Consider the following 72089-nt stretch of genomic DNA (forward strand, 5'->3'; position numbering starts at 1 on the left):
GCGTTGTTTATCCAAAAGACCATTGTTATAATTACAGGGACGTCAATAGGCCAAACTATTCAGGAAATATGATTTGAGTCGTCAAGGATAGATTTTGAGATCAATGTACGTCCGATGAGATTTAAAGGGAGTTGGAGGCGTACGGACAGATTCGTTCGAGTACGCGATCATTTGAGAACAAATAATGTTGAAGCGTTATCGGAATTCCGGAAATTTGCGATCGGTACCGATTTTTCCAGGTTCTTTTTTCGGCGTAAGCTGTTTTAAGCCAGCTTTTCACCCTGACTTGACCTTTGTAAGTCTCCAATAATACTAAAATAAAATTTCCCGCGGCTAGGTACGAATGAATACACTTCATTTATTCCATTGGCTGATTTGAGTATAACACCAGAACATTGGAAACATATCCGCGTCTTTGTAACACTGTTTTACTGCATGAAACAATTTTATCTCTAATGAAAAGGCTCAATAGATAGAACAGTTTTACAATCAATTTTCGACATAAATGCAGTTTGTGCGTTCACCTTTTATTTTCAGAGAATTACCAGCGCAAAAGCGTTTATACTAAAGCCTATGTTGTCATATTTAGAACTTACTTGCATTGCATTTCAACCCGCGAGGTTTCGGGTCAATTCGCGGCCATTTGTGAAAGTCAGAGTTTATATACAGTTCATCACCGGAGTTCGCAGAAGGGGTTGCGATCATTCAACACCGGTCTTACTGACAATACCGTAGTGACTGTAATGCATTGCATTCTAATCCGCAAGGTATCAAGGTCAGTTTGCGGTCAGTTGCAGAAATCTTTATATAAACGCCGTCTCGTAAACTTTGTGCACTTGAAGTCTGTTTTGATCAGAAAGATACTAAATAAAGATATTCGGCGATATTATTGTGGTATGTCAATCATCGATTTTTAATATGGTTTCAACATTTGCATAATAAGGACCAATTTTGATAAAATTAATTAGAAATATTTATCCATTTAGACCAGTTTATTAAGCATGAGCACAATAATTCACTATACTATAATTATGCAATTAAATAAGATTCGAGTATTGCCGGCTGACCTATATGCACTCGTTTATTTTCATGTTTCTTGTGTTTTTCTATTCTGTAAATATAGATATCTGAGTAATAATATCACATAAAGCAAAATAAGACACGAAATCTGGCGCAACACCCCGTAATTGATTTGCTTATGATGTAGCTAAGAACTGCGCAGAAAAAAGGCATCCGCTACTTTTTATCTCATAGAGATAACTTTTGATCGTTCATAAACATCGACCACAATCAACGCCGTATATCTTTTTTAAAGATATTTCTTGTTATTGATTCTGATAAGTTAGCGGCCGGCACGGACATGAATATTAACTGACGAAAACCTCTTCGCTACTTTCCGAAAATCTTCGACATGTTGCAAATATCCGTAATATTCCGCATTGTACTCACCAGAAACGCAGCTAGAAAGACTACAATAAATCAATTAGCTACGGCTCGGGCGGGGATTTACCTTTTATCCCTGTAAGGGACCTAATGCCCCAGACTACCGGCTATTTTTTCCGGAATTCGAACTTGATACACTTGATATCCCTGAACTAAATATTTATATCCGCAATTTTGATCTCTAGAGTGCTGACTGTTAGTATTGTATTTGACTGGAATGACTGTCGATTATGTGTTTTTAAGATTAAAACAAGCTTACGAAGAACTTTGTGTTTGCTTTTTTGTACGCTTTCTTTTTAAAAATGTATTGTCCGCCACGGACGCAACAATTGACCAAATGTACCAGATTGTGGTCTCTTTAAAGTGCTATGTTTTTACTGCCGTGATATCTTTAACAAACTACACATTAGTGATCGTGGACGTTTTATACTCTTATTGAATTTGTTTCCCCAAAATATGCTCTTCTATTCGTAGATGTTTAGGTGACGATGTTCTAATTATAGATCTTACACGGCCAAGAAACACTAGATAGGTCTTTGCAAAGAGAGCTGTTGGATATCGTGAATGCGTTCAATGTGGCCTGTTTATTTCAGAAAGCTATGTGCAATGTTTTATGGGGATTTCTATTAAATTGCCAATTGCAAAATTTGATTTAATTCATTCGGACCTACAAGCGGGAAACTTCTTCATTAAAATTCAATGGGCTTTTAAGAAGTTCGTTGAAAGGCCAAATTTGACGTTAAACAGCAACGCCGAAAAAATTGCTACTCAGTCTTATTTATCACTTTTTTTGTAAGATTTACCAGTAGACGTTCTGCAGTGAAATTAAGCAAACACACAGCGCCGACAAATATGGAAGGGTATTTAGGTAAAAATTACATCCTTCTTTGTGACTGTGTCATGATTCTTGATGGTACTTTCAATTAGTATGTAGACACCTTTTCATGCTTGATGAAACTTACATCTTGCCTGATGTCCAATGTCTATTTACATTCTGCTTAATGGTATCATGCATGTGTACAGATGCAACATTCTTGTTCGTTAATTGCATGCTGCATATGTGTATGTTGGTTTGTGCAGAGAGACTTGTGCAATAGGCGCAGTGCATAATGGAATCAAATATTAATGCGTTTAATAAATTAACGCGATGGTAAGATGTGAGTTTCACCCAAGCACAAAGCAACATACTATCATGCATGATACAATGATGTCAATTGACAGTCATTCCGAAATGCTACGGAGGACTACGGAAATTTACGGCGTATAACGGAAATTTTATGTTATAGGAGAAGTTGCGCACCTTTGTAAGATATTTGCTACTGAACCGAAATTAACCGCGTGTTTGTAGACTTAACTTTTTTTTGGTTAATGACTAACCATAATTTTTGTACAGTAATTTACCTTCAATAACCAAAGAAAGTCTATGGATATATTTCAATATATGCTACTAATGCATGTATGCAGAGCTCCAGATAAGACGCTTAAAGTCGTAAAAAATTGAATTAAATTTAGTAAAAAAGTCGACTTAAATTCTGTGCGTACGGTTACACATTGGAAAAATAAAATAAGAATTCAAAATTTGTGATCATGCGTAAAACTCAATATCAATGCATATAATGTAAACATTTTATCAATGAGTTCCCACTCGTCTAGGCCCTCATTACAATTATGAAATCAACAACACTTTACCGTTATTATGAATAACAGACCATCTTTACAACAGTCGAAAAGCCGAACGTTTTCCATTATCTGGTCCTTTTATCGCAAAAAGTCTGCTGTAACCCGGCAATTGTCATGAACTCTTCTTAGACTATAAACCTTAATGCGGATGTGCCAAAAATTATATTTACCTGAAAAAAAAGAATTAATAATAGACTTTAAGGCTTGATTATTATAGAGTGTAAACCAAGATTTTGCTGAAAAAGTTATCTGGAACTTTGCATGTATGTTGAGAGGAAATCGATTACATAATTTCAAATTTACTAGAGTACTTTTATATTGCACCACATAAAATGCTATAAAACTATAATATTGAAGTGCACATATAAACTTTATTATAGATGGGTAGGTATTTCGTGTCAATCTCTTTCACATATGAAAGAGCTGTTGGTCATGCTGCTTTAAGTACATATAGATGCATGACACAATTTAGATTAAGCAAAATAAAACACTAGGTATTTGCCAAGAGTCAAATATATACGAGCAGTAAGAGCGTAATCGTGCACAGCGAGACTTACTCATGTAGAATTGAAACTCTTATTGCTTTCTTTCGAAATAATTTCATGTGTCCGATCTAATATGCAATATGCCCGGTGTTTTTTTTTTTTGCGGATTAATGTTCCGTTTTAGATCCATAATTAACGAATGCCTCAATATTTTCAAAAATTTACACCGGAATAATGTTCACCGACATTTTTTCATACAGATTGGATATAAATATTATAGAGTTTAACAAAAAATACATTAAGCCCTGTTCTCCCGGCACACGTGCTGGACACACAGGTGGTTAGCGTGTGGCTATGATAATAATTAGTGAAAACATCTTTTTGAATGATAAATAATCATACTAAAACGAAAAATCAAATTTTCTATTTAAAAAAATCACTATCGTTTTATATATAACAAGGTATCCAACTCAAAATCATCCGAAAACGGGGTGCATCGTTTTGAGCAGCCATTACTAAATTAATTTTGCAGCGATTTTCATGACCCGGTCTTATTCAACGCAGAAATGAATTTCCTTTTAGGAAATGTATATATATTGTTATATTTCTACACATGCTGGGTCAAATTTTAAGAAATAAAGCTATACATAATTCGCTTGACCCAGTTGTGATCGATCAGACCGTATTTATGAATGAAATCTCCAGTTGTAAAGACACAACTCCCATTGGAGCAATGAAATCACTCTTGTGTTTAAAATGTCAGTTGGTTGAAATGTATGTAAACAAAGGTTTGAAAATGCGCTGGACAGTTAGTTTTGATGCATAATGCTACGGCAAGCACGGTAAGAATGTTTTTTTCATACGTTTTATTGAATTATGGTATCGAGGTTCGTGAACTTTGCAGGGAAAATGCCCTTTTCCCCGTGAAGATTTCAGTCATTAATACTGTCTGATCGATCACAGCTGGGTGACGCGAGTTGTGTATCGTGTTATTTCTTAAAAGTTGACCCAGTATTTGTAAAAATATTGCAGGACATATACATTTCCAGAAAGGAAATTTATTTCTGCGTTGAATAAGACCAAGATCGTGCAAATCGCTGCAAAATTGATGACGTAAAGGCTGTTTAAAACGATGCATCCCGTTTTCGGATGATTTCGAGTTGGATACCTTGTTGAATATATATTTAACTTATTTTTTTTAAGAAAAGTTGATTTTTCGTTATAATATGATTACTTATCATTCCAAAATATGTTTTCACTAATTAGTACTATAGCCACACGCTAACCACCTGTAGCTGGACACTTTTAAAAAACACTATACAAATTCAAGTACTTATGCACTTAATTGATTGTAAACAATGACGGTTGAAATCCGTGCGTGGGAATTTTTCTGGAAACCAAGAGCGACGTCAACGTTCATGACAAACCTGTTTATATGACATTTATTTATTGATTTTTTCCAACTTGATTGAAAATTATGTTTTATGATATTTTAATACATGTAGATGAAGTAGTTGTTTTCTCAACGAGGAGTACAATAGTTGTACAGTACTAGACACGAGTACTTGTAACTTTCAGGTTTCTCTTTATATCACAGACATTATATAGTCATAAAATGATAAATATGTGTTTATAGAAATTGTAATTATAGCATGGTAAACAGACTAGAGAAATCTGAAAGTTTCACGCACAGGTCTGTGGCAATGGGGGTTTGGGCTACTTTATAAATATGAGGTCGATATGCAATGCACATCGGTAGATTACGTCTACTGTAATTATTTGGACTAGGGAAGGCCACAATTCCAACACATCAGCCCCGTTATGTCCTGAATTAAATACATGTATAATTTCTTGAGTGCCAATTGCATCTTACAAATATCAAAAACATTCACGGCAGTCAATTCATTGTGTAAACCTACTGGTCTTCATGGCAATAATGAACGTATTTAGTTTAATGGAGATTATATAACGAAGGGAACTAATTCAGCTTACTCAGTTTACTAGTCAAAATGATTCGGATGTTTTCGCTTTTTTTTCCGAAAAGTAATTTATTCAACATACGGAAAATAAACGCGCGCCACCTGTTGTCATAATTTAGTAACTTGCATTCTGCTTACTGCCTGTTGCTAACTGCCGTTGTTAATGACGCTTAGTGGCAAAACCGATTATGACTGGTTTCAGGAATAATGAACACACAAACATTGGATAGTCACCAAGCATGTTGAAACAATCATCAAGTATAACCGATAGAGAACAAGCATGTTGGAACTGTCATGAAGCATGTTAGAAAAAACATCACGCATAATGTAAATATTCATCATGAATGATGTAATGTTGCAGCAATCATCAAGTATAAACGAATAGACAACAAGCATGTTGGAATTGTCATAAAGCAAATTAGAATAAGCATCAGTCATAATGTAAATATTCACCACGAATGATGTTACTTTTACCAAAATATCCTTCCATAGACATGTGTTGTTACTAAAATAGACATAGAGATTTGAGCATTGGGAGTGACCTAATCATACTGTGCTTTAGCAGTATTACGGAATACCGTTAATGCCATCGTGGTTACACATTAAAATCCAGAGGGCGAGAACGCGAGAACGCGATAGTACAATGGCGACAATGTGACAATACGATGATGACAGGGTGACAATACGATGGCGACAATGCGAGAACGCGATAATACGATGACGACAATCAGACAGTGCGATGACGACAGTGCGACAATACGATGGCGACAGTGAGATAGTACGATGGCGACAATACTACAGTTCGATAGTGCGATAATACGATGACGACAGTGCGAAAATACGATGACGACAGTGCGACAATACGATGGCGATAGCCGACAGTGCGATAGTACGATGGTGCCAATGCGATAACGCGATAGTATGATGGCGGCAATTCGAAAATGCGATGGCGACAGTGCGACAATACGATGGCGACAATGCGATAGAACGATGGCGACATTGCGATGATACCACGGCGAAAGTACGATATGACTATCGCATTGTCGCCCCCGTACTATCGTACTGCCGCCATTGTATTGTCGCACTGTCGCATTGTCGTCATCGTACTAGCGCGTTTTCGCAATCGTACGAACGCATTGTCGCCATCGTATTGTCGCACTGTCGTCATCGTACTTTCGCGTTCTCGCATTCTCGCCCTCTGGATTTTAATGAGTAACCACGGTGGCCCTAACGGTATTTTGTACAGTAAAGTGCGTAAAATCTGGAATAACAATTTATATGCCGAAAACAGATGTTGAAAACCCGACTTTGTTTTATAAGTAGTAGTCTAAATATACAATGAGTTTTCCGAGCATTAAATAAACATATTAAAATAAAATTCATGTTCGTATCGGTTGAAGTTCTTGTTAATAGTAGAAGCAAAGAACACAATAAAACGCTGATTGGGCTTACTAATTTGAGGCAAGAAAAAACACATCGCGCTATTATATATAACATATAACGCGCATCCGCAAAGTTCGAGCGCCCGTCTCGGTGCCGTCGTTTCCGGTGAAAGTTTCGCACAAGAGCTACCGAGTTTGGATATGAGACCACGAATCATGGCTTGACTTGATATATCAGTCAGCGTAGAACCTGACCAGACAGCGCGGTTGGACAAGCATGGACCAACTTTGGCCGCATATGACATAAGACCCATTTTCGCATGACGCGGGTCATCTGACCTTTATAATGTGTATATAGCTTTGAATGGAATTTGCACATAGTTTTTGGCATGGACTTATTGTTATGTTAATGTGTTGCACGCTTTCAAAAGCAGAGGGCATATATAAAATCAATTATACTACGGAGTTCATTTTCTGTTGCAAAATGAAATGCAATAAAGATTGTTACTCAGCGGTGTGTACAGTATGACAGCGTTGTCTGTCTGCGATGCATTTATACTGGTTCTAAGCTGGCATACTCACCAATTGGACTCAACCATCTGCTCGAACAAGAAATGATAAGTTCTACTAGCATAAACCTTTAATTGTAACTCATTTTAAAAATATTCATGTTATTTATATTATTCAATTTATTATTCAAAATTATAATTATTATTTCCTTTATTGTTGTTTTTCGCATTAAGAAACTTATTCGGCTTACGAAACTGAAAAATCCCATTGGAAAAAAAATCCCATGGGATAAAAAATTCCATGGGATTTTTAAATCCCATGGGATTTTTTTTTTTTTTTTAAACACGACTAAACGCAGTAAAATATCTTAGTTGTTCATCATTTCATAAAATATGATGTTTCTGAAAGTTTCATGAATAAATCTCTCAAATTAAGAAAAAAATCCCATGGAATTTTTTTTCTCCCATTTAAAAATGGGATTTTTTTATTACTATATATTTATATATATAATTGGCATAAAACCAATATACAGTCCTTAAATAACGTTAAAATACTTGCAAACGCAAATAAAACACGTTTTTTAAAATGTTCAAAATCCCATGGGATTTTTCTCCCATTTGCAAATTATGGGAGAAAAAAAATCCCATGGGAAAAAAATCCCATGGGATTATCGAAAATCCCATGGGAAAATGCAAAAATCCCATGGGAACCCCAACTTTGCTTATAAATTTCATAGTGAAGAAAACGCGTTTTTTGAGTGAAAATAACCAATTATTAATCAACGATCAGACTTTTATCGCATACTATGTCTCAAAGTAGCAAATCTTTAAGAAAAAGGGTACTTAAGTTTGCGAAATTTCGGTTTCGCAAAGTTTTTCCGGTGGCCGTTAACTTTCGTTTCCATGGGAACACAATTGTTGTACTGTTTGCATAAACATAAAGAACAGCCAATGCCCTTTAGTTTGAAATTACCTTAATTACCTTGTATATATTTTGCCAAAAAGTGAACATAAGTGGTAAGATTGATAATTTTTCTGTATTTTTTACCTTTGACCCCTGATATGACTTTGAACTTGACCTTCGAAGATGACCTGAATGCATCACATTTTTAGTACTTCTAATATAAACAATTTCCACCAGTAGATTAATTTGAATCATTTTTATATAAAGAAGTATTTCCTATTTTTTAATTACTATCCAGTACAAACATAAATGGCGGCCACCTTGGCGGCCATCTTGGATATCTTAGCTCGCCACCATTTATGCCAATTGATGCCGGTGGCTTAGTAAACTTCAGGCTATCACAGTCATTTTGGTATATGACTCAGCTTGTTGCAATATGGTGTCCACGTTACCCCTTGAAATAATGGCCTTCTGAGCTGAAAGTCACCCTACTACTATATAATATAGAGATAAATTATATATATAATAGATAGATATCTATATAGATAGATAGATCTATATAGAGATATATATCTCTATTATATATATAGAGATATCTATCTCCTTCTCTCTCTCTCTCTATCTCTGATCTCTATTCCATAAGAGGGAGAAGAGAGATAAGCTCATCTCTCTCTTATTAAGATCTCTCTCTATTCTCTATATATATATATAAATAATAATAAATAAATATATATATATATATTTACCATATATATATGAAATATACTATTACACATTAAAAGGGACCTTTTCATAGATTTTGCATGTATTGAAGTTTTTCATTAAATGCTTTATATTGATAAATGTACACAGCGGATCCTAAAAAGCACAGTACAAAAAAACAAGAATAAAATTCTAAAGACAGAAAAAAGTAACCCTCAACGGGGTTCGAACCACTTACTCCTGGAGTAAAAGACTGTCGCTTAGACCACTTGAACATCCGTTCTCATACAATTAGCGGTGTAATTTATACTTTATATAATCAATACTCGTAGTATTACAAAAATATATACACCAACAGAACTCTCCAAATTATTCAATCGTTTCGCGTTGCAACGCTTTATAATTTTCAGTTTTTAAAATCGTAAAGGATGCATATAATGGATATTTTAGAGCATGGTAAATATTCAGTATTACAGTTTCCTAAAAAATATCATAACTACAATGGAAATTTGCGAATCGGAAACATTTTTCTTTTAATTTTGCCAATTAACCAAGACGTGAAACGACACCTTTAAATGAATGGTATGTAGTTTACATCGACAAACAATAAACAGTGTGTGCATTTCAGAAATAATAGTTTTGTCAAAAAATGCAATCCAAATTTATCAAATATAGCAAGTGATTGCCATAAAATGTACATTATACTATCACGTCGGAATAAATTTCGAGCGCGCTGTCTTTGGACAGCTCTTTTTAATCTTACTAAATATTCTAGAAGGATTCTTATTGCATTGGATAGTCCGCTTTAAGTTGCATCTGCCAATCATATATATACCAGCAAACTTCGAATCTCACAATTTTAGCTCGTTCGCAACAGTTAGGATGGTCGGCAGTTAACAGTAATTAAAGTGATATTATGGGCATCTACCAGTTTATAGGTGTCTATCGCAACCGTTGTTTAGTTTTGGTGTTTTCACTTCATATACAATTATACTTGTTAATGCAGCACCAACATACTAAAACAATATCCCGTAAAGAGAAAAACTATGCATTTGAATATTAACCGTACTTTCGTTTGACAACTGATAATGCATGTACGATGTGAACGTAAATTTAGTTTTAGTGCAGATTCGTTCAAACGAAAAAAGGACACTATTTTATTTTACGGATCATTTCGGGTTAGAGGGCTCACCAGTCATGTAAACTATCGAATATAATATATATTTTGTATAAACAACTGGAAGCAAGATGAGTTCCAGTAGTTGGTCAGTAAACCATATTTAAACTAACTCTGTTGACCTGTTTATTATTTTCAGCTCAATTCAACAATGAAAAATGCCCATAATATCACTTTAACATCTTCGAAAAAACGTGTATGTATCCAAACGCTAAAATGAGTTTATTTACTCTAAACGGTCTGACGGATATTTGCAATTTGAACCAAACAAAAGCAAACACAGTGTCGTTTTGTACTTATTGTTATTCATGTTTCATGTTCAAAAATAGTGAATGGGTAGTTTAAAGAAAAACAATAGGTTCAAGATGCCAGCAAGAGAGTATTCGTTATTTCATCGATAAATATATTTATACCCATTAAAAACGAAGTATGATGCGTTTCATGTGAATACACACATTAATAAGTATTGGAAAGGAAATGATATCAAGCTATCAAAAGGACCAACAAAGCTACAGTAGACCATACCCCCTTTATACAGTTTGTCTGCGGGGATGTTGCAAGGAACATATTGGAAGTATATTTTAGTGCTTTCATAACTTCGACAATTACTAAATATACCGTAATTACTCAAGGTTTTCGGACACTTAAAAAGTCACTTTTTTCGAGTCCGAATATTTAGATACGAACAATATTTATAAAATACCGTGTGTCCGAAAAGTAATGGACAAAAATTAAGGTGTCTGAAATTTATAATTATATTGAAATAAAATCAATATATGAATGTACAATAATTGTTCTGTGATTTACTTTTCTCTTTCTGCTCTAGAAAATAAATAAACTTCCCAGCTTTGCTAACCCATGCTTGAAATGATTTAGAACAAACAAGTAAAAACAAAAAACATTCTGCTTCTTTAATAGGACTACGATGTTACAAATGCTGTTGGTCCAATCCATTACTTTCTAACGGTATATGTGGTTATTTGCCCAATTACGCTAATGTAATGGTCCATTGCCCTCAGGCATGCATCTGCGAGGTTTTAAGACCTTAATCCGGTTGTAAATATCAATGATCGAAGTGAAACGAGATAGGCGTAAACAGGGACGAAGTCTGTAGAATAGCGCGTTAAATATACTGTCCGAAAATTAAGAGACATTAATTATGGACGACAACACGTATGCCCGAAAACATGATTAAAATGGTTAAACACTTTGTTTGCAGTAGTTGTTCTGACCGCTGCGGTGGACTATGTAGCAGAGTACGAAAGCCCTACGTACTTCATCCCTCAGCCCAACAACTTAACCTACCGGGCGCGATCGACTGCCATTCTGACCTGTACTGTCAAGAACTTAGGAAAGAAATTCGTAAGATTCACATGTTTGATCAGCATGCGATTTGTTATGTAGCAATGGTGCGAATGAAGTGTAAAATAAACGAATTTGATAACTTTTGTCATTCAACTAAACATTTCATATATGCAGATACACAGTATAAAGAGTAAAAAGGGGACACGTGCTTTAAATATAACAATCTAAGAACATTAGGTAACTCTAAATACATTGTCAGGAGAGCGGTTTGTGTTAATCTGCAGTTATCTTTTTATAATTGTCAAGTAGGACATACGATATGCCGCGTGCGTTATTAACTTATATTTAAATGTTATTGAACAGTTTACTGTGCCCCTATGTCAACAGTATATTTAATGATTCGTCTTTAACTCTAGATAAGACAATGCATAATGTTCAATAATATATAAAACAATATAATGTAGTATTGCATAACAAGAGGAAAAAACACACTTGGCATTTATTCATCCATAATTATCAGATCAATTTCTGGTAAATAAGAACGAGGATAATGTAAAATGATTTATGCACAGAACACTCCCGGTCTTAGTAAAACATGAGCCAATTCAATCAACATTATTATTAAATTTGAGAACACTTATATAGACCGGTTTAGCAAGAGATCGATGAGAAAGGCTGAATTAGGCACACAAAGACAATAACTTTTAAACTAGATTTATTAATATGCTCCGGAACGGGATCCAGTTATATAAACTTAAGAATTACGTTTGAACTTCGCTCGTTTGTTTTCTAGTTTTGTAATATTATTTGGTTAGATTCTAGGCACAGTTTATTGTCTACACGTTTCAATAATATTAACTTCAATCTTGCATGTTTGACCTATGCAATTGAAACAGCTACTATTACGGACACTTTTTTACAGAATCACTTTTGATGCTTCAGCATAAGATAAATAATACTAGGTAATTTACTATTCTTTTTGTATGAAAACACAGCTAACATACTGTATTGGATGGGCCAATATGCGCGTCCAATGCGAACTAGCAAGCTTTGCTCGAATACCGATATATCACAGTTGTGTACACAGCGCTGTCCGTTGAACTTTTCATCACATATTATTTCACTTATTAGAGTTTTTGAAGTTTAAAACAATTCAATATCTTGAGTTAGAGAGGAACGGTATTTTCCAGATTGTTTGGCGCAAGACGGCCGAGCCGCACCCTATATCAGTAGGGAACATGATGTATGCACCAGATACACGATACGAAGTGGCTTTTGCACCTGACCGACGGGAGTTCAATTTGGTAATACGAGCGGTGTCTCAAAATGACGCGGGTGTATACGAATGTCAGGTCAGCTCAAGGGATAAACTCGTAAGGCACGTATTGCTGCGGATAGAAGGTATATATATATCTTTTAAATTATGATCCATTCTCATTTTTATGTTGTTACATTGGAAAAAAATAGTATTACGCAGTCTTATCATTGTTCATTTAAATAGACGTACTACTACTATATTAATAAAAATGCATTAAACTGTCTAAGGTTATTTTAATGTGTGTCATCAAGCTTTAACATGTTTTATGTTTGTGTTTTATTTTGTAGAAACATCGGGCACCTTGGAATCACAGTCACACATATTGAGAAAATCAAACGGTACAAAATACCAACTTTCATACGCACGATGAAATCAAGATTTGAGAAATAAGTTAAATACCGTAGAAGTATGGATTCATGTCAGGAAACAAAACGTAATACATATTATAAGCGGATTGCATAGTAAGAATGCACATAACAAACGTGTATACATTTACTAAGATACTGTTTATACATAACCTATATAAAATAGTCAATATTTTTAAAATAGAACTTATTTTCTCTTGTTTTCTACATCTTAATAAAAAAAAACAGTATATTATAATAATGTTTCTCTCCTGCTAACCAGCTGAAGTTTGACTTCGTGTATGTTCATATTAAAGCAACTTCAATTGTTTTTAACAGTTTATGAGCAAATGTGCAATAGACTGTGGTGGTCACTTCTTTTTTTCAGCCCTAGTTTCGAAAGCTGTGACTCATGTAATTGTGTATATAAGCTGACAACAATAGCTTGGACGGGTTAAAATGATGGATTTCATCTTTACATTCCATGATTCGCATGAACACATTCATGCATAACTATATATTAATGTTTTCATAGCCATACATTATCTAATATACAACATTAATGTTATTTGTTTGTACAGCAAATATGTTTAATTATTGTAAAAAGTTTTAAAGCAGTATGTTTTATATATTTGTCTTTGTGATAATTTATTTAAAACTGTATTTGTCACAGATTTTATGATGGCCTTACAATTTGTATAAAATTTGTATAACTATGACATTTTCCGGAAACAAACCTTCGATGCTTTGGAAATTACATAACATAATTAAATACACGTTTGTTATGGTTATCAAATGCTTCTCGGTTTCTAAAACAGATTGACATTTACATTTTGATGATGCTTTGTTTGAATGTTTCGATTGCGTTTATGTTTGGCATCGTGCATCTGAATACCACATACTGTTTTGACTTTAATTTGCATTTTAATAAACTTAAAAACACGTTTAAATGCAAACGTTCTCTGTGTATGAATTTTGATCACGTGCTTATGATTATAAATATAAATATATAAATATATTGGCTATGAATATAATCTTCACAATTTTATAAGCAATTAACCTTTTGATTTAAATAAACCAAAATTAAATACGAGTAAGAGTGTTATGTCATATCTGAAATTAGTATTTTGTAAGTTGAATATAGAGTACAAAGACGAATAACTATGCCGTTTCTCATTAATGTCAACTTTTGAATGGTATAATTAAATTACAACAGCGTTTATTACGCAAATAATTTCTCATTCAAAGAAAAACCTACATATGTTGAATACTGTTTTTGTAAGTTTAACAGGACGTAATTAAACGGCATATTCTTTGCTATGTGTATAACAAGAGATGAACCACATGAACCAATACGGACCCATCGTGTTTACGCATGTCGCATAAAATTTAAACATTCCGATACAGGCAAAAAATGTTATCGTTTTCCTTTTCAAATGAGAGGCATTTTACACGGTGATTGGGCGATTACCATAACTATTCCGCTCACCGTCGAAATTTTATACTTCTGACAAAAGCTCCGTATCCTTCTGACGAAAAAAAAACAACATAGCGGACGAAGCAATATCAGGTAACCGGGTGACAAAATATTTAACCATAAGTCACTGCAAAATGATTGCCACTTGCGAAGCACTCCATCGATTTTCTGAACCAATATGTCGTCTATTTAAAAGTTTACCAGTCGTGAAATATTAAGCATGACTTTGAAAAAGTGTTTACAAAAAGGTTGTGTCGCGCTCGACATCATTCGTACTTGTGATGAAAATGTAATAATCAGATGATTGTCGATATGTCAGACCAGATGTTACAGACTTAAATCATTGTATATATAAAAAGAACATGCCCTAAGAACATGTTTGTTTCAATATCTGTTAAAGGCCTATTTTTTATGAAAACAGACATCACTTTAATAAATATCGATGCACGGCGCAACACTGATTATAAACACCGTATTTATATTCCGTGTCACTGAAATTCGTGGCACCGCTAAATTCTGCACATGGTTTTAAATGATGTGCTAGAACGAGCCATCGTGAGCAGAATATAATTATGATAATCTTCCATTTATCAAAGTTACATGTCCCAGAATTGAAATCGAAAATGATGGCAAGCTTGCACCGAAAAGGTTCACCGGGATCGATTGTCTTGCTTTCCAGTACGTGGAGGGAACATGTTTGAGTCTAATGTTTCAATTTATCTGTTGTTGTGGTAAAAAACAATCATTATTGATAAAAAAAAATTTCAGATTCATAATCCGTATCAATATTAGAAGAAAGTTGTTCAGCTACGATTATGGAAAGTTATAAGCAAATGTTGGTGTAAACATAACCGAAGGAAATAATAAAATTAGTTATGTATAGAGTGTACAAAGTGATGTTGCGTTGGTTAAATTTACTGAAATATGAATTTGGTATTTGTGGCAAAAAACAAAGATATATACCAAAGATGCTCTCGACTACTTATATCAGAAACACAGGGGTAACAATTATAAAAAAACAACTTTTTTAGTCTGTCTATAGAAGCTTGTGAGTGCTTTTCTCCATAGATAAGACATTACAGCGCTGTCCGTTTTAACGCGTTGCAAAGGTTCGAATCATGTAAAATAAAATATTATATACTTCGTTCGATGGAATATCATTTTATTACCAATTTAACTTCTCTTCTCGTTTTTTTCATTTATTTCTGGAATCGCAAAAATGTTTTCGGCCATGGTTTTGACAGAATGATATGGAGCATTTGTCAGAAGTATAAAATTTTGACGGTGAGCGGAATTATTGTGGTAATCGCCATATCACCGTGTTTTATGTGTGCGTGGTTTTAAAATGCAGACGGCGCATTCTAACTGAAGTGCAATACTCGGGTATTGTGTTTCTTTTGTTTGCGTAGTTTGGTGCACATTTCCAGCAATACGTTTGTCTTGCGGACTAGTGACATAATATTTGAGTACTACTATTATATTTTATTTAAAACACATTACATTTTAATTGTACCGAAAACATATTGTATACCATACTAACATTCATAACAGACATGTTAAGGTACACATCGTGTCCTACATGGGTGACACATAGGTAGGTGAAGGAATCGTTTCCTAATTGTGCCATTAATTCCTTGCTCTTTGATTACTAACATTATGATGTTTTGCGGTTTTGGCTACTTTTAAATAAGATATTTGTGTATATCATGAATTCTATGAATCAACAACTGTAAGTGTACCGATTATGTACACAATATTACAGTGCAAACATTAAAGTCCAAACAATTAACACACCTTATGACATAACTAATTTGAGTTCATGTTATATCGGGTTATAATTTATATCGTTGACACACGGTTTAAATTTGCGCAATTAGTATTCAAATCAATATAAAATATCATTTTCCAATAAGCACCGAAATGAGCAATTTTTTTCGCAACAATTTAAGCATCGTGCCATATGGAAATATATACTACAGTCAATTAGTAATTGACTGTTGCCTTATGTTTATTCACTCTCTCTTCTTCCGACATGAAAGACATGGCATTCAAGAAAGTCAGACTGTCGATGATCCCAAGCTATAAGAAAATCTGGAAAGACGATTTTATCAGTAGGTTAGTTTGGAATATCAAAGGAATATCATTCAACCAATCACATCAGTAGTCGTTTGTTGAAAAATCGCAGTAGTGTCAGAAACAATGTTAAAATAATTTGACATATTTAATAACTTATGTGGATTATAAATTTGGTTGAAAACATGTTTAAGAGTCATTTTCTGGCTATTAATATAGTATTTTCAAGAATTTTAAAGTAGAACAACGTGTATATGATATTAAAGGGATCATTAGGCTCCCCTCTGATATATTTTGTTTGTAAAAATATCGGCTCATATCTAGTGATTTAACACTATCATCAAAAGACATCGCGCCGCTTTATAGCTTGTAGTCTCACTGTTTGAATTTCAACATACCTTTGAAACGGTTAATGTTAAGTAGAGTCGTAAAAATATAGTAAACTGTCTTGTTAAGTATGAAGCGAGCTCACGTCCTCAATTCGGTTTGAAATGTTTGCCAACTGTAAACAAGGCCTGTAATTTAATGAAGATTTGTATCAACATCGATACCGCGAATTTACATAGTAAAATCTAATAAGTTTCGAAAACAACATTTTAGATACACAATGCTACTCTAATAAAAAAACGACTTAGTGTATTGATGATTACTAATAACACAACACTATATTAATAGGAATTTATTCAAACAGCCCAGTCTTTAAGATTCTGCTCAGAAGGCGATTAAGAGTCTTCGTTAAAAAATATGTACTTATATTAAATACGAAGTCATAATAGTAAATCCCCTCACGTTTTAATTACATGTCATGAAGATGACTTTGACCTCTTTCCGCCTATAGTTATGTAGGTTATTGCGCAGACGTTGAATTCAATGCATGCATGCTAATTTTGGAAATGCAAATTCACAACAATGTTTTAATACCTACGAGTAACTGTCGCTTACCCGCGGTTTGCATAACAACTTAAATAATTTGTAGAAACAACGTTGTTAATATACTAGAACTAAAGATAATATCGAACACTATAACTTTTTGATGGTCATACAAAGAATGGTGTATCATTTACATAATCAAATAATAATTTATTGAAACATTGCACCAACATCGGCGAAATTTCAATTTGCAATTTCGTAGCACCTGGCTAATGTCGATTAAAAACCGTATAAATGCCATTCTAGCTCCTTTCCTGGTCTCCGTTTGGTTATGTTAAATAAATGGCAAACTTATGTTTATGAACATTATGTGCATATTAATTTTATTTATATATAATTGTGGTTGAAATTTATTTCGAAATTATTTATGTGTGTGTCCTTTATTAAACACTCTTGTATGTTATGTTAAATCTGTAATTTTGAACACAAAATCATATATTTTTGATAAAAAGTATCGTGACTAAGTAGTATCATTGTATATGAACATTCATCTGCGTATTAAGAATAAACTGTGTGCATTTAGCGTAACATATGCTATTATTGAATGTCTTAAAACTTCACTTAACAGTACGCTTTCAAGAACATTTAATGTCCATGTTTTACTTTTTTTCTTAGGGTGATCGAAGAAAATATGGCCTAACTAAGAGATTATTCTTAAGTAGACACTAAACAGTCAGGGTTCCGAGAATCATTTATCATTGGGCCATCTCTTAATATTTAAGGCAAGCTGTGTGTATCTATTTTATCGCCGTTGTCGCTTTAAAGGATATTAATGAGTTGCTGTTGATTTCCCAACCCATAAAATCATAAATACGTACATATATTAATCAATAGTGGAATAGTAAGGGAGGGTGTCTTCCATTTTTACTTTTTATTGACAGTCGGCGATTTGTCATAAACAAATCAAAATCAACAAGTACATCATCGCCGATCGACAGATGCTGTACTTTTTTATGTCAAAGCAATAAATGATAAAGGAGTTTGTAATTTTGGTAAGCTATTTTTGCACGATTTTACTTGATTTTACTACAGAGGTTGGCAATGTGATGTGTTTAATACATACTGGGTACTAAATTAAAATACGATATATGATTTAAACGCGATGTAAATTTACTTAAATACTTTTTACATCTAGCTTTTTTACAGTTTCGTCAACAAAGTAACGTTCTAGATAGTTTTCTGTATAAGATATAAGTGTTATAAAGATTGCGTGATCTTTTAGTCCACAAAATCATATATATTCAAATCTTGAGACTTGAATGAAAGCTTCCTGGACATTCAACCATCAGAATGTCTACAGGATATATCACAACCAATATCTGTCAATATCGGGTTTTACATGTTTTTGTGTCAGAAATTATTCTGTCTGAACATAAATATACGAAAAATGAAGGCATATTTTGACGTCTGTGCAACCTTACCGGAATTCCGGAACAACATATTTCCCTAGACTCGTTTAACATAGAGAAATGGTAATGATATATAGCAAACACATCTTTAAAATCGATATTCAATTATTCAATGTAAGGCTTACAGCATGCTAGACGTTCGACATAGGACACGCCATGATTCCGGAGGTTACGCTTTTGTCCTCAATGGTTCACTGGTTGTAGTAAAAGGATTATATGGCATTGATATTACGAATGCATAGTCAATATGATATGAAGTTATTTGTCAATGTCTTGTGGCATCCGTCAAATCTTAAATGCATTTTTGTATTTTGTTATTTTATTTTATTAAAATAATCAAACCTTTGTTCAAACTGTGTTTAACATAATTTCGTTGCAAGAACGATATGAATATTGACAAAAAGATTTTTTTAAACTGAAAATATGCAATCGACATTGGCGGGTCTTCTTAACATGAATGTTTATTTTAATGACTTCGACATCCTTGTTTGTATACACTTACGACCCAGATATACTATTTTTAACGATTCTCGAAAATCTTAAATGCAATTTATAACATTGAAAGCAAAGATGATAAACGTTGCTTTTAACAACTGTTGTCACTGTTAAAGTATCATACATGACATGAAAATAATAATATTTGTAAAATGTGGATTTAATATGTAACACAGTTATATTACTCAATAATTAATCGAGTACGTTCATTGGTGAATGTGTTGTATAATTTGCCACGAAGTCAAGACGTTTTAGGAACATTTCTTTATAATGTATCACACGGCTAAGACGGAATATAGATGTGAAAGATTCTGTATACACATGTTAAAATTGTAGCATACCGTGTTAAATATATCGATCAAGGAAGTAAATGGTTTCCACAACTCGGCATGGGTCATTTTAATACCCTTTATACCTTATTTAAACAATTTCTATCTTTCAAAGAATATTGATATTGATTATGTGTTAATTGTTTGAATGTGCAAGGTAACTTGAATCAAATAACATAGGGTTACATAACGAAAAATCTAAAAGATGTAAATGATCTACCTTAATTTGCTGGAATTGTTGCTTGCAGTATTTTTTAAATAGTTTAATTATTATTGTATAATTAGTATAATAGGTATAATCGAGCAAGACTAAAAAGTTAAAAAAAATCACCAAACTTTGTTTGCCAATGGTATCTATAACTAGCTAATGCGTTCCAAATGATGTCATGAAATTATTAGAACAAGACAAAATTACAGGTTTATTACCTGTTTCAACATAGATTCTGATAGGTTTTAGATGCAAAGCTAAGTCGAAGTGGGATTTTTATTGACGTTTTATTGACCTGAGAAACAAAAATTACTTGAATACACGGTCTAGCCGCACACTTACCTCTCGTATAAACATGCAATACATTTGGTGTGGTTTCAAGATAGGATTACTTGCAAGGTTATAAGCGTTCACATGTATTTTGTGTAACTGGTTGGAACATGTTGAAGCTAGAGTTTTGTATAACTACAGTGTAAATTATACCCCACCCCCAAAGTCTTGCCATAGTTGTGATATTTACGATATGTAGCCAATGTGTATACAGACTCATGCAAAGTTATGATACATTAATGGATAAGAGACATACGTCATTATACAACATTTGATAAACAAATGTGCGTATTTATTTTTTATATTTCGTTTAGTGAAAATTCAAACCGCTTCTATCAATGGAGAATCAGCTTTCGGCGTCTTCCTTGACCTTACTGCTAATGGCTATTCGACCTTGCTGCAAAAAAATCCCTTGCAAAAATAAACTCAGAGACTTTGAGCTAGATAGAATTTTTCGTATGCTTGATTGTTTATAAGTGGCTACGGACTATAATGTTTAATATATACATCCAAAATATCAACATCAAGCGTATGCAATTCTTTACGATCGCCTTTTTAATTTTTACGAAACGATGACATTGTATAGTTTTGATTATTCTAATGTTTATTTGTTTTCACGTCCTTTTATATGTTTCTGGAAATGTCACGTTTACTTACAGCCTTAAACGTATCATCATCGAATCGGTACAATTTAATAAAATCTTTTAAAGATGCCCACTGAACAACTGGACCTAAATTTAAAGATTGTTTCTCGAGATACGGAATATCGTTATTGTCATCGTGGTTACAAATTAAAATCCAGAGGGCGGCAATGCGATAGTGCGATAATACGATGGCGACAATGCGATAGTACGATGACGACAGTGCGACAATACGTTGGCGACAGTGCGATAGAAGGATTGCGAATATGCGATAATACGATGACGACAGTACGATAACGCGATAGTAAGATGGCGACAATGCGATAATACAATAAGACAGTGCGACAATACGATGACGACAGCGCGATAGTACAATGGCGACAATGTGCCAATGCGATAGTGCGATAGTTCGATGGCGACAATGCGATAATACGATGACGATAGTGCGACAATACGATGAAGACAGTACGATAACGCGATTGTACGATGGCGAAAATGCGATGATACGATAGCGACAGTACGATTTCACCATCGCATTGTCGCCATCGTACTATCGCAGTGTCGCCATCGTATTGTCGCACTGTCGTATTGTCGTCATCGTACTATCGCGTTGGCGCATTGTCGCCATCGTACTATCGCATTGTCGCCATCGTTCGTTCGAATTTTCGCCATCGTACTATCGCATTGTCGCCATCGTACTATCGCACTATCGCATTGTTGCCCTCTGGATTTTAATGTGTATCCCTGATGGCACTAACGGTATTCCGTATCGAGAGCCTTAGTCTTCAGTTTTCCCGCTGGCTGTACTGTTTGTAATTTTAAGTTATATGTCGTGAATATCGTTTTGCATCAGATCGCCTCACAACAAGTTGAATGATATACTATCAATTTTATGTTATGTTTTGTTTCTCCTTTTTATACATTTTTTTACCTAATACCGTTAATAAAAAAACCCAGTTTTATTTGTTAATGTTTAGACATTTATTTTAGTTTTCTTTATTTAATAAATGTTTAATTGAAGTAAACGACAGTGCTTAAGTGCATTTCAGTTATTCACTTATTCAACTTATTTTATCTGAATAATTTATCTCAATTACTTATTTTTTAATTAAAATAACATTAATGTCTACATTTGTTGTTTTTTTGTAAAAACAATGCTCAGTAAATATGTTGATTCTTATGAATGAGTTTATTCGTCTACATGCCCTACCTTTGTTTGATCTTTAAGTGGAAGTCAACACGGAAATTTGCAAAGTTCACAGTATCATTAGTTGTGAGGTGAAATATAATTTATATAACTTTAAACACTCGTTATATACCCTGAAATATGTACTGACTGTGGTATAATAACAAATTGTGACTTGGAATATATGTGCTTTTTGTTAATTTTTTTGTAAAAAATATGTCTTTTATATTTTTAAAAGTTTACAAGTTAACAAAAAAGAAGGCATTTTTATTTTCAAATTGATATTAAGCTTTATTTGTTTTGAATACATAACTTCAGTGATAACAGTTTTAATCAAGTCTAGTAATGTGTTTTTTACATGTTCTTGCTTTGTATATTCCATAACATAAAGGCGTGTGTGGGATCTAACAACAAGCACACCTGATTAGATTCTTGGGTATTTATATATAGTAAAATGAATATCGGGTTGTGCATACGTACACACACATTTATTTGAAAACAAAACACGCGCTTACGTATTGAAATAACGATTAAACATGATATGAAACTTCATCAGCATTTACACATTAACGGCATTTAGTATTCAAACATAACTTTTATCACAGCGCATTCTCAAACATCGAAGGACAATTAACTAAACGTTCCAAAGCCGCATATATTTAAACATAAGTTTCAGGATAACCATAATATGTTTCACGGTAAATCTTCATATACACGTGTCGATTTGATACACTTAAGCCATTTTGACCAAAGATTTTATTTCGCACAGGCTTAACAGAGACGACAATTTTCGCTTTCTTGGCATGTGTTTGTTTATACGAAGTCTCTTCTAAACGGACGTCTAGTCTATGCCCATATGATAATATCATGTCCAAGGTATGTGCTATCTTGAGTTGTTTGAAGTTAATAGGTTGAATGGCGCATTTCTGTCGAAATAAAATGCGGTTGATGGAATAATCTTTAACGTTACAAAATATGTTCCTTTCTTTTCAGATACTCGAACTGCATACGTTTGATACTGACTGATAAGGGACACACAAGTAAATTAATCATCTAGTTTAAGAGCATTGGATTTAATGACCGATTGGCATTATCCGAATAAATGTTGGCTTTTACTGCTTATCTGCACACACACACACACACACAAACACACACAGACACAGATGTTTTTAGTGCATATTCAACATATAAACATATCAGTTTTCACCAACCTTACTTGAATACTTCTGGGTTAATGCAGAATCCAGATTCTGGCGGACAGGTTGACATGTTGACACACAGACGGATCGAGGATGAACATATGGTCGCATCCGTTTGATTTTTCTATCATTTTATTAGTATTTGTGCAAATGGAGTAAAACTATTTTTACTTGATTCGCTAGTTATTTTAGTTTGAGACATCAATGCTTAGTTTTACAGTTCTTAATGTAAATTTCTGTCATCCGTGACATCCGAGGGTATAAATTCAGAATACGAGTTTTATTTGGCAAGGATGCTCTTTATTCATGTAATTTTAATTTTGATGACACTGCCATGTTTGTTTGATATTATGTTCGTCTAACAGTCGTTGTGTATAAAATTTCAAATATTAACTTTACATCTATGCAAATGTAAAGGTTAAAATTACTTCTGCAGTCCTTTAATAGTTATTTTACATTTGACATTGCTTCTATGAAAACAACTCACTTAAATAACATAAATCGTTAAAACGAATATGAAAGGAGCTTGACGTCGATTATGGTATTAATCTATGAAGATCGTTTAAAAATTCAATGTTATGTTTTGGGTATCGCCGTGGTTTATGTTTTTCAAATAATATGCTAGTAACTTAAGTTTAATATATGTTTGACATTACATAATACTATTCAAATGTGGAATAAAACAAACTCAAAATTACACTTCGTTTTAAACGAGTTTGCATCTGCCCTTAATTTAATTAAAAACACAACACACTAGTTGCTTGTTGATTGCTGCGCTTTCAAAACACATCCATATGAATATTTAATGATCAGTTCACGCCGCAAGCTACTACTGGCAATGCGGAAATCGATCGAAGCTATTCATGCAATTATGTATGGGTTTGTTTCTTAGGGCGTTAAACACACGTACTGTGCTCTTTAATGCCAGAACTTGCTTTTTTATAACTTGGGACTATCTGGTAAATATGATAAATTAAATATAAATGATTTACAATTTTAACAACACGAAACGTATTTCTTTATTAAAATTATTATTATAACACTATTTTATTTGGAAAAAGATTACAACTGACGCTATAATAAACTGTATAACTATAACATTAATGCATTAATAAATCATTACATTGTATAGTTAACGCTCTGCACTAAACCTATAGGGAATAATGTCATATATTTGATTCATTAACTAGCAAACACCTTTATTTATTGAGCACATGTAATGCGATCAATTACAGTGCAACTTAACTGTTTATACCAGTTTGTGAAATCGCGTCAGAAATATTCAATACCGGAAATTTTGCATTCTTGTTTGTTTTGATTTTGTAGAGCACAAGCGTCAGTTCGGGCGGAGGCGTTAAACCAGCTGATGTAAGTTGTTGTTGATTTCTTAAAGAAATAATACGTCGGCAATTCGTCGAAATCCGCACAATGAATGATTGATATCGATTGCGAGACAACATCAAATCTGTTACATTACTTACACTTTCTTTGAGCATAGGTATGCTGCAAATATGGCCACGCGAACATATTCAATAATTGTAACCAAAGCAACCAAAGTATATTTTCACCAGACCATTTTCGGAAAATCCTATTTTTGCGTTCTAATAACAAAGTATTTGATCAGAGCTGACCTTATTTTATAATTCTTCATACAATCGACATTTTCTTCTATCTTTCTATCTTTCATTGCTCATGTAGTAAAGTTCAGCAACAGATGGTATACTCTTTTAACTCGAATATTGATCAAATAAAAACTCGCTTCAAATCTTTCATCAGATTTCTCAATGCGCATCAATAATAATATCAGTTCTTAGTATTGTTGTCCGAATAAATATAATTTAATTGTAAATGGTATTTTACGAAATGTAATATTTGTCGTCTTTAATTCAGTTGGAAGTTTAGAAATTAATGGTTTGGGTACACATTTCCAACTCGATCAAACCTATTCCAATTTCAATAAAGATCATATGACTGATAGCCCAGAGTATATTAAAAATAAAGTTGACATTTAATTTCGTGGAGCTAGTGGCAAACACGGTAAAATAATAGTCTCATGTATAAATTATATTTGCTTGAAAAACATTTTTGAAACGTAAAAGGATTAACACTAAAACTATTGCGATCGAGTTGAGTGTCTTTTTTTATAAATTTGTCTTTGGAGGTTTATACTATATAAGTAAATATAATCCTGGATATTGACATTATGTTTATATCGTATGTTTTTGTCGTTTGGCATGCCTTAATTATTATAAATTTTTCCAACGCCAACTGCGAAATAACAATACAGAGAAAAATACGATGTACCCATGAAACATAGTTTACCATCATAAACATGTTTACGGTTTATGAATCGCTACGATATTCGTTTCGTTACGATTGACGTTGGCAGAAATGTGGGACTGCGGGGAGTTATTAACGTACAAGTTTTGACAAACAGTAATTTCGCACGTCTGTATTACCAAAGTTTTCATTCCACAAATGACAGGTGCAATCAGTGAATTGAAAGATCCGCGACGTGTGGAGAAACAAGCAGACATACAGGTATTGTGAACATAAAGCTTCGATGTTTAGCTTCACAAAATAACAGAGTAACGAGCATATTCGTTCGAGCGTTTTTTCTGATAAAGTTCAACATGAAAATGGTAACAACATTTCATCCCGATATTTCAGCTAAAATTATACGTAAAGTGTCGATATGAAATTAACTATTTTATCCGAAGGAACGACAACAAATGAACCACGTACTAGTCAAATAATCATAAAATAGTTGAAGAAACTTCCTTGTGTTTGCAACTGTTAAGGAAAAACCGAGACTAATACTCCTTTACAATGTTCTATGCATCATTCCTATTGATAATAAAATCCTTCGAAACAAAAGGAAACTGCAAAAATGCGTTTCCTTTTGCGATTGTAAATGGTGGCAATGGTAATTCAAAAACTTGAGTTAACAGGAGAAACAATAAAATACCAAAACTGGATAAAGTCTGAAAACACGACACTTGATCAAAACTCGAATTCAAAAGATATATAAGAAGATTAATACCCGATTTTTAGCAAATGTGAAAATCATACTTTGAAAACCGTTTGCGCAAACGTTTGACGTTGTCCTTACAATTGAAGTTATAGTGCATACGAGTACTCAACTCGATTGTTTCAATATACATGTACTGCTTTGTTGAATTTTCCATCTAAACTGACTTATGCCAACTACGAGAAGCGTTTTAAAAGTTGTGAATGTTGTGTCGAGCCGTTTGCTAAAAGCTCAATGTAGCAGTTACATTGGAAATTTGTATGCAACTCATGCTTGCGTTCGATCGAGCTTGTTTCAACTGTACATAGCTCGATAATTGTAAAAGAAGCTTTTTTTGTGAGGCTGTGCTTAATAATAGTTCAAGCACCAATGCAATGCCATTTCACTAGTACATGATTACTTTTATTAAATTAGATTTTACCGGTAGATCTATTTAAATTGTACTTTAATTCAGAGGCGATGTCGCCATTGTTGTGTGATGAAATAGTTTGAGAAACCAGGAATTTGATTCACCCTCTCAGCAACAGAAAGAAAAATAAATAATGAATGTCGTAATGGGCTGTTTGCCAATGCTCTACAACCATACATGTGAGGAGGCAATAATTATTCAATCCATTTGTCTTGGCATAAGATTTCATTACCTTCTTAATCATGTTTATATATGACATTAATTATAGTATTCTTACAACTATTATTGATACAGATGTCGTTCAACAGGATTTTTTTTTTTAAAGACTCCATCTAGTGTTAAACGTTTGAAGGAAAATTCAAATAATTTGTTCAGTGTAGAGTCAAGAAAATAAGTGTAGACAGAGTGCTCAGGGCTGAAAGACGAGGAAAAACAGGCAAATGCATTAAAACAAACACTATGCATGTATAAGACGAACGTTCAACGTTTCGTTCGTAGTAGTTTTGGTTGTCACCATTTCTGTTGCGATGCATTTTTCCTTATATAACCATACATTATCTGCTACTGTCTAACGTTTCAGAAAAACATAGTTTACACTATAACCGTAATATACTGTAGTAAAGTACTCTCGGCCATTATCCGTTGCATATTTAGTGCATGATTCGGTGAAAACAATAGATACATAAAATACTCGTTGTTCTACAAACTTATTTCATACATCATTAAAATGCTTTCAAAAGAATTAATTTACGTTTTCACAGGAACCTTGCTCAGAAATATGAATAACTTATACCAGTGTTTATATTGACAATGATATCTGAATTGTACTGGCATATTCACAGGTTGTGTGCTTTAAATGCTGAGCGGTGTTGATTCCCGCCTTGCGTCGATGATTTGTTCACTGAGCACGATCATCCAATTTGCATAGTAAATGTCTTAGTTGTTCCGTGAAATATAAAGCTTGTTAAAACTGTTAATTTCAAGCACACATTTGTTTCAAATATCTTCTTACCCACCATAAATCATTTTTGTATACTCCGGTACCGGCTCGCGTTTAAGCCGGTATCAAACAAATGCTTCCGGTATAATCCGTTTTGATAAGGCTCCTCTAAAACATCATTTCAACAGCGCTTTACCTTGACATTTTTCAGTTGTATACACCATAAGTTCATCAAATGAACTTTTCCATTAACCCTTATTATATAAGATGTACCCATTTAATGGAAGGTACCTGTACACACCGTTTGTAAGTTAACGATAATTAACTCAATGTACTGCGCACCCAAAATACTTGCAACCCAGCGGGCCACCCATTCAATATTCGTTTACCTTCCGATTTGATTAAGCATACATTCGTGTAGATTACTTAAACAATTACCACCGATCTCTCAGGCAATCAAGTAAAGATATTTATCTCCTTTTCGGTTGTCAAAAATAATACTTCTTTATAAACAGATTGCTTGTTACAAAATGAGCTGCCACTTAAGCCAGCCCAAATAAGAATATGTGAAAACCATTATGAAAACATATCCGCAGATAGTAATTCACTTATGCGAACTACACGTAACAGCTGTAATATTCAGAAACAAGAAGCAAATTGTGTTTTATTTGGTTTTACAACATCCCCTAACTGTATTTGTTTTGTTACTTTATACAGATTACTGTTGTCTGTTTCCAATGACCCCTCTGTCAAATATCCACTAACGGAAACAACTACATTCTGCAAATGAGCCATGGCAAAGGTTATTGTGAACGCTTTACGAGAATACCAGAGCCAATGAATTTTTTGTGCTATGAAGGTAGCGGCAGCTGGCGTTCACAATCGTTGAAAGAAGCGTTAAACGGATAATTAATTGTGTGACAACGTTGATTCTTCAGATAGCCGATTGGGCTTGGAAAATATAGGAGATGCGCTCCCTACATCTTTATCAAAATTTACAGGAATACTTATGGAAATAAAGTTTACGCAATTCAAAAATAGTGCTTTGATTCAGCAAACGTGACTTTGATGACTTTCTCAGGATTTCTGGTGAATGACAACGGAACATAACTGCAATGCATTACGATCATTATTCAATACAAGCGGGGCAGTTACTGTTAAAACGGAGTAAAATAAATGAGTTTTGGCTATAATAAACAAAAGGAATTTACCATGATATAATAAAGGTTGTTTCATATGATACACAATGTCAGACCAAAGCGCGTTGTTCATATGTGCGAAATTGTTTGGTTGAATTTTTAACAGTATGCGAGGGTTAACTCATTATGATATTAATAAATAATATACGCCAAAATTATTTCACCAGTACATCAGCAATCGTCTTTGTCTCGTGCCTTTTTGCAAATGTCGGTAAGTTGATTTAGTTTTTTTTGTACTAGTTGTACACATTGCATGTGTTGTTTGAGTTTATAATCTTTATCAAATATTGAAACTACATTGTGTTCGCTGCTCTTGTTTACAACTAAGGTCGTCATTCGAATGTGCATGCTCGACACCATACGTTAAATAAGAAAAAAAGTGCTGAAATGCAATTTAAACTGGAAACATTTCCGTCAAGTGTGTATTAATTTTGAATGTAATCACTAATTTGCTTTCTCCTATACATGTTTATATAGTTTTAAATTGCAAGCTATTTTTTGCCGGGTTTTAGATAATTTTTCATCATATAATGATGCTTAAATTTTATTTTATATATTTGATGATGTATGGGAATTGTAAGTTTTTCCTAAGCAAGGTGTTTCCTCCTGCACAGTGTCTGTCTCTTTCGACCAAGTTATATTACCAATTTGTGTAAAGATACATATTAGTACGCATATATTGTAATGTTTATATTATAATTTTGGTGTAATTTAATTGATCTTATTCACGTCTTTTTTGTTACGCATATTGTTTACTTCAGTACGTTGTACTATACATATATAAAATAGTCATTCAGGCAGGTATTATGCACTTTGTTATTTGATCGGCTTTAACGCATAGCCAGTGTTGCGAATATATACCATTAATTATCAATACCGTCAATGTAAGAAAATACTCAGTGAAGCAAAGGAATCAGCACACGTGTGCTTTGCCTTGAACTGTCGACATTTATATAGTCACTTAAACTTGAAGTAGCGTTAGCGAATTATAATTTAGGTAAATATTAATTTTTTGATTAGTTCAGAGTATGGAACTATTGTAAACCAATTAAATTATAGTATATATTGTAAATACTTAATACTGGAACAGCCTGCATAAACGTTTGCGTTTGCGTTCAATCATGACTTAAAATGATAAACGTATGAACTAAATTACCAGATACTTTACAATCGGTTTCATTTGTTCGGTATGCAAAGTCTGTATCGGCTTTAATGGATATGTTATTTAACGGAGATATATCTTCATTTAATGAACATTTACGAATAAAATAAACATTTTAGTGGTGTATATCTCAGTATCTTCATTTGTTTAAAGCTGTTATTTTAACTAGCCGACACAGTAATAATTTTCTAAATCATTTTCTTAATTTGCTCATACTAATAACTTATTTATAACATAATTTAACTAGATGTTGTTTTTTTGCATCTATGTCTTGTGTCCCAAAGAGCTTTATGACTCAAGAACGAATTTATAAAGAACAATAAACATATATAGGACCATACTGGATATTCGCAGTCACGAAACCTAAACGTGTTATGTGCTAAAATATATAATAACGGCAACGTCTATGTCAGAAGGTCGTTTTCTCAACGTTAAACTTGTTGTTATAGTCAATAAATCATTGATCAACGGAGCACATTTTCTATTGTAAAGTAAGTGCTTTCAATTTGCTTTATGTCAATCAGAGGATGGACACACTTATGCAACAACTTATGTCAAATACTGGGTATTGAGTACACTTTTTTCGTAGATTTTCGTCGGCATGCTTTCTATGAAGAACAAGTATACATCAAATCTAAAAATTGCTTACATTTACGTAATTATTTCCATTGTTGTGTTAATTATAAAATACTAATGCTGCTAGATAAGTATCACTCCCTATGCAAATGTAATTATTTTACAACATCTGCCTATTGATGTAAAAGTTTTTTATTCATACATTATTAAGGTGAATACTGCATTACCAAATGACTCATACAGCTTACTACAGTATGCATGCTATCGATCTAAGCCATTTTGCTATAACAGTAATATATTGTGAAGATGTTCCGTAGCACTTTAGAAAAATATGCAAGTCGTTTGATAGTCGCCAATATAGGGCTGCGTACATTTTCTCAATCACAATACGAACAATGGTACATTTCACGTCAAAAGCTCAAAAGATAAGCAATTCTTAAGACCAATAACATCTTTATTAAACAGTTAAAAAATATATGCCATCTTCCTTAGACTATATATGAACATAAAGAATTTTACATTAACATCAATAATTTAATTAAAACCCGTATTTAAAATATATATTGTTTGGAAGGAATCTATGTCTTTCGGAACATTGTTGTTCTATTTTAATATAAAGATAGTTCATGTCTGTGCGTAGCCAAACACCAAAAGACCAGTTCAATAACACATTACGCCATTTAGATATTTACGATACGAGCATATAGAGGTTGCCAGTATCATTATCTTTTAATCATCCATTCTTCGTTCGACATGAAAGGCATAACAAGTGAGGAAGTCAGATTGCTCAAGACCCCACACTATTCAGAAGCGAAGTTGATGGTTGAATCAAAGAGAACATCGATCAATACATCTAAACGTTTGTAGTGCAATTTTACCACTAAGATTGCGTAGTAAGATTCATAATCATAATCTAAAGTACTTTACAATCCACAATACGGTTTGTTTATAGTACGTTTTAACAGAAGTTTGGTGATTAATTGTAAGAATTAATTGTAAAAAAGCTTAGCAACACATGCAAACCATTATTATTGAAACGTTTGGCTCGTCGTGAGGTTTATTACTTTTGATAGATGATCGTTTATAATACATTCTTTAGCATACTAATCAATGTCAGCAATGTAGATCTGAAACCTGTATCAATACGCTTTAAAACTAAGTATTTGAATAGATCTTATAAATTAGTTGGAAATAATATCAAAATAAATATAATGTATTTTTTTTTCTTTTATTTATTTACCCGTTTAATTGGCGACAATTCACTAAACAATACAAATCTAACACTATTCGGACCTCACCTTTTGAATAGACAAAGACCGGTATATATGTCTTACAATATTTATCCCTAGTACATCAGTTTCCAAGTTAATCACATATTTATGTACTCATATGTCACTTTATGTTGTAATTCTAAAGGGATCAATATTTGATACAATAGAATACAATTACACAAATGTAGACGTTTAATAAGACTTATCAAAGAAATCAAGCTTTAAATACAGGAGACAAGTTATCTAATAAGCACTGATACTATACATTAAGTCAATTATACAGTACTAAAACATCGCTTCTCAGCTAAATCAATCATAAATATAAAAACACATGAGACAACTGCTGGACGATGACTTATGCATAAATTAGATTTTTCTTCAACAGGAATGGATCTCAGATCTCAACGTGTCACGACTGTTATTTTTTCTTTAGGTCCCGTACAAGGCTATCGCATACACATTTGAACAAAACCAAAAACAATTCTCTTAATTGTGTAAGAATTCTATTAAACCATTTGTAAATGTTTGCAATTAACATTACAATAAAAAAGCGTGTACGCACTGCATCATTTAAATAATATTGTGATTGTACGGATTGCAGAAGTCGTGGCGCCGAAGTAATCGATATAAATTGATATAAAAATCGCACTATAATAGTAAGGCGACGAAATCATTTTCGTTATATATGGTCCTTGTCATGAAGTAAATAATAATTGGCGTGATGATTGTTTAATTGTTCGTCAAGTTCATGTTTGCGCTAAATGATACTAAAACAACAAGATAAAGAATGTGATTCTCATATTTGTTTTCAGTTGTTTTGCTGACCGCTGCGGTGGACTATGTAGCTGATTACGACGGTCCTACGTACTTCATCCCTCAGCCCAACAACGTCACCTACCAAGCCGGAGCAACTGCCACCTTAACCTGCTCTGTCGAAAACTTAGGAAAGAAATTCGTAAGATTATTCATTCAAAACGAGGAGCGTTTCTTTTTATGTATGTTGAACCAATTCTTTTAGGCTCGTTTGCATTTCAGACTTATTTTCTGGCATGTAGCCAGGGACGATGCAGTACTTTGTTTGCCATATCGAAAAGATCTTGAGAACGCTCCGTGTTTTGGATTGAAGCAGATAATTATAGATAACCAGGCTGTCACCATATCTACTTCACCAACGCGACAAAGTTTGTGTGTAACGCAGTGTGTGATTTTGTATGTTGGCACCTTTCATAAAACGCTTATTCTTCTTTCTTTATTAACATTATCTAAGTGTCAACAAGCAAACATGCTACTCAAACAGATTTAAACAAACTAAGATAATTCGATCTAGCGTCGGCCCAATAGATAGATTGTATATAGACGATGCTTTGAATATAAAGAAGTGAAACTCAAGCTGCTGGAGCAGTATTGAATTCACATTATACATAATTAGTTGGTCCTTTATTTAAGGCAAGGCAAGCGACAAATTGCCAAAACAGCACAAAACAGCACAATACAAAAAAACATACATAACACATAAATGTATAAAGCTGGGGTCACCGCCTTGGAACGGTCAATGCAAAGCATTGGGGGGTTTTAACCGGTGTTTAAAACTTGTTTTAATTAACCAAATACTTAACGTGTGCAATTTACAGTTTATTGCATAAAGAAAACATCTATTTGAAAATGAAAACGAAACAGGATTTTTTATATTTAAACTCGGCACTTATGTACTCAAAATACGCCTGTACATCAATTTTCGGCTTAATAAAATAAGAGCAACATACACATGAATCTTGCTAAGACACTTATTTCGAGTATCATGTAATTTTCAGATCAAGTTACTCATTAAATTTATTTAACAAATTATAACCATTACTTTTTGTTTGAATAATTAATAACCCTGTCTACAAATATATGTCCGCATAAATGAAAGCATACGCATTGCAATAACACCATCCCCGCTTTAAAGCATTTCTTTGGAATACAATATATAGATATGGTAATTGAATAATATTCACTTTATGTTAAAAATATGATTGTTTTATCTTTCAGTTAATGTTAATCTCACAAGAAATACGTTTTATCCGCAATGGTTTTATTTCTTAATTATCTGGTAGTGTTAAAGATCATGCGCCAAGCCGGGTTCAACATTGTAAAGGCGTCTGCTATCACTATTTTTCAGTACTACCATGCTAGCACAAAACATGTGATTGGAATGCTCCGTGTTGATGTGATTTTACACAGAAACTAATAAATCCATTTTAAAAGCTTGTTAAGGATTGATATCTTGTATTTTTATTGTCGCTTGAAAGTCACGTGCACGAAGGAAGAGTAACGATGACGTTTGCAAAGTACACGATTTCTATTATAATTGGTAGCCATCTTTTCCTTTGATTTGATCTATAACTGCTCTCGCGATTACACGGATACATAAATACATAAAGCCTTTTACATACATAGAGCCAAGATGAAAATAATTGGTTTCATTTATTTTATTTTTTATTTAAAATAGTTTAATTGACGTATTGTTTTATTTTGTATAGGTTACACACGTTTCTTATTTGATCTGTGTATCAACGGTCATTCATATACATTTCATTCATAATATTGAACTAAATATGAAATGAGAAATTAGAAGGAGGTCTTTTGTCAAGTGATTCGTTATACGAATTGGGGCTTTCAAATTCCTCTTAACACTTGTTTTCAAATACAGATTTAAAGTGCAATATAACGTTTAAGTGCATCGATTTTTACAAACATTGCTGACGTGTTATCGCAAATTAAAAATCAACAACAATAAATTAAATATTTTTGGAAACCTTAGATCGACAGGCCTGTTTGAAATATATTAAAACACTGTAACTTTGTATAAATAAAATATTAAACGGACCGTCGACGTATATTAAATTACTTGAAAAAGTTGTTATATTTTCAGTATATTCGATAATACAATTTTACTGGGTATGTGTACCAGGTAACTACCATTAAACTATTTATAACGCAAGTAGATTGATCAGGCATGCAAATTGTGCATGCGTAGTGAATTATATATTTTTTATATATAAAATGATCAATCTACTTGCGACATTGATAGTGTGTATATCGTTATGTCACATATTTTCTCTGTGTGCTTTTGATTTCATTTCGCGAAATTGTAGAACTTTTCTTTTTTTCGTCAATCTGATTGACGGTCCCTTTAATACCAAAACGTGTTGTTCTTAGTGGAAGATCGTCGACAGCCGTTATGTTAAAAAAGTGACATGGGTTTTCTTCTTATGAAGGAAAAAGAATACTACATGCAAATGGGGTTAAATACGTGTTCATGAGTTGTTTGTATGTTGATCGATGATAAAGTAAAAACAGCATTACTGTTTTAACTTATGATCCTAGTGTCTATAAAATGGTAAAACACTAACATATTGTAAAATTAGATGTGACCTGAGTCTTAATTCACGTTTTTATAGTACATTTCATCTGTGCTAACATTAAACGGTCTTCTCCTACGTATACGTTCCCTTAAAAGGCAGCGAGCATACCACAATTCAATCACAAATCAATCATTTACAATGAAATGGTAAACTTTCACCGAAAAAAGAGTATTTCGAAAAAAACACAAACTTTTGACAACAAATCATCGTAGTATTGAACTCATGGAATAAGTGAAAACGACTTGATGCTCATTGTGACGATATGTTTTAATTATTGTCCCGAATGATCTAGAAAACTAACACCGAAAATCCCATTGTAGATGAAAGTCAATCGATAAGCGATCATGATAACATTCACCGATCCGTTTTAAATAACACGTTATGTAATTACAAAATGTTTTCAATAATCAAAACCATAGACACATACGCATAAAAAGTAAAATAAATAAAACAACGTTGCAAATACATTCAGTGACACTTGGAATATTTTTAAAATACAAGTAACATAAACAATACCAAGTTTGAAGTATAAATTCTGTGATGTGCACGAAAACTCATAATAACATAATAGCACATCAGCAAATTATTGAAAAACCTCCGAAACGTTGAGCGGTAATATAACAGTACGATGTCAATCGTCTGCCAGGAACATATCCTGTCTGCTTTCTTGTTTTGATATGTTTATTAGTGATTTCCCAGACAGCATTTTGTAATTGTCAGTGTGAATATTATGTTCTTTTTTTTATCATATGCTTTCACGTTATTTGAAAAATATTAACTCAAGATCACGTCTTTTCGAAGGTGTAATATAATCTTCAGTCGTTTATTCAGTCATTGTTATATCATTAGAACTTATGCCTATTAGAACAGAGCATTGCTATAAACTGTTTTACTACTATGTGTATGATTTTAATTTCAGATTGTTTGGCGAAAGACGGCCGAGCCGCATCCGATATCAGTAGGGAACATGATATATGCACCAGATACACGATACGAAGTGGCATTCGCGCCTGAGCGACGGGAGTTCAATTTGGGGATACGAGCGGTGACTCAAAATGACGCGGGTGTATACGAATGTCAAGTCAGCTCAAGAGATAAACTCGTAAGGCACATAATGCTGCGGATAGAAGGTATGGACTACGCTAGTGTATGAGTCTTCAATATATTATAGTATGATTGTACTACATTTATGTTTTTCAATTTCGAAAATGACTATTTTCAAACAGCTATAATTTTATGTAATGCATAGGATTTTAGAACGTGTATGTTTGTTTATTTTGTTTCTTCGCCGTTTAAATAAGTAGTTATTCATATTTCCGCTGTTTGTTAACCTACTCAGACTTAAAGCCAGTTTACCAGTGTAATGTGTGCCGACTAAAGCCAGTAACTGACAATGGTCCCACTTGAAATAGGTGAATGACATTCGAAACAATCCTTACACAAGGTCTGTGGGCGGACCGTGAAACAGATCAGTCTGCATCACATGACAAACACATCGAGTTATACTTCTTAAAAATCATATTGCATACGTATTGGTGTAATTACAAATGCAGATACTCAAACATTCTTTTAAGATACAGTGTTGTATTTGTGATTCAGAAAGACCGGAAACATTGCCATCGCAGTCACACATATCAAGGGATTCAAACGGTAATGGTTAATATAACACAACTTATTATTTACTATTAGACGTGTATAAAAGTTGAAAACTATTTGTCTGATATGGTTTTTAGTTGGTCGCGTTAGCGGCCGACTAAATTTACAGAGCATGTTTTCAAATCAGTATGTGCTTAGCTACGCTAAGGACGGTAACTCACAACGCTAGGAACGATGACCGCTGCCTGTCCGAACTGCAGACGACGAATGCTTAGGAGCGTCTGCTCTACTACTGCACTGTGTGTATTTACCAGCTTGTAAGACGACTAGTCCCAGTCTAGTGTGTAGCATTGAAATCTGTACATATTGGCTGCTTTCAGGAAAAACGGGGCTTAATGCATGTCAAATAAGATTAGCCTGTGCACACTGATTAGACTGTGCAATGCGTACAAGCTTATCAAGGACGACAACAGTGGATAACTTCAGTGCTTCAGTGCTTTGATTATATAATGTTTTTAGCTTGAAATGATAAATAATTTAAGAAACTTTTTTTTAAGCCAGTATCATTCATAGAATAAGGCATATAAAACGCATCTTTAGTCATTTTTAAAGTTGACACCCGTTGTTTTATTTTTTAAGTCGCGATAAGGAATCCGGACTACACCATGCCAGGTACTGACGTTATGATAATTTACACAACGCACTTTGTAAAACAGTTTCATCTTAGATAAAGTTCATGAATACTATTTAGGTCAATACAAAACGATGAGACCTTCAACAATTTCGTCCACAGTATTATATATTTTAACCCCTTGGAATCGACTAAATAAACGACGGACATTTTACCGTCAGAATGTCTATCGTTTACACGATAACAAAGCGTGTGCCTTATTGGTGATGACATGGTTCTGTTCAGAAATTCTCCTGTCAGGAAAAGAGTACGTAAATACTGGTGAAACAATTCGACTTGTGTGCAAAAGTTACTGGAACTTCAGATATACCTCAGGACGTAGACTGGTTTAGAAATGGACATTGGTTACGCTCGATATCAAACAAAATATTAATATCTAAGGAGACGCTTATGGCACGACGTAAATTAGAAAGCGTTTTAGAAGTGCGGTATAGCAAACTCAAGGATTCCGGTGAATACGTGTGCAGAAATTCAGAAATTCTTATTGCCAGCCAGAAGTGATTGTCCTCAATGGTACTTTAATTTTTATAGATATTAAAGGTGCATCACAATATTTTGATATTTATGTTATATGTGTTTGCAACTGTCTGATTCTAGTGCATATAATTATATTTAATACCCCGCTTACTAAGCTTTATTTGTTAATACAATATTATGATGATGAAAAAGGCCACTATATATGTTCGTACAATGTAAACTATTGGAATACATCTATTGATTTCTGATAATTTATATGTTACAGAGGGCGATTCAAACATGGGTAAACGAGGCGCTGGTGCGGAAGCAACAAGTGGTCAAATTTGCAATAGACAGTGGTGGTCACTAATTATATCAGTGTTTTTTGCAAAGGCTGTGACTAATATTATTGTGTACACAAGCTGACAAATGACGGAAAAGTTCAATTAACGGGTTGCTAATTTACATTCCATGATATTCATAAACACACTCATGTGAAACTATTTTTGCACATTTTCATTGTATATAAATATCATTTTTATTAATTTTGTATATGAAATGCACTATATATATACATGTTTGTTCCCAAAAGTTATATATTTCCTATAATGGGAAATACTGTAAATGCAAAATAAACTTTGATTAACTCTTCAATTGAACATATTGACACCAATGAATTATGTGGGAACATATCTTAGCGCATGCAATGTTTGTCTAATGTTGGCATAAAGAAATACACTAATTAGTATGTGTATTGTTTTGTAAAAATGAATTCTGTTTGTATGTGTACAACCGTAAAATAATGTTTTACAACGATGCAATTATGTTAGATTTAAAAGACAATAGTTTGTATGTTTAATTGATCACAAGCAGTGATTATTCTTAAAATTGTATGATAAGCATTGTGTTTTTAAATGAGACACAGTGTTATTTTTTCTTGCGGTATTTACATGTGCCACATTACACGGTTTTAAATTGTTCTCAGTAGCGAAATATGTCCAAGGAATAGTAATTACTTGATTTATGTAAGCGACCTCAAAAGATGGGCATTACCTTTAACAAAATATGTTTAGTAAAAGACAGTCAATAAAAAACAACGCTCTAATAATAATTGTATTTCGTAGATGAGCATTCGGTGCAATGCAGTTAATGTTTTTTTATTTAAAAAAATTGAGAAAGTTCTTACTTTTAAATACAATCAATCCCGGGCTAAATTTAAGCAACAGAATTTTTAATGAATAACTGACAGTTCTATTATTATCGACATCATGCAGAATATTCACACGTTTACATTTTATGTTCAAAATTTTTGTGAAAAAAAACGCCGCAATTGCTGTACAACATTTAGAAAGATACCAATAAATCATAATTAAAAACTACATTATTGCAGTACCATCGTCTTCTTCCCAAACAAAATGGTGTCGGAAACAAAGCATAGCGACACCGAACGCAATTTTAACACCATTTAATTTATGCTGAAGATAATAGTTTCTTTCTGTGTACCAAATGAGACCGATACAAACAATATACAATTTCAACATTGAACCCTCTGCCACATACACTATAAATTTAAATATCTGTTTCATAAAGGCATGGACGAACTATCCAAAACATAGATCAACGCTTGCTTATCATATGAATGAGATGAAGTTGCAATTTAAGCAATTAAATATATTTATTTTATAGCATATCATGCTCACTGTTTATTAAGGCTGTATGAACAGCTAGGTCAGGTAAAACGTGTGACCTAATAGCCATGTCCACTTAATATATGAAATCCTGAACATAGTATCTAAGTGCGAAAATGGCGTGCAGTCAAACCCTTTATAACTCATTATCTATGTAAAAGAATCTGTTTTGATCGAGGTATGATATACAGATAGACAGGTTACTACCATATCGTTTGGTAATTGATGAGTCTCCCTACGAGTTTTAAAATGCGTTCAATTACTCTGAGCCTCACATATAGCATAACGACAGACAGTAACATGTTATCATCTTTATATCCGCCGGGCAAATATAATAATACATCAAGCGACGTCGACTTAAAAAAGGGACCGGAGCATGCATTCTCAAACTCATTGAATTCTCAAAGGATTGTAGACTGAAGTCAAAGTCACCGAATACGCAGTACAAACATGTAGCATATCGCAAAATATGATTATAAACACAAATAGTGAATTCTGAAAAAAATATAACTTACACTATTCATTGGATCTAATATGCAAACATCTTTGAATTGAACTTGAAACAGAAGTCGTTAACCAAACCAAAACAGAATTGTATTGAATAGACTGGGGTTTACCACATTGATAACTTAATGTTATAAAATCCTCTAATATGGACTAACAGTTAAATTAAGTTTCCATTCAACTTAATTAATTATAAAACCACCTTAAAATAATTAAAATATGCGATTCACTAAATACAATTACTGACCAGAATGAAGTATGTTATTCTTATGATGTTTCATATGACCAATCAGAAACACATTTGTGCCCTTCATATTTCTTGAATATTTAAATGCTTAAGTAAAAAGTAGCAACTGCGCATTTTTCTCCCAAACATTCAACATCTGCTTATGTAATCATAGTTGTCATCATTAATATAAAAAAGTGTTGTAAGCTAAATGAATTAAATGTGTATAAAGAGATCCGGTTCCGAAAAGCATGTATATTTATCTAATATATTTGTTTCTTCTCCTATCAGCATTACATAACTGAAAAATTGAAAAAAACAAAATTGTACTGTTTCGTTTTCTGTAATTACTCTCTCTGTCTCTCTTTATCTCTTTCCTTACGACATAATGAACGCCATGCCAACAGAGAGGTTCCGATTCTTGATAACCACTCGCTCTTAAATATCTGACGATAACATAATAATGTTTGTTTGGATCAAATACATTATATTTCAATCATTTATTGCAATATTCGTTTGTATAATATTTAAGATATTTTAAAAACGTCGTGCATTGCTAGTCCTCAGAACCATGGTTAATAAATAAGCAGTGGTTGGCTTGCTGATGTTAAGAGACTCATTATATATATAAGAAGAATCACGTGCATATATTCGAGCGAAAAGCTCATTGATTGATAATGTTTTCAAGCATCGGCAAATATCATATAGTAGCACAATGAACAGAAAGCAATATTTTTCATTAAACCCGTTCGTGTGTGAGCTGTTATGTGGCGTGGAAGTTAAACAGAGTTTATTATTCAAATATTTTCTACAATTCCTATCGTTATTAAGATTTAACCCTTACTGTTTTAAAAGTATTCAAGTGGAATTTTGTTGCGAAACTTAATAACATTTATAAAAACGTTTGATAATAATGCGATTATGCATACCTTTTCATAAGTCGCGAATGATGATAAACTAAAAGCCTCTCTTGGAAAACCTGACGTAGTGCATGAGTGTTATTAAGAAGTGTCGTCCAATACCAGCATATTCAGTCTCCGCAGGCTAATCAGGACAAAACCTAACTTGATATACGCTAAGGAGAGACTTTCTTTAAATAAACATTCCATAAGAGCAAGCGGGTAGAGCCGTCCCTGAAATTCCCAGGCTTATCTCTCACGACAATTTACGCTCACGGTCGGTTAACGAGGCGCGCCGCTCAATAAAATTTACACTTGAATTATTATGCAAGATTCTCATTTTCTCGCGAAGTAAATAAATTGGCAATATAATGTAAATGAAATCTCTGTGTCCGATATGATAGCCGACGATAGGGAACCTCAGTACTTTCAATGAATTGTTATCAAATAAAGCAAATACTTTTAAGTAAGCGATATTTTTTACTCGTTAATTACCAAGGCGGGTTTCGTGATATCCAGATAAAAATCGTCAATGTCGCGTGATTTGTGTTTCGTAATAACATAAATACTAAACTCCTGAGACTTGAATATAATTGTACTTGACATCTAAACGTCATAATGTCTACCGTTAAAACGAAAACCGAGCGATGTCCTTATTGACGCTGACATGTTAATTCCTCGATGATGTTCATGTCAGGAAAGTTAAATACAGTTTAAGTATTGTGCTGTGACACCGGAGAAGGCTTTCGCATGAAGCTGGTAATTGGTTACGTTTGAAATCAAAGAAATTATTTATACTCGTTTGAAAGATGATTTGCATTACCCAACGTGCAACCTGCTACATGTCCATCACATCATGCGAGTGAAGAATTTCGAGCAGGATTTGTATTGCCTGCTTAAAATATTGTCCACAGTTTGTTTGCAGTTTTCATTGTCAAATAATTTTAAGACATACTAATTCAATTTTTGCATGGTAGTGTTATGTTATTTTATACATTCATTTAAAATTGAAACAACAATATCCTTAATATTCAATTAACGGATTGCATCCATACAAATCTACATATGCAAAAGCACAGGGTGATTATTTTGCATTTATTTAAATACCTGTCATGTTCATCGCCATGTGTGTTTAGAAGTGACGTTTTCTGACGGTTGCGCACTTCCTATAATATCGTTTAATTATTTATACATATGGGATACACTTAGCGAATTGTGTTTTTATCACAGAACTTATTGATGATGTTAAAATGTAAAACCAGTTTAATGGAGCATCAATGTTTCCCTGCAGGATTATTCATGGAATGCTCCTTTTTAATTGAATACTATGGATATACCATCGATATGCAATTCTATGTTTCATTTTAAATTAAACAATACAGTCCTGTTTTACATAGAATGAATGTTACCATTGAGCAAAGGAAACTAGTTAAGGCTAGACTATAACTCGTCTTTGGTAACATTGTGTACGAAAATAAATAAATCATGTTTAAATACTGCTACTCGAACGCAAACTTCACAAGTCGTTAATTACTCCCATATGCACAATTCGTAATGGATTGTCAACACTCAGGTCATTATCTTTCGTGCAAGACTTTTTACAGTACAAACAACATAATTTTATACTAAGTATATCGAAAAATTAAATGTATGCATATTTTCAAAATTTGTTCTGGTAGGCAAACGCTAACTGCATGGATGTATTACCTAATTATTTTCAAACGTGTTCTATATCTGGAACGAACTTCAGGTTATATACTAGGTTGCAGAAATATGCCCGCTGTAGCTATATGTATGTGGTCATTGCCAAATACTGCCATTTGTTGATCAAGATTATGCCAACTTACTGGTACATTCTTGTTGAAGGGGGATGCTTTTACAAGTCTGATGCCAAAATATCTCAATTTTTTACCAGACTTTTTTTACCAGACTTACGCCCTATTAAAATATGAGATAGCATTTCTCAAGTAACATAAAAGGTCCCGAAACGACGTGACTTACTATATTATTTTGTACCATACGTAATGATTATGCGAGTAATTGCTCCTTTAAGATATCAAGATTCCGTGTCAACGAGGTTGCTGTATTAACTTTAAAAAGCATACATTGAAAGATATCTACCAGTTTTAATATTTTATTTTTTTTAATGTTTGTCAGACGTGAGTTTTTCTGTGCTACTTCAATGTTTGAAAATGACCATCATATTGTTATAATTCGCGAGAGACGATGCGTGTCAATTATGTCTAAATATGAATGTCGACAGCTAACACAACGAACTACACGTCTTAAATGTCGTTCCCACGCACAGCAACGTGATTAAGCCCCTCCAGCTTTAAAAAGAGGGCGTAAATTGTTTTCTGGATGTCGGTCTGTCGGTAGACCAATTCGTTTAAAGCATCTCTTCTCTGTTACATCTAGTATTCTGTTTAATTATAGAAATATTGCCTGATTTAGAGACTTAAACATTAGTTGAATTAGTTTCATTAAATACTTATTGGTATTTTCAAAAAGGCCCTGTTTGGGGGGAGGGGGGCATCTGTCCGACTGTGGAGCTCTTGTTTAAATGGTAACTTGTCTTTAGGTTCCTTTATTGTTGGTGTTATTTAATAAAAATAATTGCCGATTAAAATACTCATAGATACTCTTTCAAGATATATTTTTTACGCTGCATTTTCCTTGATAACACTGCACTTTAAATTGATGTTAAAACAACATTTAATTGATAATTTAACAATGTGTGTATGTTGTGTATGTTGCTTACATGGACCAGATGAGCGTATAAATATAAGCATTTAATATACAGTTTAAGAAGTTTTATATTTCTGTTGTGTGCAATTAATGTTTTGAAAATTATAAATGTTATTCCATGTGCAACAGTTCTATTTATAATTGCAAAATGTTTACACACGGTGTCTGCATCATTAGGTAAATATATACGGATTATATGTTTACATGTCACACACCGCTTTAATGAAATTTTAGTTTACAGAAAGTTAGTCTCGACTTAACGAAAATCCTGACTTGGCGGATTACTGACAGTGAACACGTTTATTTAATATAGCATAGTTAAGCGTGTGTAACCAGATATTTGTCAGTTGCATGCAAGATAATACATTTAGCTGGCTTAAGTTGGGCAAGTGATAGAGGAATGTAATAAATACTTGGGCACATAATCAAACCGACATAGAGATTGTTAATCAAAGTTATAACAAGTACAATCAGCAACGGCAAAATGAATATTTATCGTTGCCGCGCAATCATTTCATTTAGACTATATGTTAGTAACTTGTCTGAAATAGCAGTGTAATACTAGTAATTCCATAAATTAGATTACATGTATTCTTAATCATCAAAATCATTGTTTGTCAAATGTTTAGTTATTCCGTGTTACTTCAATGATTGAAAATGGCAGTCATATTGTAAACATTCGCGAGTGGCGATGTGTGTCAAATTTGTCTAAATATAAATGTCTTCAGCTGACAATGCCTACGGATATTAACAGTTTCTTTTAACAGCAAACCATGTATATCAAGTTTTTTACCGTCATGTAAGACATTCTATAGCAAAAAAAGGGAATTTTGTCAATCTGTTTTAATTATTTGGTTTAGAAAGTATTTAATTCGTCCGTCACAGTTTGAATTGCAATCATCATCAACATTCCCATGACCGGTCTAACCGTTCGGAGTGGGGGTAAGAGACGACGACACAGAAATCTTCCGCCAGACAGGCTTGTTGTGAGCTTCTTGGAGTTGCTCATGCGTGGGAAGGGACGTCCACTCTTTCACATTGTCGATCCAGCTTTTCTTCTTACGCCTTTACAGCGACATTCTTTTAGACTGCACTGAAGCACAGTGTTGCACAGAGAATCGTTCACGGTGATGTGTCCAAATCGAGCTATCATTGTTTGATGATCGCAACGGGGGGAGGGGTGTTGTGAACTGATTTTGCAAATAAAATCTTCACTTCAGTATGCTAGCAATTTCAAACGCTTTATTGTATTAGTATATTTTTTGTTTTTGAATTCCTTAAACATGATTTATTTAATCATTTCGATACAGAATTGTAAAATGGACATTTGAATATTTTTATTATAAAATAAAGTGTTATACAAACAGTTAGTGTTAGAAACAAACACCGCTTTTTTCCACTTTAAATAACATACAGTTCGATTGCAACTTAAACAACAGAACCGTTTTATTACAATCAATATTTTCTTCTAATGTTATTTATTGGTTAAATAACATTTCATGACAAAATGTATTTACAAACAACAGACTCATAATTGTTATAAATAAAGTGACACTCTCGTAACACAATGGATCAGAACAATGACAGTTACCGAGAGTAAACTTCTAATTACCAAAACATCTCTAAACGAGAATCGAAATGCCTGACATATACAAAACAACAACACATAACCACCTAAGACTTGCTCAAGATGCCGTCAGTGCATAATTGCTATTCTTTTCGTCACAGTTCAATAAACATGCGTGTTTACTAATGCACGGGATTTTTGTGAGTTTTGACGGGTATAGCGTCATTCGAGGTTCGCTTACTGGAGAGAACACACGTTGTGTTTCATTATATTTGTAACAGTAATTATAATCCTCATGTTTAGTTTTAGAATATTAGTATTATTTCAGGTTTAAATGTACATTTTTCATATAGAATTATGCTGTTGAATTGGTGTGTTTATGACATTTAATTTTTTCTAGTCTACTAGTATGGGTGAGGCCCAACACTCGGCAACATGACATTTTGACAAACGGGCACGTGTTTCAAGAGTCTTTTCCTTAGACGTTCGAAAAGGGTTTTTATCACTGGTGTTTCCTTGGCGAGTCATGTTGCATTTTATACACATCCTAGTTTAATAAATAATGTGTATATTTTGGAGTTTATGTAGATTGTATGCTTTGTTTGTGTGACAATATTATGTTTTACATGGTTAAGAATGATTTTTTCTGTACCTGGGTTTTGAATTGGCAAGAACTATGATCTGTTAATGCACTTGTATACTTACATTAATCCTGTTGGTGAAACGGCTACAATAAAAGCGGACCGTCTTCTACATTTGGTGTTTGTTGTAATGTTTGTTGTCATTTGTTTGCTAGTTAGCAAAGAATTTATTTATTTTCGGTACGAACGAAGTGAAGGAGAAAAAAAGTAAGTTTCCCCGTGACATCCTCCTCAATGACCATTTAATACCTGTTCCTACTGATATGGTACCGAACTAGGTATTACGGTTAATTATGAAGAAGATTTAAAATGTATTCTTCAGACTTAGCGTTAATGACGGAATATACTGCTAAAGACGTATAACATTGTTACACTAAATAGCAAAATATGTGCACATTAATATCGACGGACTTGCCTAACAACGAAACAAAACGAAGCTGATTACACCAGGTATTCTTGTTTTATTTTTATAACGAATGTGTGTTAAAATAAAATGCGAGTGATGCAATTATCTTGAAAGCTTGTGATTTTATTATATTTCAAATGTACTTACAGGCGTAAATATTTACACCTGTATTTCTGGCATACATTGTATAAATATCCACAAACATACACAATCAACTAGATACATGACTGATTACATAATTAATGATTGAAGATGACTTACACATGTTATCGATGTATATTCCAATGGATGTTGTTAATTCCTGCCTACATAATTTCATTCATACTGTATTATGACTTACACATAATATCGATGTATATTCCAATTGAGGTTGTTAATTCCTTTCTACATAATTTAATTCATACTGTATTTTTCTAACATTCCTCCTGATTAAATGTTAATACATATACATATGATTCTAAAAAATCTTTAATTTAACAACATGAATATCAAAACACTCAATAAATATTGTTCAATTCAACATCGCTAATCGGTCAATTAACAACGGTATTATATTTCGATGTGCAGTTATTTCACAAGAACGGGTGTAAATGACAATAAATTTATGCGTAAATTATAAATCTGACAAATTATTAAGATTCTTTTGGGAACTTATTTGTTTTTAAAATTCAAACAAACAACAACAACATTATTATATGCTGTGCTCCTGTTTGTCACTAATTAATGCCATTAATGAGTAGTTTTACAACGCTAATTGCGTGATTGGTTTCTTAAATCATGAGGTTCACAACGCTAACTGTGAGCTTATTTTGAAAACTATCTGCTAAACTTAATATAATTGATTAAAATAATAATACAATCACAAATATACATGTATTTTTATTTATTATGTTTGAATTCATCACTACAAAAGAAGACGTATACTTACTAAGTTATATTGCAAAATTTCAACAACAACCTTTAACATACTTAGTAGTAATGACGATAGAGTGCATGTACGAGCTTAATACTTCTATTACGTCCATGTTAAAATATTGTGTCGTAGTAAAGAAGAATGATATGCTTCGGTTTACAAATGCACGGGCCATAATGCCATTTTAATTTAAGATTAAATAACACATTTCAACAGTTGTTTAACTTTTACGTTTTAACGCCGCTCAATAATTTCAGTTCATTTCATTTGCATCAACCATTTTATCAAGCAAAAGTAATCAAACGGCACCTGCCTTCTTGCAAACTATGCTTTCTAAACACATTCAGATGAATATTTAATGATTATTCGACGCGGCAAGTTAGAAAGAAATCAATCGAAGCCATCATTGCATTATTCAATTATTTACGAGCATGCTCAGTCGGGCGGTGAACGCACTTCTCACTTAACGCTTCGATACAATAACATCCTTGCTAACGTTTTGGTTAATGAATTGATGAATTGAATTTTGATTGCACTTCGAAACAATCAGGATGCCATTTTAGAGATGTTTGATAAAAAATGTAAACGAGGTCTTTGAAGTTAACGTCTTGCTCAAGTATTATTTGGATTAAAACACACTTTTATAAAATAAAAGTTAAAACAAACATATAAACACAATTTCTATCAGAATCAATTATAATGTGTCTGTTTTAAAGGCTCAATAACTGTTTTGGTCGACATTTAAGCTCCGAAAGTGAAAAGTTGATTACCGTATGCTCAATAGAATCTGAGAATACGATAGCAACGTAGTGTCTGGCGCGATTAACGATAATATGAATAACAAAGTCAGGAAATAATATGGAACGCCATAGCTGCTTAAACATGAAAACGTATATTTCATGACTATATATATATATATTTAATTAATGTATATGATGTTGAATATATATTATATGATGTTACTATGGCATTATACGTTGTTGATTAACGATAGTATTAGGATATTGTACTATAATATGATGCTCAGGGTCCATAATATGTTTCTTATTGTCCATTGTATGATGCTCACTCTCCATTGTATGTTGCTCATTGTCCATTATATGATGCTCATTTTCCATTCTATGCTGCTCAATCTTAATTATATGTTGCTCACTCTCCATTATATGATTATCACTGTCAATTATATGATGCTCACTCTCAATTATATGATGCTCACTCTCAATTATATGATGCTGCTCACTCTCAATTTTACGATACTCACTCTCACTTATACGATGCCCATCGTCCATTATATGATGCTCACTCTCCATAATATGAAAACCACTGTTTAGTATTCGATGGTCACAGTCCATTATATTATACCAATTGTCCATTATAGGAATATCATTGCCCATTATATGATACTCACTGTCCATAATATGATGCTAATTGTTCAATGTATGATTGATTATGATGTCTGGTCCGTTTGCAATAGTATGTGGCTAGTTCTTTATTGTATGCTCATTATTTATTATTATGCAATGCTTAGATTATATTTTAGGATGACCAATATTTAAAAACATGATTGGGGGACTGGAGTATGGAACGCCATAGCTGCCTTAACATGAAAACGTATATTTCATGACTATATATATAATTTTATGATGTTGAATATATATTATATGATGTTACTTTGGCATTAAACGTTGTTAATTAACGCTAGTATGAGGATATTTTACAATTATATGATGCTCACGGCCCATTATATGATTCTTATTCTCCATTATATGCTGCTCATTGTCCATAATATGATGCTCTTTGTCCATTATATGATTCTCATTGTCCATAACATGTTGCTCATTGACCATACTATGCTTCTCATTGTCCATTATACGATGCTCAGTCTCCGTTATATGTTGCTCACTATCCATCATATGATGCTCATAATAATTATATGCTGCTCACTCTCAATTATATGAAGCTCACTCTCCATTATATGATGCTCACTATCCATTATATGATGCTAACTCTCCATTATACGATGCTCACATTCAATTATAGTGAGTGAGCATCATATAATGGAGGGTGAGCATCATATAATGTACAATTAGCATCATATAATGAGAGTGAGCATAATATAATTGAGAGTGAGCATCATATAATGGAGAGTGAGCATCATAAACTTGAGAGTGAGCATTATATAATGGAGAATGCGCATCATATAATGTGCAATGAGCGTCATATAATGGAGAGTGAGCATCATATAACGTACAATGTGCATCATATAATTGAGATTGAGCATCATATAATGGATGATGAGCATCATATAATGTGAAATGAGCATCATATAATGGAAACACATCATAATATAATGTACAGTAAGCATCATATTATGAACAATTAGCATTATATAATGGACCGTTAGCATCATATCGTGGTTAATTAACACCATACTATCATAAATTATTGACGTATAATGCCAAAATTACATCATATAATGTAAAATCAACATCATATACTGATAAAGATAGGCATGTACTATACTTTGTCATGTTAAGACGGTTATGGCGTTCCATACAATAAGTTTCCTTTGGGTTAAATATGCGAAACGTTTAATAACGAAAAACACGTGAATACAGTTTAAAATTGTAATTTTTGTATTGCATTACTATTCGAATATCGAAAAAAGTTACAGCTAAAATCCAGTTTATTATCGGTTTTTTTTATTATGAGGTCTTAAACAAGTATGTGGTTTACAAATACAATCACAACCCTAAGCCAATTTTCTGTTTTAAGTGAATAGGCTATGTGCAAATGTTTTAGTATATTCATTATGAGAACATATCTAGCTTTTCAACGTGATAACTATGTCTGCAAAACATCATATCGCAAAGTTATTAATTTCGTTTTCTTAACACAAAACATATCACTAATTTTGCGTCGGGTTTAAACTACATCGAATTTACAATATATATATATTTAAACAATAAATTCATCTATTATAGTTGGTGATAAAAAATCAAAATTTCGGCAAGCCCATTAAAAACTAAACTAAATTTGATTTTGATTCTAATGATTTATATTGGCAAAAATGACAGAGTTTAAAATGAAATTATTATAACTTGATAATGGAACTTCGGTAATCCCAAGGCAAAAAAAAAAACAATTGCGTGCACACATCATGTTAAGTGGTAAAAAGAATACCAACACAATCGCAAAAGTGTTTTCGTTATTTGCTTTGTTCAATTAAAACCATTGTGAAAGCTTCATATGTTATTAATTTGACAGACAGACAGACAGAATGTTTTATTGACGTAAACTTTGCAGTTTTTTGTCATTAACACAAAAATTATGCAAAGCATAATGTCAACGTGAGTACAAATAAGGTAAATTAATTATCATATTGATCGCGTAAATATTATATACATACATACATGAATTTAACTAATAAGTTATACACAATAAAGATTTGTTCTACAAATATTAATAAGAAAGAAAAAAAACATAGTATTCGTTTTTGTTTTGCTCGATTAACATATACAGATGATGAAAACAATAATTTTGTAATTAACTTTCATAAAAAACATTGGAGGATGAAAACCATAAACATAGTGCAATTATTTAAACGTTATTCAAGACAAGTTGATATGAAAAAAATGAAGAAAACTTAGTTAATATTTTAACAACTGTGTTCAAGATAATTAAACTTGGAACATGCATTAAGACTATACGCGAATTACTGGAAATATACTAAACTGTACAACATAGATAATTTACAAACAAAAAGTAATTGTACAAAAATTGATTTTTGTTTAACAATTTTCAAAATATGCAACAATAATATTTAAGTTGTGCTAGGCTAACATATACAGATGATGAATAAGGTGAATGTAATAATCACTTGTACAGACGAATGTGGAGGATGAATATACAGTCCACTCTCGTTATCTCGACATCGGATATCTCGATATTCTCGATATGTCGAAGTAATCTTGATGTCCCAACTTTTTTCCTTCTTTATATAAATAAACATCGCATATCTCGATTTTCGTTATGTCGAATAATTCGACATCTCGATATAAAATTTGGTCCCGAGTCCCGATTTTACATGTATTTACTGTGGTTTATCTCGAAGTGCGAATAACTGTTCCAGTGTCGGCAAAGGTGAGAACTTTTTTCTTTGATACTTCACCGTCCCGCTTTGGCCGGCTGCTCCCAATACTGTGCGGTAGGAAATTGATCTGTTAATTGCATCAATGATCACACGTGTGTAATGTCGTTAGCCATTAACACTTGAGTAAGGCCTGTCACTTTAACATCAATAAACTGCAATTAATACACAGCCTGCTGAAAGGCCGAACGACTTATTGTTTTTACAAGCAACATTCCAAACTGCATTGAGTTATATTTTTGCGTATATAAACCGTCGCAAATTTGCAGAATGTTGTTCTATCATTGAACTCCAACAGCCATTATCATGGCTAACTTGAAAGTAGTTTTGAGTTGTCGGTCGATTGAACTTTGCATTTCAAACTACAAAATGTTCATGTACTCATGCAATTCTGTAATACTTAAAACGTCATTTTAAGCATTTAAATAGCAAAATTAATCGTGCTTCGTAAAAACGCGTATATATCAGGTAGATAGTATTAGGCCACACGGTGACGGCTTTAGTTAGACCACTTAGTAGGTATTAAGATATTAAAAACAATGTAAATTTTCGTCTCCTTTTTCTTTGAAAACGCCTAATCGGATATCTCGAACTCTCGTTATCTCGATATTTTTTCTTGTTCCCGCCGACTTCGAGATAACGAGAGTGGACTGTAGTACAGTCAATAAACATTAAAAAGACGAGTTTATTACCCAACTATTAGATCAAGGAAAATTAATTAGTTAATATTCGAATATCCAGGGTTAGTTAGCTAGGTGGGGCTGCATTAAGGCTCTATATATGAACTTGCTCAAGTTCCTTACTTGTGTTTTGTTTAATAATACCTATTCGTAGCGACCCAAATTTGTATACATTTAATACTGATAAATCCAATATAGGGTCTATGCATTAATAGTGACATGACTCTTTATAATACAATGGACATATTTGACTGTATATGAAACTATTAAGCAATAATATAGACAAAACATTTTGCAAGTCAGTTTTATTCCATATCTAAGCGGAAGAGTAATTTTTCAATATTTTATGTTAAATCGGCAGTATCAGACGGAATATGACTATAATTGTACAATATGACAGTGAAGCACTTGATAACTAAACATTGAATAATTTCATAACACACAATGCCTGGAAAATACGATTGCACAACACATTGTTGAAACGAGATAACTACAGATATGAAGATGCGTCACTGAGCAATTGTCCACTTTTTTATTTTATTTAATGCACCTGTGTAAAGTGTGTAATAATTGTTTGCGTCTAATTGAACCATATGAATAGTTTAAGACAAAATATAATCGGGTATATTAAGAATATATAACATACAGATGCCTTAAAACGTGTGTAACCTTCTTATTCTTCATTTTAATTTTAATGTCTAAGCAGCTTATTTCGCTTCACTTTTAAGAAGAAAACACTGGTGGCCAGTTCTCTTATTTAATAAATGTCTATATCATCAGTTTAACTCATATTTATTTTCCTATACTGCATGAACTATTACAAATAAAAGAGAGCGCATATTTAGTATATGTACTTCACAATATAGGCATATAAGTAATGATCATATTAAAATAAATCATACAATAACACTTATTCAGTTATATTGGTCATGTTAACACCAACACGAAAAGATGATGTTAAGCTGAAACATATTTAACTTAAATTAATGTTATTAAACATACAAAAACAGCTGTACCACTGTACATTTCTAATTATTACGAATGTATTCATCTTACACAAAAATCTAAAAACACATATAATACAGCTCACATATATTTAGATTCAAAACCGGTACTATGTCACAAAACTCTTGCCCTCAAACCACAGGCACATCTACTGACATTTTATATAATTACCTAAACTATAAAGCCATTGCATTGACTCAACAAAATATAAAATGTCACTTGTACTTTTGTGACATGTTAAGCCCGTGGTCCCCTTCGAAGCCCGAATTTGCCGAACACAAACTGTAACTTTTGGGGATATACTTTAATTGATTCATATTTTATTTGAATTACTTTTTTGCTTTAATGTCATAAAAATGTTTTATGGAAACCGGGCTTTCATCTTCGGAGATAAAACCGCGATGTAAGTGAAATATTAGGAAGTTCTAAGTACTTAAGACCTGTATAAATAAAGCGTTTGAAGAGATGATTGTAAAACACAGCCAGCTGAAGATATAAGGTAGTATCGTTCAATTATTGTCTCAAACAGTTGTTTGAATAATATTCAATCAGCATATATCATAAGAAAATTCAAACAAATTATCAAAGATGCATATTTCGCTAATGACACATTAACAAGTATGATCAAGACGTTTTATTGAAGTGAGCTTATCATTCCGAAGAGAATTTGTAGTATCTTATTAACTTGAAATGACTTTTAAATAAACTACCAGAGACTTATTTATCAGAATTTTTCACATAAAAATAAACAATAATAAACAAATCTGAATAAAGTTAAATTATGTGTTATTATGTGTTATTATAATTATGTATAAACTATATCATAGCGTGTATATGTATATCTTGTGCAAAACAGTGTTTGATATATTAAGCAGTTATTGTGTGTGTATTCATTTGACATAAGATAATTTTACAATTTCACCTCTATATATCTCATACGTTTGAACTCGCTGCAACAACTTATAAATTAAACACGGCTTTGATAAAACATCAGTGCAAAATATATACAAAAGATATAATTGTTTTAAGTAACATCATACGAACATAACGCTTAAGTTAAGCAATCCTTTCATATAACAGGCAAATACATGCTGTCCTCTAGTCAGTTTACTTATGATGACCACTGTCAAGTAATGTAACTATAACCAATGCCCAACATCGTCACCTACCATGAGGAATCAATGGTCGTTCTACGAGGAAGATAGTTTCACACGTCCGTATGTTCAGTGTTTTGTTCCTGATTGTTGTCTGGAGTTTCTTTTCAAAAGAGCGCTTGTGAAAATATACAAATGTAAATAAAATCGATGGTAACATAAATGTGTCTTTTGAAAATGCAGTTCAATCAGTTATTTTTCTAACAATGATGTCAAGTCTGAAACATTTAGTTTTGCATGTACCTTACTATTGCTCATACTATCATTTTTGCCAGGTTAACGGCTTCAAATATCTTTTGAAAACTTAATATCAACATGTTGCTTCTGTAAATTAGTAATTTGACCCTACTTGAAAATCACAATGCAGAAAGTTAGCTGTAACTCCTCCCGAATGCTTCATGATGGCCATTTAATTTGGGTCATTCTTCCAAGCTCTTATTCGACTTGAGCGTTTGTCAGTTACTGTCAGTTAAACAGAAGTCTAAGGTTGCTCAAGAAAAGTAATAATAGGTTAATCGACCGATGGTAATTAGCGGAATTAATTTTAATGCAAGTACATTTCAAATAGGTGTAGATGCCTAATTCTTCCTGAACAAAGGCCGCAACAGCAAATTTTTACGTGATGCTTTCCATGTTAATTTATGTTCGTATTTATCAAATTATTGACTATGCGTTTGTGTTGCGTGTTAAGGAGAGACCAGTGGTTCTTTATTATTAAAAAAATATAACTCGATATTGGGGGATCGCGTGAATAAAGTAAATAAACATTGTTGTGCAAAACTCTTGGGAATTACATAAGCAATATGTTTAAAGGATTTGGATAACTATTCAGGCGATGTAAAGTGTGCTTGTCGTGCGTTGGATATCTTATAACAAAGAATGACCTACGAATAAAATAGCGATCTATCGCGATCTAAGTTTTATTTTATGGCGTTTTGGGTAGGGTTAGTAGTTTGTAGAATGATGCATATCAAATGTTGTTGTGGGTGGGTTAAGTTGTTTGAATGATATATGATTCGTGTAGATTAACGTATTTAATTATGCACGTTTTGTGCGAAGGTTAAATACTTTGCATTATGCGTGTCTAATAGTTATCTGGGAAGAACAAGTAATTTATTTGATGCATGTTTCTGTTGATGGGGGTAGTTAAAAGATATTTCAATGATGCGAGTAACACAACATTTCTTTTAGTATTTAACTGGAAATGCCTTTAGTTAAAATGCGAGTTTTTTATTTTACTTAATGTATAATGCTCAATATTGAGATGTGAGTAAAAATAGAAAAAAAGCAGTGCGCTATAGCGTAAAAATTGAAAAAACGATAACGTTTTTAGACATTATGCAATATTCGTCGAGATGTTTAATTTATTAGAGAATGTAAGATATTGTAATTGCTTCCAGATACAACTAAATTGTTAGCATTGTATTGATAAAATTCGCCCTTCTAGACTGTTTGACTAACAACAATGTATGCATGTGACATTGTTCATGTCATTATTTAAGACGATTACAATTTAAAAAAGAACTTAAGTATTTTGCTTTTAGTGATTACATTTACATTTACATAGCGCTACATATAACGTTGCTAACATTATATTAAAGATAAATGATGTGCATGTTGTAACGATCAAATATGTTTAAAATGGAAAGTAGATAATCAGTTATTTTCAATCAAATAATTTAGCTATGTGCTGTGTATAAATGCACAAACTCGAAATTATAAAAAAAATGCAACAGTTGACTGTTCTTAACAACATTTTAAGCGTTTTATCTGATATGATTCTACCTTATTAATCAATCCGCATCGGCGCCGCCTGTTCGAAACAACTTGTTTCCACATTATAATAGTAACAAAGGTTGCATTCACTTTTCTTTGAATATGTCACTGCGTTATTTATCAACACAACAAAAATATAACCTTTTTCATCTATTATTATACTTTTTTTATTATTTCGGAGTAAAATTTAATGCGTAAAAAATCACAACAATGTCAAGGTAAAAGGCTATCATCGCGTTCTTATAAAAATGCCTTTTGATTACGTCACGGTCGCTGAAAAATGAATCATATCAACAATACTTATAAATAAACGCTGAGGTTAGAGGTATTGCAATTCTGTTAATAATAGTTGACCTAGCTGATGTTTCATCAATGCATTTGCACATTTCAACAGCTGACGCTGTTCATAATCCCCAAGTTGTAAATACATCATCGTGGTTTAAATCGACATACCAGGCGACAGGTGTCAACATTGATACATTATTGAAATCCCGGAGGCAGATGCTCTTTACCGAACGTATTTTTTATTAAACTTGTGTTAATATATTAGGTTTTCGTGCGTTTTCACGAGATTGTAAGACATAATAATAACGTTTATATTACAAAATATGTGTGTGATAAGCATATCTTAATTTAAACGCTTCATTCTTTAAAGTTTGAATTTGTCCTTTTTGTCCAAAACGGAAGATATTTAAAATAATCATAACGACAACTACTTGGTATATACTTCTAAAGACGGCAACCTGAAATGTGTTGTCAGAAAGGATATTGTTAGTAATACAGAAAAACACAACTTATTTGGAAATCAAGATTCATCAACAAACAATCAAACATTTAAATGAATGTAAAACAATTTCTGCATTTACACGGGCGCAAGTTTTCAACAACGTTACGACTGTGATGTTTGCTAAATTGAAATAAAAGCTTGTATGTGCATAGGTAAAATACGTACACTTTTCTACCATTTTCTTACAGGCTAAGTAACAAATCAACCGTGAATACAACATTAAAGTAATACAAATATATTTCGTTAGGAATAAAATTTAGTGTATCTTATAAAAGAACAATGACGCAGTACTATAGAGTGCAACACATATCTCCATGTTATGGTCCCGGTATTATACGTTTCACTATTTATTTCATCACACTGTCTCCTAAATATACACGCATCACACTGTCTTCTAGATATACATGCTGTCTCAAAGATAAAACATTACGCCGTGTTCAGCAATAATGAAAAAAACGAATATGCAATTAGAGTGATTGATATTCTGTTCATTCTTTTTAATTTATCCGATGTTTCATCAATATACTATGCATTAATTTCAACAGCTAACATTGTTAATGACCCGCAAAATCATCATCGAATAGATCTGCAAGAGGACAATTAAGACGAGCGAGGCATGGTGTTGGGGAGGTAACCCTGGGTTATGGTTAGGTTAGGGTTAGAGGTCGGGTTAGGGTTAAGGTATGGGTTTAGGCTGACCCTAACCCAAACCCGACCCCTAACCCTCACCCTCTAACCCCCATGCGCATTACACTTACCATGCCTCGCTCGTTGTCGTTGTCCGCTTCCCATCTGCATACGTCATTTGCAAGTGACAATATTGATACATTCGAACAGGTTCAGCTCTGCAGACAGACTGGTTAACGACAAACTTATTTACTATTCACCATTGCCTAACACTATTTTTTAACAATAGTTTTTTTTTAATTTACATATTAAGCATCGTGGGTATATCATTTTTGATTGTTAAATAAATACTTTCAAAAAATGTACATATATTGATAACGAGTATTGCTTGTGGGTGTTTTACTCTGACGATGAATTACCTGATTTTCAGGATTCCGTTCACCACACAAAGAGCATTTTATTTTGATAACGCATTTTTAATTACGACCGGTGGGTTAAATCTGACACACACGTATTTTTAATAAATAAATCTACATCTAAGACTTGAATGGACTTAAATTGCATGTCACTGATTTGAAATAATGTGTATACATTAATCCAATTCATGCCGATTTAAGAAGAAGAAAAACGTTTTGCTTACCTGGTTTTATTCTTTTTCTTTATAATAATTCAGCAGGTAACGGTAATATGTTTTACTTTAATACAAAATTCAAATCGGAATATAAGTAATTGCATTAAACAGTAAAATATCTAAACATACAATGCAATTAAAATTAGTATATCTACTCATCTCACCAGTGTAAACAGTACGAAAATATTCATGTTCTTCCTCAAGAAATTTAGTATACAATCTGCAACTTGCAGGTTACGATTGTTTTCATTCGTAAATTGACAATGTGACATACTTATAACGTGAACTGCATTATAAAACTATATGAACTAAACTAACTATATACAAAAAGCGTATTACCTGAATGGTATTTTTAAGAGTTGCTTCCCTTTATAACAAGTATGCTTCGTATTAAGTTATTACCAACTATTTCAAAATAAGCGCAAATGTCAGATATTGGTACTTAAAAATATACATCACTAGATAACACACCCATTACATACACATTAGAGAGCCACCTGCATAATCACTATTTGCAGCTGCATACACAAGTGAAGGTTTACTGTCTACAGGTCATACATGAGACGAATAAACCACATCAATCATAGCATATTTATACAGTAAAATTCTATCTGCACTAGCAGAAGATAAATTATTTAGTTATGAATTTACAAGAATGTCTATAAAAAAAGATATACGGCGTTGATTGTGATCGGTGTTGATGAACGATCAAAAGTTATATCTATGAGATCAAAGAAAGCGAATGCCTTTTTTTCTGCGCAGTTCTTAGCTGCATCACACGCAAATGAATAACGGGGTGTTGCGCCAGATTAGTTTAGCTAATTTCATTTATAAGATATTACTGATCAGACTTTTATGTTATATATTAATGTTAAGTATTATGGATCAGACATCTATGGTTATAAAGCAGAAAAAAACACTAGAATAATGAAAAAAATTAAGCATACATGTCAGCCGGCAACACACGAATCATCCGTACATATATGAAATTTGTATACGCGCGTTCTTCGCACAGGCCTGTTTTAGTGGTTTATCGGACATTGCTATTCGATTCGATTGTTAATATCCCGTGGATCATCTCGCTCAGGTTTAATAAATCGGTCTATATGGTTTAATATGTCTCATTAAATTAATAGAAACGGGTGCTTATCAGTAATTGTTTAAAAGACATAAAAAATCTATGATTGGAATGCAATGGATAAAAGTGAAGTAACGACTCCACTGCTGGAACGACGTCTTGTTTAAAGCTTTATAAATTTACAAGTTAAACGGTCTATTTTAAAAACAATTTAAAATATTTTTGTCAAGGCGTGTATCAGGTTATTTAACAAAAATACTTACATGATCTAGAATATACGAGTCAATAGAATCCAATTTGGTAGTAATTACTAAATATTACAACACAGCCTTTAAGTACAAACGCTCTGGCGCTGAGACAATCCTCTAACTATAAAGGGCACACACAAACTGTATTGATGTCGAACTGTTGAGTGTGAAACAGTTCTATCACTCATCATTAGAGATAAAATAATTTCATGCCGAACACGCAGCTAACGTAGTTGCAAAACGCAATGTGGTATCCCTTTTCATACCATATACTCCCCAAAAATAGAAGGTCGATTGAATAACATGATTAATGTAAAAGTGAACAGTGTTTCTAAACTGCACGTTTTCTATTTCGAAAAGTGTTATATTCAAATTGATTGTGCGCATACAAAGGTCAGCTAAGGTGAAAAGCTGAGTTTGGGAAAAGCGATTCTCCCGAACGATTAATAATTGCAACTATAACACTTAATTTTGAATATGGTTTAATATATTTGTAAATGACAAGTTGTGATTTATGTTTAATCCACCAACATAATATGGTTTAGTATCGTTGAATGCTAACCCTAAACACAAATGCATTGCTATCTTTAAAAAAAATCAGCATCCAAACACTCATCAACACCTCCTTTTTATTATTTGTTATGTTAGTGCGTTTCGGGTTTGGGATGTAATGTATTTAATGTAATAGTTTCATTAACATATAAACATTTAATTATGCCGTAAGTTAACCATATTCACCTATTTTATTATAATTTATTTTATTTTTTTTATAAATCAACATAACAGATTAGCATATTGCCGTTTAATACCAAAAAAAAGAAGAAATACCAAAGCGACAATCAAGTCTACTTTGAAATATTATAACAAATAATGAATGAAAATTCAGGCATTTTCGATTGAGGATTACGTATAATAAAACATGTCAAGACATCTTAAAATATAAACAAGAAATTGAGAAATAGTTGCAATAGTATAGCGAATAAGTTTATTTTGATATATGTCATTTAACCTCAGAGTATGGATTGGCAACACCGTTCAAAATTGTATTGTGTCAAGTATTGTGTGTATATTTCAGAACTATATATGTACTATATGTTGCAACACAATCATAAATCAGACATTCCTTAACACGAATATACATAAAATGAATCTCCATCCTCTCTCCCTCGGATAAGCGCCAATGATTTCCAATGTGTTGGGAAACAATTTAGGCGTAAGTCTAGTAAATACAAACATATTAAACTTTATAAGTTAACGCTTTAAATACAAATAAATTAGATTTTTTGAAAGAATATTTGTAAAGCATGACATAAGCAATTTATCAAACGAATTCATTAAATCAAAAGGTGCAGAATAATTTTGAAAAACTTCATCATTTTAAAGTTTGAAATTGATTTATTGTTACTTCTTTCAGGTTTCAATAAAGTATATAAAACAAAAATGTAAATGAAACAACGGTAATGTGACCAATCCAAACGAAGTTAACAAACTTGAACAGCTGAACAATAAAGGACATTTAAGGAATACTGTGCGGAGGTCATTATAAACATAATATGATCCCGATGCATCATTAATACCGGCATGAGAAGGGAGAAACACTACAATATACAAAAACATCACAATTGCAACTTTGTTAAAACAAATACAGGAAAACTATTTACAATACATGAACAACAATGCTAAGAATACATCATTAAATTGATTGATACAAATTGTACAGATACAAACATAATTTACTGTATTCAATCTTATGAATAGAACGTGAATACCATAAATAATTAATTCGAATTTTCAAAGTGAATTCTTTTAAGTTTATACAGTACATGGAGATTTCTATTTAAGTGTCGTCAATTAAAACTGTCTTACAAAATACTTTTGCAATCATTTAACTAAGAAAAACATGACTGTTTCCACTAGAAAAAAAAACACCACCGAACTGCTTTCGCATTTTTCCCATTGATCTATACAAAAAAAATAAACCAATGCTAACGTATACTATCAAACAATAACTATACAATTTAATGTGTACAAAATCAATATTATTAAAAAAAAATTAATGCGGTAACATTTTATTTCACCTCCATTAATTACAATACTAATTGTTATTTTACATGTGAGTTTGTTAGTATATAAAGGAGTTTCTTAAACAATTCAACTTGCTTGATATAATAAACAGGTATTGCTATAATAGAAGTATATAAAATATATGCATAACATTATATAGATACAAACATGCACAAACACAAACACACACAGAAACATACAAAAATGATATGTTATGATAGTTTGGAGTTTGGACAAAAAATTATATAATTTAAACAGACAGTAATGGTATTAAACATTTAATGCAAAACAATACAATTTACACTAAGATTATTCTTGATCTACAAATAGCTTTACAACTGCCCAGTTTAGTATTTCCTTTACTTGATATTTTGTTTTAGCTTGAATTTCCCATGCTAAGCATAGGATTATTGTTCAGCCCTTTTATTGAAGGAAGTAAATTCTTTCTCTTGCATTCAAATATATACTTTTTGATTTCTAGGATAAGACTGTTAATAGTAGTCATGTTATTGCTTGTACTCCCAAATAGCATTGTTTGGCAGGAAATCTCTGTATATTTTTGCACATTATGTAATCCTAAAAAATCTACAACATAATTTACAATTATCTTGGTACAAATACAGTCCCAGAAAATGTGTAATATGGTTTCTTCATTTTCTTTACAAAAGCAACATAAATTGTCATTAACAATATTCATTTCATATAGCAAAGATTTGGTGCCTAAAATTCTGTGTATAATTATTGTCTGGAACCACTGAGTGTATGTGTCTCTAGATATAGTAAAAGTAAGTGTATGCACATTTTACCATTCAATGTTATTAAAAAAGTGTATTCCATTTTGAATGGCAAGTGGGTACATCTGCATTATAGCTAAAACATTTATTTACAAGTTTATTTTGATTAAGACCCAATACTATCTTATTTAAGTAAAATGATATAAATGTACGTTGTATACTTAGATTTCCTATAACTAAAAATACTGATAATCTGATAAATGCCTTCACAGTTCTGATCAAGCCTTCATAAATAAGAAGTTAGTTTTAGCACCAATCAGATTTTCTAATACAGATTGTTTTAAAAATTCTCCAGAAGTGCATACTATATCCCTTACATATCTTATTTCCCTGTCATACATATTTTTTTATTATATATAAAATGCATACCTATCTTGAAAGTGTGGTTGTAAAATAAAGGCATATCAAGGATGGCTTCATCCTTACTGATATTTTGTTTATTAATGTACTGTTTACACTCTATATAGACAGTAAGAAAATCTCTCAAAACACAATTTGTTAAACCTAGCATAATTTGTTCTATGTAACATTTTCCTAAAGTGAACATTTTCTTCACAAACATAGAATACACCAGTTGAAACATTTTCCATTGCTTGATACAATTTTTCTTAACCATGTCATTTTCATTGTTTTTTTCAAAAGCATATATATTAGTCATGGCCACTCCTCCATCATCATATGATTCAACAGCAATAGAATGTTTTTGCTGGCCCATTCCATACAAAATTTGAACACAGGCTATTTATCTGTTTTAATACTTTTTCTCATGGGCTAGGAAGAGCTATAAACAGGTGTGTAAAAAAGGGAAGTAAGAGTGTTTTAACAACACTTATCTTTCCTATGGGTTTAAAAGTTCTCCTTTTCCAAAAAAATTATAATATTGTGCAGTTTTTCAAGTTTACTGGAGAAGTTTATGCCTATCATTTTCTTAAATTCAACATCAAATAATATTCCTAATACTTTAAAGTTAGTTGTGCCCCATACTAGTTCATATTTAGTTTTTATTGTATGCTGAACTTTTTGGAACCAATCCAATTTGTTTTGTCATAAATAATTTTAATCCAGAACAAATAGCAAAGTTATTTAACAGATCAAGGGTAGCATAAAGGGAGACATCGTTGCCATCTGGAAATAGAGGTGTGTCATCTGCAAACTGAGAATTTTATATTCAATGTTTTGTATCACTATCTCTTTAATTGCATTACAATTTCTTATTTTAATTGCCAAAATTTCAGCACAGAGAATAAAAATATACGAACTTATTGGGTCTCCTTGTCGGCGGCCTCTTTCAATTGTAATACATTCTGATAAAACCCCATTGATTTAAGGTATTATGTAGGAAAAGGGAAATCCATGTTTTTAACGTTGTACCAAATTAAAATAATCTAATTTTTTTTTTCTATAAAATCAAACTCAAGGGTATCGAATGCCTTTTCAAAGTCAATGGTCATCAAGAGTCCAGGGATATTGTTATCTTCTGTATATTTCATGATTTCATATAATAGTCTGGTATTCTCACCAATAAACATGTATAACACAGATACTTTCAAACTACTCGGCCAGGTAACGCATGGTTCTGAAGCTGCGGTTAAGCTTAGAAGGTTTGCCAAATGATAGTTTTCAGCTAAATGAAAACAAAATTCACGTTTTTTATGATTTAGTCGTATTTCAAACAGTTAACAACCCTTAATTTCATCAAGCCAGTCTAATATCTAAGCAAAAACATATTAATTGCAGCATTCTTCTCTCATGAACTCCTTTTATTTCACACCGCAAACGCAAATTTCTTATAAAGTTCCTGGACCTCGGCATCTAGTGGCAATCTTGTTTCCCATCCACGTGGACATAACAAATGCATAGCCGTTATTTCTTTCGACGGAACCGTGAACACACTTCAAACTTCAAACGGAAAAGCACAGATTGAACAGTAAAACACTTGAACAATATAACTAACACAACTCTTTTACGTTATGAGTCTGCACACAAAGACTCAGGGTACACTAACTGTATACGTACAAAACATTGTTCAAACTTCAATTTGTTTGCTTTTTGCTTCAAGTATATTGATCGCTAATGAGAGTGCGTTAGAGCTTTGTTTTCAAATAATCCGATAAATAACAGTGTATGAAATATCATTCACGCTTTAACTTCGATTTCAATCTCAAAAACAAATTCTTACGTATGCTCACCGTAGGATTTGTCGACAACCCATAGGCGGTTATTTTCAGTTGATATATCATTAAAGACGCATGCGACCGTATTTTAACTAATCAAATATCTCGGTTTGGCGTTTTGGCTTGTAATTGAACCATGTACATTAAACAGTTTACCAAAAAAATGAAAGAAACTTTTATTAAGTTAATCAAATTTAATACAAACGTGACCTATAATGTGATATCATCATTTGTGGTGTAGACTTATAATAAACGAATACTGTTAAATATGCGACGTACGTTTCGCTGTGATCTGGCTTTCTGTATCAGTAGTATTATTTGATTATAATATGGTTTGAAATATGCGTTTGTAGGTTTTCTTTTGCCAAACATCGTTTGTATTTTAAAGAGAGACATGAACAACTTTTAGATAAGTGTTCGTATTTCGTATATTAAAACGCAGAACTCCTTCAATAACGAACGGAGTATAACATCAGTAGAGCAACGATCTATTGTTACGAAGTTTTATCAAAAGCTGCATACTAAGCAAACTACGGCAAAGAGAACGCTGAAGCTATCTTGACACTCAAATATTTCAGTAAATGAATACTGAACGCCTTAAAACTATACGGATTGAATGTATTGTTTCCATCCAGCAGTATTTCGTTTTAAAAAAGTTGTATTTTTCTGTCGTTTACTGAACAATTTACATTTTCAACACAGCTTACAAAAAGATTTGTTTTATCAATTATTTTGCGAGTAATAAACCTGGTAGTATATTTATCATACCATTTGTGTATTGTTCTGTCTTCATTTTCAAAAGAAATGGATGAAAATCAACTGGCGGTATGAAAATAAGAGCGTTTTTTTTTCAACACGGTACAACCCCCCCCCCCTCTCTCCCCCATTACATGTATAATTTGATGTTATTTCGTGAATGAATGATGATGGGATCAGCTTCCTTATCAAAGAAATATCATTATTTTTAAAAGTACGTGATCCACACAATTAATGGCCCAACCTTGAACAACCTTAACATTTATTGAGTTTCCGTCTACTGTCGATTTGCAAAATAAGTAAATCATATATTACATTCGTTAATTGTAATACGATCATCTTGGGCACACAACTTGTCACCGCTTTCCTACACAAAGCTTGAAACGCAAACTTGACGTCACGCTAATAAAGATTGAATGATGAATTCCATCAGGGGGGGGGGGGCCCTAGTCAGACTACAACTGCCGGTCTGCTTTTCTGCAACTGGCATTCACAACCAATTCTTGCAATTGCTAACATTAATTATTTATCATGATCGATTGATCGGGCTGTGTGCTTATTGATAATAAATGAACTCTATCTAACGAAAACCTGTCCCGCCTTATTCAACCACGATAACAAATGAAATGCAGTAAGGGTGATTGATATTCTTCGTATGCAATTTGATGTATATGGTGATTCATCAGTTCATTTGGACATTTCAACAGCTGACACATTTTATTACCCGTAACATCATCATCGAATAGGTCTGCATATCTCATCTCCAGGTGGTACGAATGAGAAACTCGCATGCTCCTAGCTCCACAGATAAACAGGCTAACGTATTAAATATTAAATTATTTTAATTTTTACTATGCAGCTTTGTTATTCAAAGATGTGGCTTGCATTTTATCCTACACTTGTTAAACATTTCATTGCACATAACACATCATAGCCACATGAACACAAATGCGTGAATTTTAGCATGTTTTTAACGTAATAATTTGGAAAAAACAAACTTACATACAACAGGATAATGCTTAAACAAGTATTATTCTAACATTTTATAATGGGAATATGAGACCTTAACGCTTTCCGTTTACAATTCATAGGCGCTAATCCAACGTCTGCAACGGTTGTAACATTCAAAATGTAAATATAGCTTATAACAAACTTCTTAACAACTACATGATATAAATAAAAACATCCTGGATATAATTCTTTGAATGTTAACCAATGAATGTATGTTTATCTAATAAATTGTTCATATTAATTAACCTCTTATAACATGTTTATAAGTCTTGTATCGCTATGGTTATTGTTTTCATCCTCCTATTTTTGTAAAATTGTCCCATTACATTTATTTTATGCATCAGCTGTTTATGTTAATCGAGCAAACTTCAAGCATTGAATATATCGTTAATCAGTACACGAGTTATTTTCTGTTCTTTCCCATACCCCAATCTATGACTTCCTTTTAACAACCCGTTTTGCAATAAACCCGTTTTGCAATAAATTTATTGCAAAACGGGTCGGAGTGTCTTATGGCAATTGGATTTTTAACAACAACCCGTTTGGCAATAAACCCGTTTTGCAATATCGCACATTTATTTGCAATAATTTTATTGCAAAACTGGTTGAGTGTCTTATTGCAATGTGAAAATCTTATAACAACCCGTTTTTTAATAAACCCGTTTTGCAATAAAATCATCACTGTTGTATTAATTGATTCAAATGGATTGGACGAGTTAAAAGCGAGTTTCAAGTGTTGCAAAACGGGTTTAATGCACAACGGATTTTAACAGTACCTTCTTCAATTTGAATAGCATGCGTTGTAACGACCATCTAGGATACGCTGAAGGTTCTCGTTCGCGGCTATTGCGATGTCATCATCGTACATTAGGAGGGAATATGATGTCGACGACGCTTAATTAAAGGTAAATATATTTGATTTCATTTTCGAGATCAATTGCGAATGAAGCGAACAGCATCGAAGACAGACCAAAGAATTGTTCCACTCAAATAGATCCAGTCAAATAATGTGTTAGTGTTTCTTTGAAATGGACACACAAAATAAAACTGGCATTCATGTTTTTCATTAAGTTGCACTGTTGGCACCAAAACGATATTATACTTTTCCTTTGATAGTGAAATATGTTGGCCCTTATGATATGATATGATAGCTCTTCTTCGGATAGAATATCTTCTACATCGGTCGAGAATAAATAAAAGTAGCTAATTCTGTCAAACTGTCTGGGATTTTTATAACTAATTGGTGAATGAGATAAAGGTGTTACAATGATGGACTATGAAAACAGTCAGTTGGTGGGATCATGGGGAATATCAATCAACTAATTGCGTCATAAGTTAATTATATCACAGTCAATAAGCACACCGTGCGTTATACGTTTAAATCAAAATGAAATCTAAGTAAATATCACACATATTACAAACTACGATATTTATCCTGGTAAAATATCACAATACCGTCAATGTTATTAAAACAGAACAGAACAGAACAGAACAGAATAGTTTATTTTTGACTTAAGCATGTGAAGCTCATCGTCATTAACATACATATAAATTAAAGTATGTATAACATTTTAAAGCGATTTCAATTGAATACAAAGTCATTTATAATTTGATTTGAAAATCACTTTATTATTAATGTATTCTCTCATAACATATTATGATGTAAAATTATGAACACTTTTCTTTCTTGAGCTCATTTATTATCTGTTGAACGTTTTATCGTGGAATAATCAGCTAATTGCTCTATAAAACGAAGCATTATAAGAATATATTTTGACAAAATGTTATACATCTAGAACATCTACATTTGTTTCTCACTGGTTATGCACGCCTGGTTTAAATGAATATATAATTCAGCTATAATAAATTGTATTGTTAAATACATCATGTGCCTCATTTAATAACTTAAAACTAAACGCTTTCTTACACATTACTGGGTAGTCAATAAATAATATTGTATCATGATGGTTGTTTACCGTTCTCTATCTTTTGCTTCCGAATCGATTTAAGCGGTATTTAGTTCCTATCAAATAATGTTATACTTTTTGACAAAATTTCTGTTTGTATACACAAACTAAATATAACCGATTGATAATTGTCTTCTAATACATAGTGCTTAAATGGTTCAACAACGGATCTTCTTTTTGCTGGATGATTTTTACTTTTGTGGCTGTCAAACATAAGTGTTACATGTTATTAACATGGTGCTTGTAACACAGTTTCATACCACCTTTTTCTAAGTACAAATACACAATTCAGCTGATGATTATACATCCGTTAGCTTGTTAATAGATAACCACAGCATGCTTCTTTTGATCGTCTGATATGAGGCTGGGAGGGAATGATGATATACGATGTTGTCTGTCGGGGTTCGGAGTATTTGGGAGGCATGTCTTTTGAAGGAGACTGATGCATTGATATAATTCCTCAAATACTTGCAAATGCAAACCGATGATATGCGCCCTCATATTTCAAGACACTTATTCATGCTAGATATTAACATTTTACTTATTTTATAAATACATTTTCGAAGAAGCGGATATACAGAGTATCGTTGTGCGCATAAATATCGGTCAGATGTTCGGTCGTTCGGCCCGTTTATCAAAAAATTTTCGGAAGAGCTTAAGAGAACGATTTAACTCCAAATCGTGTATTAATTATAATACCTGTTTCTTATATTAAGCGATAAAGGAAAGACGCATACATACTTTAGGTAAAGATAAAAATTGTCAATGAAGCAGGGTTTTTTAACATGTAATGTTTACTTCTGTGTTTCCAATCGATTTGTAATATACGTTGAACTAAGCTCATGCATATTGACGGTTAATTGTGATAAAGGACAGACGTCTTTCGATTTTGAGGTATGCATGTCAAAGGTCTTGTTTACATGGGCGAGTAATTAAAATGTGCACTATTTTTCATACGGTTACATGAGAAGAAGAGAATACGGATATTGAAATTGGAGATCAATGTGTGAAGATAATAGAGTTAATGGTCATGTTTTAACGGGCGTGTAAATTTTATTTTTAACGATGTATATACAACGCGTTAGGATGTTATGCAAATTGTTATGTTGGTTTCTGTGATGTAAGTAAGATGACTATCGAATTTCAGGACAAAGGTAACGTTCACAAGGCCTTTCAATACGAGAAACTGTTCAGCAAACTAAAAATGCTTCAACCTTTTATCACATGAATTAGTTTGTTTCGTGGAATTGAAGTATTCAAGCCCATATTTGAGAGTTTTCGACTGTAGCTGACAATACATAGTATGGTGTGTCAAAAATCGATTTCCCTCTAAATCTAAAATGCAATTGCAATAGAAATATATTTAGTGTGTACCGATAGTTGTATCCTTGCTTTTTCTTTCCATCGTATCAATAATACGAAGCATTTACTTTCGATTCGTATCACGCATTTCATTGACTTGTAACCGGCCCATATTTTAATTGTTGATATGCACTACATATCTCTGTATTATATTGCACATATTTCCTCGTTAACCTAACATTATATTTGACAATTTGTCATTTAATGAAAATATCTCTTTTATTTTTATTGGTTTTAATAACAAATTTAATCATTTTACCTAATAATTTCGAGGCAGTCACACATTTTCATCTTACAATTTTCAAGTTACAGACGAAAGTCATTTACACATTTCATTAATGTCATTATGAAAGTCATTACCACGTAACAGTATTTTGTGTTATGCAAATACAATCGTTCCAACGTAAATCGATATATAGTCGCTAAAAATGTGTACATATGCTATTTATTTAATGCTTGATTATGCTATTGTGTTGCCTTACCTTGTTATTAACAATTTGACTTTTTTGAACACCGTTGTCGAAATGTTTTTTCAGAAGTCCATTTCAAACTATTTATGAAACAATTTTATTTCGTCTCTGCTTTTTAACCTCTTCAAAACTATGCAGTAGTTCACCCTATACTGTTTGCACCTTATGCATGATATTATTACCATGACAAAATAGATGACATATCATATGCACTAAGCTATGTTCTAAATTACGAATATTGTATACAAATATTAAACCTTAAGCGTTTTTAGAGCGTTTTTATATGGCCCACAAATGTGTGAAATAGAGTACATATTTTTTTCCTAATTTTCCCAATGCGTTTACCAGTTTTGTTTTGTGATTCCTAAATCAATGCATTAGTGATAAAATATATATCGTTTAAATTAAATTAATTGCATCACACTATCGCAGTTAATTCGTCAGTTTGATAATTTAAATAATATCAGCAAAGTATGCATACTCCAAATTAATTTAGATTACTTATTGGGGTGTTATTTAATGGCTCTGTATATCGATCATTAGGAAATATTTGAACATTTTGCTTTGCATGCGTTTATAAATTGTAAAATTAAAGAAAAAGACGACCGATACAATTATTAATTCCAATTGGAAATTTAGGATTATTTATCTTGACTCTTAATTTGTTTTTCGTGAGTGGCAAACCGTGTTTTTAATATTTAAAAATGTGTATTTTAAATCTCGTTTGTTAAAATGATACTAATGTCTTTTATGGAGTATGAACACTTAATAATAAGCTTTGAATTTGGAATTGTACTGATACTTTGATACAAATCATCACCATAACAATTATAATTTAATAACTTAAAAATAACTTATTCCATTAATAAGGTAATGCATTGCACATAACATATCAAGTTTTACATAATACATTTTGTGATTTACTAGTATACACGAAGCATTCATGAAGCATATATAAAACGATCAATTAGGCCGCATACAAATTGTATGTACCGTTTTGCAAAAGCCGCGTCAGCTATCCAATATTGCATTTGTTACATACTTCGCTATTTACGCTGTTCGGGCATTAGCGACATTTTAGGCGGACGCTTTGAACCACCTGGTGTTTACTGCTGTTGTTGTAACCGATAAGTCGATACATAGATAATAAAGTGGGAAACAACCAATGCACACTAGTATGTAGATATTGCTTCGGACTTTAAAGAAAACTCATTAACAACTGACAGAAGCAGAGAAGATCCCGTTTTGCAATGTTTTCACAAAACAACCCGTTTGCTATCATTGAAGGATATATTAACATATGAAACTGGACAACTTGATTCTTTTCTTGGAATAGAACCTATACAATTTGATTATCTGACCATTCTTGTTGCTTTCATATCGACTAATTTTCAACTCTAAGTTATACTAATTCTTTATGCATACTGCAAGAATTACAACTGTTTAATGGATATGGAGGTATAATTATTTTATTAATTCTCTCTCTCTGAACTAGTATGAATTAAAAAAAGTATACATAT

General features: G+C 32.5%; 1 protein-coding gene across 1 annotated transcript; it reads left to right on the plus strand.

Moving 5' to 3' along the window:
- The first annotated feature begins 9659 nt into the window (after nucleotides 1-9659).
- On the plus strand, nucleotides 9660-36653 carry LOC127878718 (hemicentin-1-like). Its single transcript, XM_052425249.1, has 5 exons — nucleotides 9660-9666; nucleotides 11481-11623; nucleotides 12757-12967; nucleotides 32906-33048; nucleotides 36420-36653. Exons 1-5 carry the CDS (start codon nucleotides 9660-9662, stop codon nucleotides 36651-36653), a joined length of 738 nt encoding a protein of 245 aa, XP_052281209.1.
- Nucleotides 36654-72089: the final 35436 nt, after the last annotated feature.

Source organism: Dreissena polymorpha, chromosome 4, assembly GCF_020536995.1.
Source record: "Dreissena polymorpha isolate Duluth1 chromosome 4, UMN_Dpol_1.0, whole genome shotgun sequence".
Classification (NCBI taxonomy): Eukaryota; Metazoa; Mollusca; class Bivalvia; order Myida; family Dreissenidae; genus Dreissena; species Dreissena polymorpha.

Bases quoted from the DNA above. Each gene is read 5' to 3' on its own strand.
- LOC127878718 (XM_052425249.1), top strand. The intron at 11,624-12,756 runs GTAAGATTCACA...GGTATTTTCCAG, and splicing joins AGAACTTAGGAAAGAAATTC to ATTGTTTGGCGCAAGACGGC. The intron at 12,968-32,905 runs GTATATATATAT...ATTTGTTTTCAG, and splicing joins CGTATTGCTGCGGATAGAAG to TTGTTTTGCTGACCGCTGCG.